General features: G+C 32.2%; 2 protein-coding genes and 1 long non-coding RNA gene across 4 annotated transcripts; 2 read left to right on the top strand and 1 right to left on the bottom strand.

Annotated features, from left to right (window-relative positions):
- The first annotated feature begins 7,606 nt into the window (after window positions 1-7,606).
- On the top strand, window positions 7,607-15,656 carry LOC139490384 (uncharacterized). Of its 2 annotated transcripts, XM_071277195.1 has the most exons (4): window positions 7,607-7,790; window positions 10,447-10,502; window positions 13,476-13,562; window positions 14,736-15,656. In XM_071277195.1, exons 1-4 carry the CDS (start codon window positions 7,699-7,701, stop codon window positions 14,945-14,947), a joined length of 447 nt encoding a protein of 148 aa, XP_071133296.1. In that variant the 5' UTR covers window positions 7,607-7,698; the 3' UTR covers window positions 14,948-15,656. The 2 variants fall into 2 exon arrangements, 1 of the variants encoding a protein (XP_071133296.1); XR_011656307.1 differs by lacking the exons at window positions 7,607-7,790; window positions 10,447-10,502; window positions 14,736-15,656 and adding exons at window positions 10,874-10,987; window positions 11,571-11,635 and having other exon boundaries at window positions 13,476-13,568.
- Window positions 15,657-45,289: 29,633 nt separating this feature from the next.
- LOC139488744 (uncharacterized) lies at window positions 45,290-57,271 on the top strand. Its single transcript, XR_011656074.1, has 8 exons — window positions 45,290-45,373; window positions 47,194-47,371; window positions 50,239-50,318; window positions 52,064-52,138; window positions 52,504-52,524; window positions 54,286-54,303; window positions 55,052-55,063; window positions 57,071-57,271. It is a non-coding gene; the product is annotated as an uncharacterized lncRNA (long non-coding RNA).
- Window positions 57,272-64,286: 7,015 nt separating this feature from the next.
- On the bottom strand, window positions 64,287-65,913 carry LOC139489350 (mu-type opioid receptor-like). Its single transcript, XM_071275658.1, has one exon. It carries the CDS (start codon window positions 65,911-65,913, stop codon window positions 64,960-64,962), a length of 954 nt encoding a protein of 317 aa, XP_071131759.1. The 3' UTR covers window positions 64,287-64,959.
- Window positions 65,914-72,089: the final 6,176 nt, after the last annotated feature.

Below are 72,089 nucleotides of genomic sequence, written 5' to 3' on the forward strand. Positions count from 1 at the left end.
AGTTCTTTTTGGAATAAATTAGTTGCATACAGATAGCTTGGATTTTTGCAGTTTATTAGTGCTATTATATATGAATATATGATTGTAAAGAAAAGACAAGTCATATTTGTATAAAATATTTGTAATCTGTTTACAAATCATGTACGTTATTGAAAACCAAATCGACTTTTTGTGCAATCAAATAATAAAACAGTTGAATTATATGAAACATTTGTTTTATATGTTTCAGATGACGACAGCATATTATTACCATTTAATCCTTTTGCATAATCCCGGAAAAGGTTATGCTTTTATTTCCTTGATATGAGCGCCACTGATATACTGACAAAACGCACGACTGGTATACTAAATTATAAGCTTGGTATATTTGAGGAATTATCTACAACCGTTAATATTGAAAACATTGTCCACGATCACATCAATAGCCAAGAAGTTTGTGTTTCTTTGCCGCCATAAATTATCATTGATACGTCATTTTCTGTAATAGTATGGCTGATAAAATGCTTAAATTTTTACCGAAATTTAATCGAATGTAGCATTTGCATCAAAGCTCACACAAAGATAAATTTGGATCAGTATAAAAGATAGTTGATTGAATACTTCCAAACATTTCAGAACGTCTATTATTTTAAGTTACATGGACGTTTTCCAAAGGTCGCAAATTACAAAATTCTTGAGAAAAAAGGTCGTGTGGAGAAATTTGTATGCGCTAATATAATAAGGTACAGTTATGGTGTCAATGACCCAAGAATGATAGAAACGGAGAAGTTGCCATTATTGGGAATTACGTGTTATAGACCTTGCAATGTTGATTCTCGGAACATGAAAAATAACGGATTTTATTAGTTTTTTTTTTCATTTAAATCAGATCTCTGACACATATTTCGGCCTAAATCATGTTCACGCAGGCAGCAAATACAATCTTGACTTTAAAAGTAAAAGAACTACCAATAATAACTTGAAATAGTGTTTGTTTTTTTAATTGGAGTTTTGCATATATCAAGGTTTGTCTTTTTGAAAATGTTAGTGAAATTAACATGATTAAAGAATCTCGCAGGTACAAAAATTTCAGCACAAAATTAAACATTATTTTTTTTTCATTACACTATAAGGCTTTTCTACCTCAGGCATAGATTACTTAAGCTGAATTTGGCAACACTTTTAGAAATTTTGGTCCTCAATGCTCTTCAACTTCGTACTTTTTTTGGCCTTTTTAACTATTTTGGTTTCGAGCGTCACTGATGAGTCTTTAGTAGACGAAAAGCGCGTCTGGCGTATATAAAATATTTAGTCCTGGTATCTATGATGATATAAAAAAGAAGATTTGGTATGATTGCCAATAAGACAACTATCCACAAAAGACCAAAATGACACAGACATTAACAACTATAGGTCACCGTATGGCCTTCAACAATGAGCAACGCCCATGCCGCATAGTAAGCTATAATAGGCCCCAATAAGACCATGTAAAACAATTCAAACGAGATTATTTAGTTATTACTTTATGATATGGTACAAAATTCAACCAAACAAATCGATTCAGTTTGGCCCCAGATGACTTTTAAAATGTTTATATCATTAAAAAAAAGCTATAAATTATCTCCGTTTGGTGCAAAAATGCAATTTCTTTGAATAAGAATTCAAATATCTTTTTTAAGTCATCGGTGACCTATATTTTTTATTATTGTTTTCAAATAAGCTGTATTTAAACTAAATAATTGTAAACTTTAAGCGATTTCTGTAGTTTAGTTCTTTTTTTATTCCGATATTACCTCTATTTCCTATGCTTTTCAACTTCGTACTTTATTTGGCATTTTTAACTTTTTTTTTAATTCGAGGGTCACTGATGAGTCTTTTGTAGACAAAACGCGTGTCTGGTGTATATACAAAATTTAGTGCTGGTATCTATGATGAGTTTATTTCTATTAGTTCAACAGAAAAAAATTACATTAACAAAAATGTATGCTTCTTTCGGAGCCAGATTGTGAGCTTTAATGAACCGTGACTCCATTTTTTACTTCATTTTTCTATTGAGTATATGATAAAGTTCATTTATAGAAAAATATATCGAAATCCTCTATTGAAAAAAAAATGTATACCCGGGAGCCCCCTGAAGGAGGCTCGACGATACAAACAAATCAGCAAAAATTGAAACATTTGGTTTTATTCATTACACATTTTATTTATTTCACTATTAGTTGTTACTTTTATGAAATGATACAAAAATCAACAAAAAGAATCAATTCGTTTTGGCCCAGATGACTTTTAAAATGTTTATATCATTGAAAAAGCTCCAAATTATCTGCCTTTGTTGAAAAAAATCAAATATTCTTGGCATAACAATTAAAATACCTCATAACTCATCGATAACCTATATTTTTATTATTTTTTTCAAATGAACATTTGTTTACATAAATAAGGCCGTAAGTTTTCTCGTTTGAATTGTTTTACATTGTCTTATCCTGGCCTATTATAGCTGACTATGTGGTATGGGCTTTGCTCATTGTTGAAGGCCGTACGGTGACCTATAGTTGTTAATGTCTGTGTCATTTTTGTCTTGTTTGGATAGTTGTCTCATTGGCAATCATACCACATCTTCTTTTTTATATATACTTAAACTAAACTATTGTGAAATTTAAGCAATTTCTGTAATTAGGTTCTTTTTTTATTTCGATTTTACCTTTTTTCTCCTGTAATTTTAACAGAAAAAAGGTACCTTAACAGAAATGCATGCTTCTTTCAAAGGCAGATTGTGAGCTGAAATGAACGGTGACCCCATAATTTTCTTTAAATTTTCTGTTTTAGTATAGGATAAAGTTTATTTATAGAAAAAAAGAGCGAAACCTTATTCAAAATAAAAATGGTTTAGACCCACGAGCCCCCTTAAGTAAAATAACATTGAATATATTAAATCAATTTTAAACCTCCGCCTTTCAGATTCCTGCTTTGATGTCATATGCATCTTTCCAAAAGAGAAATTTCACCATATTTGACGTATAAACCGTTTATTCTCTTCAAGAGACAAATTAATTATAGGGCACTTAATTACATTGATTGTAGTGTCATATGATATTTCGATTGCTATGAGTCTAAAATCGATAGCATGGTATAATGTTTCCAATACATAACTCAAGGTTTACCTTACATGAACACTTTTAATGTTATATAGGGCCACATGCTATCATTTTTTTCTCTCGTAATACTACACAGGAAACAAGATTGAAATACATGTACACGATTAGTTCGTCAATATTTACCACTTCGTATACTGCCAAAGGATAACAACGACCGAACAAATGTTCTTACTATTTTTGTTTTCACTAATTATTTACATTTGTACAACTTTATATACATGCATTGAATGTTGGTTTCAAGAAATTTCAGTCGACTGGTGATAATATCGTCTCGAAATGAAGGTTTGAGTTGTCAATTCCATCTTTTTGAGCAGAAGTAGAAGATATATTACTTTAGTCTGCCATTGTTTACCTGACTTATGTATGTTCCCTATTTTAATTTCATCATAGGTATTTTCAACATCACATTAAGCTTGCACGTAAACAAAATCGCTATAAAATTCATTACATTTCTGTTTGGTTTTTTTTACAAATCTTCAATTAATTTGGAAAGATATAACACAAATTTTGAGTGCAATTTTAAGTTTATGATTGAATTGGTATACTTTAAATTCCTTTATTAACTTGTGTACAAGTTGAAATCATAATTTGAATAGTATTCCTCAAGTCTACTGATAGGTACACGGTTTATAATTTGATACGCCTGACGCGCGTTTCGTCTAAATAAGACTCATCAGTGACGCTCAGATCAAAATGATTAGATTGCCAAGTATAAAGCTGAACCATTACTAAAAATCATATCTCATGGTTTATATAGACAAATATTTTTACATTTTATTCAAAACTGCTCGTATTTATATTTTTCAGGCATATTATATATCAATATCATAAATCAGCAGAATTATTCATTCACCAAAATATCATTAAAGGTCATTAAAAGAGGGACGAAAGATACCAAAGGGACAGTCAAACTCATAAATCTAAAACAAACTGACAACGCCATGGCTAAAAATGAAAAAGACAAACAGAAAAACAATAGTACACATGACACAACATAGAAAACTAAAGAATAAACAACACGAACCCCACCAAAAACTAGGGGTGATCTCAGGTGCTCCGGAAAGGTAAGCAGATCCTGCTCCACATGTGGCACCCGTCGTGTTGCTTATGTGATTACAAATCCGGTAAATAGTCTAATTCGGTAAGTCACATTCATGAAAGGGAGGGGGATTGTAGTTACGACGTAAGGAACATATCCGATATCATTTGTGAAACGGTTATTCCATAACGGTCAACCAACTCGTGATGGCGTCCGTAAAATTTACGAAGGGATGATTTCAACTAACCATTTGGAACTCTTGGTTTAATAGCTTCCTTGTGAGCAGTAACCCTCTATCAAGAAAATCATGATAGGAAATGGAAGCACGGGAATATCGTATCAATTGGGAGATATATACCCCGTATGCAGGTGCTGCTGGAATGTTGCTACTTAGAAATGGAAAGTTCACAATTGGAAAGCTGAAATCATCTCTTTTGTCGTAAAGTTTTGTTTTCAACCGACCCTCATTGTCAATTTCTAGATGTAAGTCAAGATATGAAGCCGACTTAACTGTATCTGTAGTATCCTTGATCTCCAATTCGATGGGATAGATGCGTTCCACATAGTCACCAAATTTTGAATTGTTTAGTGAAAGAACGTCATCTATATAGCGGAAAGTAGAGTTAAAGGATATTGCTAACTTCTTATCTTTCTTCCTAAGAAGTTCCTGCATGAAGTCAGCCACATAATAATAAAGAAACAAGTCGGCAAGTAGAGGGCACAGTTTGTTCCCATTGGGAGGCCGACAGTCTGTTGAAAAACACGTCCTCCGAACGTTACAAATATGTTGTCAATCAAGAAATCAAGCATCTTGATAATATCGGTTTCAGAGAATTTTTTGTTTGAATCAGAGTGATTCTTTACAAAGTATGATTTATCCCTCCGTAAGACAAGATACTTGTATCTACGTTGGCCATTCTTTTTTTATGAAGCAAAGTAATACCAACTCTTTTAATTTGTCTTTTAGTTTGGAATGTGGAATACTTGTATAAAGAGTAGAAAAGTCAAATGTTTTGATACTGTTACAAGATGAAAGAGAGTTAGATTGTATGTACTCTAAAAGATCTTTGGAATTTTTAAGTATCCACATCTGATTCACGCCACCTCTAGAATAGGCAGTTTCACAATAACTTTGAAGCCCGTCTTTGATTGCTGATAAAATAGATGTTAATAATTTAGAAAGAGGTTTCGTGGAGCACTTGGAAGACCCAGCAATATACCGTTGTTTGTAAGGACACTTATGTAGTTTAGGTATCCAATACAGTGATGGAAGATCCAGTTCTTCATCTTTGGTTGAAATACCAAAGGAACAAAGAACAGACCTATGATTATCCAGGATTTCCTCTTTGGTAAGTGTCGTGAGGGTATATGTTGAGTTTCCAAGTGAATTGTCTATACCTAATTCTTTTATCAAGCAATTAATGTAGTGACTTTTACAGACAAAAGCGATGTTATTTGGGGCTTTGTCTGCGGGGACAACAACATATTTATCATGGAGGTCGGATAAGTGTTAATCAAAATTTAGGTCTTTAAAGATTGACGTAGCATGGGCATTGATGGACCCATTCAGTTTCTTGATTCTGATTTGTATTAACGACCTCACTGCCTTAATCCATTCGGATAGAGTGTCTACGTCTTCCTTTTCACGTTTAGCCCATTGCCTGGCATAATCCTCGACTGAGTCCATCAAAATTTTAAACTTGTATTTCCAATTGATGGATTTAGGCTCACGATATTTCGGACCTTTCGATAACACATTTCGTAGAGAAGTGTTATTAACAATGTTAAGGTCACCGGTAATAACGTGGCCAGCAGGATTATATATGAATTGGGAACTAGCACAAGTGCAAGCAGGAGGTTTAGACTTGAAGTCGTCAATATCGAGATTCTGCAAAACGCGTTTGTAATTGAAAATTTTAGTTGCAATAGGTTTGGTTTAGGTATAAGAAATTATTGGTACAGACTGGTCTTTGAAATAAGGAGGTATTTTCGATTGAACCAATTTATGATGAAGGATATTGCCTAGGTTGACGCCATCGAGACCTTTGTTGGCAAAGGAAAGATTTAGAAAAGATCTTTTCTCTTTTTCATCTTTTCCAATGCGAACTGGCTTGAAAAGTCTGTGACTTGCAATAACCGAAATTATAGCTTGAAGTTTGTATTGGTTTGAATGAGGGTTTGTAACAGTGGATTCCAAACATAAATTGAACAGAGAATGAAGTTTTGAAAGGGGTAATGAATAAAGCTTCGTGCGAATGTGATGAATACCTAACGGCTTTTGTATGAATGACAACAAGTCATTAATAGAGACATCATGCAGAGAAGGTGATGTATAATGACGATGACCATGACTGCGTCTACGTCGAGGAGTCGAGTTGAAAATATTCATCACATTCACCGAGTTACACGAAGGACTAGATAGAATACCTATACCATCAATTTTGTCATTGCAGCCATACGGTGTTGCAGTTCCCAATTGTCTAATCCAGTAGTCTTCTTTTTGTCTACGGAGAGTCGTTGAAAGATTAGGATTGTTAGAGCTATGGTATATCTTTTCGATAATGCGAACTGTCATAGAAACGATGGAATGATCGGGCTGATTGAAATGCTGGTATAGAATGTCGTTAGCATTGAGGTTAATGTCTGATCTATGACCGCACATACGTTTGTTTAGCCTTCCTTTCGTTTCACCGACGTATACCAATCCGCAAAGGTTGCACTCTAATCCGTAGACCACATTTATCGATTTACAATTCAGATCATCGTAACTTCTGGTAAAATATGACTTCTTGGTCAAATTGCTAGTGAATTCAGCATCTGTAATTAAAATAGCACATGTTTTGCAGCCTTTGGTCTCACATTTTGAAATGCGACAGTGTTATACTGTGTCATCAAAAACCAAAATGTCATTAAGGAGAACTGAACATGGCTGTATATGTGTAATATTGCTATTGTCACTAGGACGATGATCTGAATGAGTCGTGTTTGAGATATTTGTCATGTCTGGTGATGAGGGGACACCTGCCATATCAGACGACACCGTGTCCATGGTGACGTCTGTTTCGGACCTTTTTATACTGGGCGACGTCCGAGCCAGTTTCCTGTTTAATCTTTGTAAGTTCATGCAATTGTAGTTTTGCTACTGGGCGGATTAAAGTCATACTATATTTTGTTATTCTGCATCTCTATTATATTCAATACAGAGCTTATACTAACATATCAACACAATGTAAATTCTTCTAAAGCACTGGTAAGGAATATAGTATTGACAGCTATGTAGTATGTGATAGACTTAGTTTAGTTCATTAAATATACAAAAATATTATTTTATTACGCAGTTAACATGCAAAAATTGTAAGTAGCAGCATCCGTTGTGACCGATCCTACATCATGTACATCTACATGCGCATATTATGATTAGTATATATACTTCATATAGCATCACTCGGGGAATCCTTCCTCAATCATCTCAAACATATATCTAAGTGAATTTCCGAATATTGGTTTACCTCTTATTTATTTAAAATGAGGTATCAAGTGATAATTTTACTGTTTTGTTTAATAAGAAACTACTTGCAAATCAGCCTTAGTGATAATATTTGTTTTGACAGTACAAGGTAAGTGTTTGTGCTGACGTAAAGCACACTTAAGGGTGTAGTGTTTGATCAAATCGAAGAAGGTCTTTCTTTTTGCAATTCTGACACCCCGTGAAACTTAATATCATCATTTAGTTACAAAACAAATATACATTCTAACAGTAGCTGCTTGTAAAGATAATTTCGTAGATTGTCATGGTGCATGAAAATAAAAAGTTAATGTGTAATAAATTTATTGTATCAACTTAAGATTATGAAAGGATGATGCTATGTTTTGGTCTTTTTTTCTTGATTATATTTTCAACCGTTTATAACTATCTATTCAACTAGTTGTTTTTTCAAATATCATACCCCCACTCCATACTAAAGTAAATGACTGTTATTTTATAGAAATGAGACAATTTAGTCATTTTATCATTTGATAACGAAATAAAGGCAACAGTAGCATACCGCTGTTAGAAATTCATAAATCGATTGAGAAAAAATACGGGTTTCAAACTAAAACTGAAAAATAGCAAAGCTTTACATTATTTGTTTCGAAAGTCGACGCCGCTTTTTTGTATTTTAGTCTAAAAAATTGAAGAATTGATTGTCTCTACCATAAACCTTTTGGATATCAAAATTTTAAAAACAAAATCAAAATTATGCAACAAAACCCAATACACCCAATACAATTTTCAACGAATAAAATGTTTAAATAAGTTATAGTTTGCATTTTAATCAAAGAAAATAACGACCTTACTTACACAGTCACTATATTCTGCCTGAAAGAAGATTTCAGTGAAACTTGGTATCGTCCGGGTTATTTTGTCAAAGGAAAGATCTTTCAATCGGAATGAAAATACGTTTCTATTTAGATATATAAGTGAGCAATATTCTGAAACAAACCGTACAAAGATAATTGAAAGCTTCTGAATGCAATTGATATGATAACGGGTCATGTCATATATTAACAGACTTTAGCGGAGAAACAAAAACTCTTTTTAGACAACAGCTCCCTGGCAGAATAATTGTTTGTGTTCATTGTTTTTCGAATACAGTGTTTTTAAAATTTCACGAGAAAAAAAGAAGAACAATCATGAATATGCTGAAGGGCCAAGTGAGCTTTTCTCATCACTTTGCGTCCGGCGTCCTTCGTCCGTCGTCGTTAACTTTTACAAAAATGTTCTCCTCTGAAACTACTGGGCCAAATTAAAGCAAACTTAGCCACAATCAAATCTTCTCTGAAACTACTTGGCCAAATTAAACCAAACTTGGCCATAATCATTATTAGGGTATCTTGTTTAAAATATGTGTCCGGTGATCCGGCTAACCAACCAAGATGGCCGTCATGGCTCAAAATAGATTATAGGGGTAAAATGCAGTTTTTGGCTTATAACTCTGAAACCAAAGCATTTAGAGCATATCTGATATTATAGTAAAATTGTTTATCAGGTCAAGATATATCTGCCCTAAAAATTTTAAGATAAATCGGACAACCCGTTTTTGGGATGCTGCCCCTGAATTGGTGATTTTAAGGAAATTTTGCTGTTTTTGGTTATTATCTTGAATATTATTATAGATAAAGATAAACGATGAACAGCAATAATGTTCAGCAAAGTAAGATTCACAAATAAGTCAACATGACCGAAATGGTCAGTTGACCCCTTTAGGAGTTATTGCCCTTTATAGTCAATTTTAACCATTTTTCGTAAATCTTGGTAATCTTTTAAAAAAATCTTCTCCTCTGAAACTACTGGAGCAAACTTGGCCACAATCATCTTTGGGGTATCTAGTTTTAAAAAGTTGTCCGGTGACCCGGCCATTCAACCAATATGGCCGCCACGGTTAAAAATAGAACATAGGGGTAAAATGCAGTTTTTGGCTTATAACTCAGAAATCAAAGCATTTAGAGCAAAATCTGACGAAGTTAAATTGTTTATCAGGTCAAGATCTATTTGCCCTGCAATTTTCAGATGGATCGGACAACCGGTTGTTGGGTTGCTGCCCCTGAATTGGTAATTTTAAGAAAAGTTTGCCTTTTTTTGTTATTATCTTGAATATTATTATAGATAGAGATAAACTGTAAACAGCGATAATGTACAGCAAAGTAAGACCTAAAAATCAAAAGTCAATATTTCCAAAATGGTCAATTGGGCAAAGGAGTTATTGTCCTTCATTAAAGTGAGAGGGTTAGCGCTATAGAACCAGGTTTAATCCACCATTTTCTACATTTGAAAATGCCTGTACCAAGTCAGGAATATGACAGTTCTTGTCCATTCGTTTTTGGTGCGTTTTGTTTTTTGTTATTTGATTTTGCCATGTGATTATGGATTTTCCGAATTGATTTCCCTCTAAGTTCAGTATTTTTGTGATTTTACTTTTTTGTATAGTAAATTTTTAACAATTTTCATAAAATTTGTAAATTTGTACTAACATTTTCCACTGAAACTACTGGGCCAAGTTCATTATAGATAGAGATAATTGTAAGCAGCAAGAATGGTCAGTAAAGTAAGATGTACAAACACATCACCATCATCAAAACACAATTTTGTCATGAATCCATCTGCTTCCTTTGTTTAATATTCACATAGACCAAGGTTTTATTTCTTATGGCACAACACTAAATACGTAGATAAATTAATGAATAAATTATACCATATTCCATGATAATTCTTAACTGGATTACATGTTTTAGGTTGAAGCATTATGATTGCTGCTATAACTACGAAATGGTCAATGGCATATGCACAGGTATGTTATTTACTTATTTTGTATGTAACAAACTTAATGTTTAAAGTTTATATGGCAATGAATATTTGAATTGAATTTTAATTGTTATTCTACCGATTGAAATTATGTGTTTATATTGATACCATGTGGACAATCCCGCTATTAAGTAAAACAATACTTATTATTACTTACTGTCTTGTTTTTTCTTGTAATTTGCATGTGTACAAATTTGTTTTTATAAATGATTTCAAAGTCGGTTTCAAGTATTACAGCCGACTGGCGATGGTATATTTTTACGAATTGTTCATTTGATTTTGTAAATAATATCAATTATGAAAACTTTATTTTTATAGTATACTAATTTTTCATAGATTTATCATACATCTTTTAATACTAGTATGCAAAAATGGAACGACTTCCAATCCTGGGAGCCGATGTATGGCATGTGATAATGATACGTATGGTCACAAGTGTATTGAAAAGTGTAAATGCAATCATTTTCATAGGTATGTATTTTTATTTGGTATTTGAAATAAGCTGAGAATGTCATTTAAGATCGAAAATAAAGGTCGATTTCGTGTTTACTATTTCGATAATGGCGTGACTTGTCCTGTACCAATTCAGGAATAAGATAATTGTTATCAAATACTACATTTTTATGTATATTGGTATTTATTTATTTTTTTACAGTTTAATTATTCTGTTGTTCCGTTGTTTTTCTCAAATAATTGATGATTTTTCCTCATTTTTGGGGTTTGTGACCTTTATTTGTTTGCGCCGTAGCGATTTATGACTTAGTTCTATCTCTCTTTTTTTGAATTTATTGGGATGAATTTTGTCATTTTGATGTCACTTTTGACTTAAAAGCATCACCATAACCATATATGTAATAAATGTTTGAATTGTCAAACCAAACAACACTCAATAGCAGTTTAATATTCAGAAACGTTGATTTGTCTTGTCACGTACATGTACATTGCTAACTTATTGTTTTTATTATATGTTAAAATGACAAACTTTTCAATATATCACTTGATGTACTTCAATAAACAATGAAGTAATCTTAATTACTTATTACACAATCAATAGGTGTGACCCTGAGCTGGGATGTATCCGTAAAACAAGCATTTCAAAGATATTTACTACATATGGAGGTGAGCCCTACGATCATTCACATTCAGTTTATCGAGACTTTGTTCTAATTAAATTCTAATTTGTAAACTCAAACGAACATAAACTATTTATCAAATAAATACAAACTCTTACATGGGAGCGGCCACTTGCAGAGTCAAGCTCACATTTTATTATAAATATGAGTATAATATTGTGGAAAGTTCATATAAATACACATGTATAAGCAGCTTGATCTGGTTTTTCCATAATTATAGTGGTCTATTAATCTTAAAAATTTAATTTTGCAAAATGCTACTGTACATTTTGACTGCAATCGCTCGAATGACTCTTAACCACCTCAGTTCATTCGTGCATGAACTAAATATTCTAATCGAACCGACCTTACTATAACTAACCAAACACGTGTAAAGTATAAACAAACAACATTTTACATGTTCGATTTTGTACAACTTTGATAAATACATTGATATATTTGTATAAGTTCTGTTGCTGGTATTGAGATACATTGTTATAAAAAAAAACTATTATTTATAGTCGTTTTCTATATTATATAAGATAGATGCTTGAAATGTCTATACCATATCAAGTTTTTGTATTTTCAGTTACCTTACATGCATTCTATAATACCTGATTTTGCCTTTTTATTTTCCAAAAGAGTACAACGTCATTAACATCTTTTGACGTGTGTTAATCAATAAATGTGTTGTTTATTTTCAAATGTATCATCACACATGAAGTAAACGATTATATACAAATATATATAATTCTGACATGTAGCACTCTAAACGGAAAATCTTACGGTCCTGTTTTTCCTTCATTTTAATCAGCTCAACGAACACAATAACCGTGTGCCAGCCTGCTTATGTTAATCTAGATTGAGCTTTTTACGACACCGTTAGAAGGTCATAAAACTAATAATGGGGATGAAGAAAGTGTCAAAGAGACAACTTCCCGTCCAAAGAGCAGAAAATAGCCAATGAGTCTTCAATACAGCGATAATACCGTCATTGTTCTGTCTTTGAAAGATGATAATAATGGGACATTCAAATAATTTATATTTTAGTTCCAGGATCGGGAATTTAACAAAAAATTAAAAACAAAACATAAAAATAACAACAGTCAATCAATCGCATCTCCGAAAACAAAAGTAGTAGCAAGACAGTTAAAATCAGGGGTGGATTTTATGTAAAACACATGTTGCAAATGACAAGAACAAACAATGGAAAACACCTGTATTGGTGTTCTTCATCTCGATGTAAAGGAAAATTATCCAGTATGTACGTAGGACTCTCACTTCCATGTCTCTTCCACTCAAGTAAATGTGTACTTAATTTTCAAATTTATCTTTCAAAGATAGGAATGTAAGCCACGCCTTCGTGTTACTTATCTAAATTGTGATGTAGGTTCTCAAATAATACTGAACCATATACGATTGTTTCAAATAAACCAAATTGGTAATGTTTGGTGTATAACATCGAGACTAGGGCGGTAATTAATTACGCTGACGTCAAAATGCCCATTATTCCCCTCGATTCGAATTAATAGGAAGGATGAATGAAAGCTGAAAATGATTAGCATTGGAGATGTTGCTTTTTGAACATTGCAAACTGTGTGTCATATATGCCAAGTGTCAATTCAATGTTTTCAAATAATTCAAACAATACATTAACGAAGCATTTAATCTTTATTGTTTTATTGTGCACGTAAACGTGTAATATGGATAAAATGCATACGATACGACTTTTTCTAATGACTAAGTAAGTTAACTAAAATCAAATTTTGCAACTTCTATATGAAACACTTTAGCACAAGTGTTCAAATGAACAAATGATTTGAAAGCATTACATTATTTATCTGTAGGAACTACTGAACCATCTTCACTTTCCAGTCAAAGAGTCACTGCAAAAGAAACAATTGTTACAGGGAAAGCTAATTTAAAGAATAACAGTATGTACTTATTGTCTTGATAACACATTTACTGCATTTAAACATGAAATACGCCAGCATTTCATTTTTTGTAATATTTATACTTTGAAAAGTCTATACATCGCATACTTTTTACATTTGTGTCGTCTTGGGCGATAGAAATACAATAAAGTTTTCAATATGGAAAATGTTGAAAAAATTGAACATTTTTAAGTAAAAAATGATAGTATGTAAATGATTTGAAAAAACATCCAATTGCCTTTTTGGGACAAATGATGACGGAGCATTAGGAATATCGATAAAATTGAAGTTGAAATCTATATTTAAGGTGGGCGGTAGAAGAATGTCACGAAGTTGGTAATGAACTTTTGTCGAGCAAATAAATCATACACATTTGGATCCTTATTCCACTGTATTCACTTATATGTACCTTGTACATGCTGTATTCATCAATCTCCATACTTAAGTTGGCTTAAGACGAATTTGGCTATTTATTTTAGGTATTTTTGACATATAGCTCTATAAAGGTTTCGGTACTTAAACATCTTCGGATTTCAAATATTTGGCTTTGAGCGTTCCTGATGAAGGTAAATCCAGAAAAGCGCTTCGGACGCAAGAAATTATTAAACGTGTTGTTTTCAATTTTCTTAGCATACTCAAATGTACTTAATATCAGAAGCAAGACAACTTTTGAACTACAAAACTATTACAATTTAATTGAATAAAACCAACTTGTATATGAGTCTAAACTGTGTCAGTTTTTCTGTTATTTTCACTGTCAAATATTCCAACCATACGGCTTTAGATTCTCAACATTCACTACGACAATTCACTCTCCCCTCCTGGTGAGACACTCATTTGAAGTCATGGTTGTTAAACACTTGTGTGTTGTAATAGAAAGCAGGTAACAAGTGGTTGAACGGGAAAATTTATAACAAATTAGTTTATTTATATTTCTTAAGAATTAATCTAAAACATTATACCTTTCCATGGTTTTGTTGTTGACACCAGTGAAATAAATTTACAAAAGGAAAAACATTTTCATATAGTGACATCGCGCCTAAATCAAAGATTATCCTGGTGTAAAAGTGAAAAGTAAATGTATACGAGTTTGTAAATACAGGTGTTATAAAACTACATTCTCTTTTTTTGATTAATTAAACCAATTCTTGTTATCATGAATCACTTTTGCAGGGTCTTCAAAAGCTGACTGGATGATTTATATCCTGTGTATTACTAGTTGTTTCTTTTTTACTGTGTTTTGTCACTTGATCCGCACATACAGAACGCGACGATCACTTGAAGTAAGAATCATCAATGAAAACGTTGCCTCCGAAACCTTAACTCTATATATGAGCGACAATAATGAAGGCGACAAGAAGCCATTAACATTTGTCAAGACATGATCACTTCATACACACAAATCATCTAACAATGAAACTATAAACTTTGTGTTTAATGGCGAAGAATATAATACATCAGGCAATGAACACGATGAAGCTGATTATTTTGATATGTATTTCGAAATAGGGGAAGATATCAATCACCAAACAGAATCTGAAGCATTGCAAAAAGATCCAAATGCATGTCAAGTTTCTGTTACTGTTCATCAGTGTATCGCCCGTTCTTCATTGTCTCATGAAGATGATACCAGTAATATATATTCTAACGTGTATATGCCAGTGCGGAAAGACAGGAAAATGAAGAAACAGGCCAATGAAAGCCATTTGTCGTCAGATAGTAAAACGGTTATTGATACAACACTGCCGTTCTTTATCCCATCAACATTCCGAACTTTACATGATTGGACAAGCAAATGTGCCGGATCGGAGAAAACAGTTGATGCTTGTAACTCAATCGACTCGTACGAACAAAAATCGATCAAAAACGAAAAGTCGAAGACATTCTAGCATGACCCTATTCGTGGTGACTTTGAGTCAATAGATAAGTCAGTGAAACGGGTTTTAAACAACCTTTTGTTATTCCCTACGAGATTCATTTAGTAATTTAGATTTAGTTATTGTCAAGTATATTAAAAGGTTATTTTAGACTGTCAAATTATTTTGCAAATCGACTGTTTTTTTATTTTATAGGTATACAGTCTTAAAATATAAATTTTTATATGGGAATATATCGAATAATCAAGATTCAAATACAGTAACGGCCACATATGTTTCTGTGATTTCGACTTGAAAATCACATAGCGATAAACAAAAATCGATCATATCCAGGTCATTGCTTAACCTTTACCATTTACCATTCGGCAGTGCCTCATAGAATATTTATGAGGATTTGCACATTGGCATTACAAGCCTAGTCTTGTTAAAATCTCCATATCTACTAATGAAAATACTAAACACCACAAACTACTAATTCAGTACTGTTGAGCATATATTTTACTTGACAAGACTCGACACAACCTCGACCGTACTTAACTCTACTGGAATTGACTTACTAATCTGATTGAATACTTGATAATCGTGTTAAAGTCTGACCATGGTCTTAACAAATGTTCGACCAGTCTCGACAAAAACTCACCTTACACACCACGACAATTAAAGCTTAAAATAACATAAAAATTGCTGTCACTTTGTCTTTCTGTTAAAATCATGTTTAGTTCCATCACCACATTTGCTGTAGATGGATGCTGAGTAGACAAAATACCAAACCATAACCCTAAACTAATCACAAACATAGCGGTAGTCAACTGGCTTACATCATTTCTTTAACTTTTGTGCTGGTAAACAGCTAAGTGTGTTTCTTGAAGGCAACACGTTATATTTTATGACGCATTCAAATGAGTTAATGGAAATCGTCGAAAATATATTAAAGGTATAAATTTGTCATAAATGGTTTTTAATATCTTCCTCATAAGTGTCATATACAGGAAACTTAAACAGAACAATGAAGTATCCATTTCCTATTCTCATATTTTTTCATGGATCAATAGCCAGTACATGTTAGTTGCTACAAAAGTTCTTGTATGGATTACATTACAAACGCAATAGAATGATCAACGTACACTGAACTTTAAAACGCCAATGAATTTCACATATCACTTAACATATCATTTAATCTTAACTTAATTCGAGTGTCACTGTTGAGTCATTAGTAGACAATATACGCGTCTGGCGTTAACAATTTTATTCCTGGAATTGATAATGAGGTTCTTATTTTATTATTTTAACGAGTATGAATATACAAAATATAGGCCATGCATCAAGTCCTTAAAACCGTTAGATTGTAGTTGTATTACTTTTAAAGATTATCAGTACCGCTGAAGAGTAACATTAGATTTGAAGAGCAACAAATTTGACGAATACCATTATACTACATATTTGATGAGCAATAAAAGTGTTTGAATACAGACAATCAGTTTTTTAAACAGGAATATACACGAAATATTTCGGTTGATTCAGAGCACCTTTTTAGAACATTTTATTTTAGATATCAATCTATTTCAATTTGACGTGACGGAAAAGATAATAAATTTATCCAGTAAATTCGATTGGACAATCGGTCCCTCCAATACTACATGAAACAAGAGGCTCTAGATGACCTATATCACTCACCTTAATCTGTGTGTATATCTATCAAAGATCACTCTCCAACATTTCTCCTGTCGGATTCTATAATTGTTTCAAAATGATAGACAACATTCGTTTCTTACCCCTATGTTCTATTTGAAGCCATGTCGTCTATCTTAGTTTTCAAGTATTTCATACAACACATTTTGTAAACTAGATACCCCATAATGATGTGTCAACGTTTGGTGAAATTTGACATAGTTGTTTTAGAGAACCAGAGTTTTGTAAAACTATCGACGTCGACGATGAATGACGGACGACGGATGCTAAGTGATGGGAAAACCTGTCAATGCCCTAATGAACAGGTGGCCTGAAATGGAATTTATATTTCGAAATACAGGGGTTGATCAATGATCATTTCATTACGTGCAACTAAGATAATGAAATAAAGAATATTTTACTGTTACAGCAAATCACAAGAGCAGTGCATGTAGGATCTCGGAATTTGAAAGACAAGCGGTTTCAATTCAAGCTGAAGGAAGGACAAAGATATGTCATTTAAAAGATATAAAATAATTCAAAATCCGACTTAAATTAGTCAAAATATGGAAATGAAAAGAGGTGAAAAAAAGTTTTATAGAAAATTTTGGGAACAGATTAAAGATTTCATAGTACCAGTTTACAACTATTGCTATAAAAAAGGAGAATTAACAAACTCCCAAAAAATTGGAGCCATATCTCTCTTGTTTAAAAAAAATGATCCCCTCTCCCTTGATAACTATAGACCTATTACATTATTAAACTATGATGTTAAATTACTAGCTTATGCCTTAGCGCAACGACTAAAATCAGTACTACCAAAAATCATTCACTCTGATCAAAAAGGTTACATAAAAAAACAGATACATAGGTTTTAACATAAGACAAATCCAAGACTTTATTGATTATTCTGAAAAATTTAATGTAGATGGTGCAATTTTATTTTTAGACTTTACTAAAGCTTTCGACTCACTTGAGTGGTGCTTTATGTTTGAATCTTTAAAAACATTTGGTTTTAAAAAAGAATTCATAAAATGGGTTGAAACTATGTATACAGACATAAAAGGATGTATTTTAAATAATGAATGGGTGTCTGCTCCCTTCAATACATTTCATAGAATTAGACAAGGATGTCCGTTATCTTCGTTAATTTTTGTCTTGTGTGTTGAAATAATGGCAATTAAATTAAGAGAAAATAAGGAATTAAAAGGATTTGAAATCAAATTAGATGGAAAATCTTGCTCACTAAAAATATGTCAATTGGCAGATGATACTCAATTGTTTTTAAAAACACGCAAAGATTGCCCTTAATATCATTGAAACTTTTGGAAGCCTTTCTGAGCTCAAACTGAATAGAAACAAAACAGAAGGCTTATGGATTGGCAAATTTAAAAAGACAAAAGATAAATTTGAAAATATAAACTGGAAACAAGACCACATTAAAAGTCTAGGAATATATTTTGGATACAATTATCTAGAATGTCAAAAATTAAACACAGAGAAACAAATAGATAAATGTGAAAAAATGATTCAAGGATGGAACAAACGAAACTTAACATTAATAGGAAAAATTACTGTAGTAATTTTACCAAACCTAACATACACAGCATCATGTATGATAACAACACATGAAATAAAACAAAAGTTCAAAAATTTAATATATAACTTTATATGGAGCGGACAAAAATATAGAATTAAACGCTCTATATTGACTGTCCCTTTGGTATCTTTCGTCCCTCTTTTATGTAAACAATATCTTGATGGAGGATTAAAAATGATTGATTTAGATTCCTATATAAAATCCTTGCAAATTAGATGGGTTTCAAAACTAATAAAAAACGAAAATGATAACGATAACTGGAAAATTATTCCAAGATTTTATCTTAATAAATTTGAGAAAGATTTTCTTTTATTCAGAATGAATTTAACAAATGTAAATTTGCTTAATAAAATAGATTATAAATCCTTGCCTGAATTCTATAAATAACTAATTAAAACTTTGGTAGAAGTAAAAGGAGGTCAAACTATCACTCCAAAAAACTTTCTTCAAGTTAGAAAACAACTTATATGGGGAAATAATCTTATCAAAGAAAATGGGAAATGTTTGTTTTTTCAAAATTTGATTAGTAGTAATATTTTGTACATCAATAATATAATAGATGAAAACGGACACATCTCATCAAAAACTGCACTAAAAAATTTAAAGAACAAACAAGATTGGATTAGAGAATTTTCTTTAGTTAAAAATGCTATACCAAAGCACTGGCAAAATATTTTAAAACAAGAAAGCTCTTATAAAACTGTTGTCAATATAAAGAAATCAGTGAACTTAAATATCCTACTAAAACATGAAATTTCACCAGTCACGAGCAAAAATGAAATATACACGTCCTTACAAAGTCAATTTATAAATGATAAACCAACAGGAATTTTAATATGGGAAAGAATTCTGCATAAAAAAATGTCTACAAAATTTAAATCCACATTCAACTTTATTTTTAATTACCTTGAAAACAACAAATTTAAAATGTTTAAATGGAAAATAATGCATTTTATATTAGCCTGTAATGAATTACTTTATAAATGGAAAATAGTACCGAGTAGTTTGTGCTTCCATTGTAAACAACATGATGATTATAAACACTTCTTTTCTTCCTGTTCATATAATATTCAGTATTGGCACAAAGTTGACCAGCTATTAGCATTATTAAAAGTTGATAAGCAAATATTCAGTCTTGAAAGTTTAGTAACTGGCTATAAACTTGAAGATGAAGATTATTTTGATATGAACTATTTATTAACTATAATTTACTTTTCAATTTATAAAGCATATTACATGTCTGACAAGAAAGACAAGGTCATTGATATTTTTAAAATATTCCAAAATGAAATCAGGGACATAATTAACATAAATAAAATTTGGGGGGAAAAAATAAGAGAATCATACTTAAAACTTTGGAATATTTCGAATTTCTATAATTGCGAAGCAAATTCAAGCTGTGACCTAGTTAATCCATGACTGCACATGACATGTGTTCGGTCAGGTGATATGCATCAAATGAAATTCGCTATTCTACTCTTTTGTCATGTTTATATATAAGTTATTAGTTTACACAATACAATGCTTGGATACTGCATTCATGTATCGTTAATTATACCACGTGTACTTTCGATCATTTTTTTATCTTTGGTTTGATCGCAAAAAAATATCCTTTACTGGAAAAAAATTATGTTGTTCATATAATGTGTGAAAAAACAACTGTCTTACCCAATCATTTAAGACTCCTTTTCACAATTACACGGAGTAAACTGGCTGAAAAGTCATGCTGTCAGTATCAAAGATCATCATCAATTTCACAGTTCAGTGGAGCTTTAATAAATAAATCAAATACAGTTTAGGTTAAGAAACGTACCGTATTCCGGTATGAAATTGTACTCTGTAGAACTGCTATTATGTATGTAATAAATACAACTAACTTTATAGATATACTTATTGAATATTTTTCCCTAAATATTCAATAACTAATTTAAGGGATACTTAATTAAAGCTGTAGATTGAGTAAATTGTTAACAGCAAAAGTGCAATAAAACTTTGATTAATTAAAAAAAGAAAAGAATTCTGTCAAATGCTTTGTTTTTGATCCCATATTCCCTTTTGTTTAAACAATATAAAAATATCACAAAAGGGCAATATGACAACCCAATACTTGGAATGAAATGGTCTGTATCTCTTATTGTTGATAAAGAATAAATACGTCAAGACCTCTTTATGACAGGTTAACGACTGGCTTAATAGTCATTAACAAGTCCGAGTTCGTGCATTTAACTAATGAGAATAATATAAGAATAACATGAATAAGACGAAACGTGACAGTGCACTTTCAAAACGATACAAATAATGGCGAGTAATTTTGTATTCACGGCCCGGAATGAGGTTCGATAAAATTGCTCCCCTTGTTTATTTTGCTCTCCTGTCAAATCATGTATTTTAGCTACCTCCAATGGTAGACGTTACAACGATGGGTGGCGTCAAGAAAGGTACGACTAAAGGAATCACCAAGGAATTAGACGATTACCATTGGTATAGGTGAGTTGTTTAATAGTTGTTGCTTTGGGATAAATGCATGTTTTGGATTTATTCATAATCAGGAATAGCTGGAAAGGAAATAAACGTGTTGCTACGTGAACCCGGAAAGGCCGGAACAAATTTTAAAAAAAAATCTAGAGACGATCGTTCTGAGTGTGCCACCTACACATTCAAACGTGTACACAAGCACAGTATTCCCTATTTATGTAATGTGTTTTCACAATTATGTGATATAGGGCAAAAAAAAGGTAGCAGATTTTTGTATCTTGTTGTTAAGCATTTCCAGGGGAGATAATGTTATTCTTCACGTTGTGTTCGATAGGTTTGTTACATTATATAATACATACTCATAAAGTGGATTAAAATAGCCTCCCACACTCAATTAACTGAATTTCAATTATTCTATTTACCGTAGTGCTATTATATAAGACTTCGGAGGTTCATATCACTTATATTCAACGTTTTTATATCGGATTTTTTTTTACTATTGATGTTGAACGGTTCACATTAAAAAAAATCCGATAAAACAGTTGAATGTAAATGATATGAATCGCAGAAGTCTTATATATTGTCCTTTATTATAAGACCGGAGGTTCATATCATTTACATTCAACATTTTTTATCGATTTTTTGTTTACTATCAATGGTTCAACGGTTCGACATTGGTACTATAAAAAAATCCGATAAACCTGACGAATGTAAATGAAATGAAACTCTGAAGCCTTACATTATAGGACTATCGTTTCTTAGTTCTTTGTCCTAACTAAATGTTTTTTTGTGGTGTATATTAAAAAAAAGGGGGGGATTTTAAAAACACCTAAATACCTTAACAATCCCACAATATCTGTTTACAGAATGAGAGAGTTATTTCGTATTCTAAAACTAATTTTTCTCACATGTTTGTTAGATATATTGAAAATACAGACAAATGTTTAGTACGTATATCCATTCCCTCTTTTTCAATTCATTAGTTCAAGATACAGCTCTGAAGAATATGCAATAACCTACATTTTTCTAACATGTGAAGACCAATGAAAACATTTGATATGATTTGAAAACATGGCCAATTAAGTAGGAACTTTGGGTTTCGTAGACATAACAAGTAAAATAAAAAAATACTGAACTCAATCAATTCGGAAAGTCCATAATCACATGGCAAAATCAAATAACAAAAACATCAAAAACGAATGGACAAGAACTGTCATATTTCTGACTTGGTACAGGCATTTTCAATTGTAGAAAAGGGTGGATTAAACCTGGTTTTATAGTGCTAACCCTCTCACTTTGATGACAGTCTCATCGAATTCCGTTATATTTACATTGATGCGTTAACTAAACAGACACAATAAATAAATTAAAAGTCAAAATATGGGTACACCAGTCATCATCGTATAGCAATTTTAAAAGGAACAATTTAACAGAACACAAAAACATCTATCTACAAACACATTCATTGATTTGTGTGTCTGACGCGTCAGAAAATTTTATACGTCACATACATTTGTCGTTCAATATGCATATAAACAATTTTGAAACTTACATAGGCAATGTTAGCATATAGGGTTAAAAATCAAAAGTATGTGATAAATTTCAGAAATAGACCGAGATTGAAAATAGTCCAAAAGTTATATATAGAATTTATAAGAATCCACAAATAGTTAATTCCACTACGCGATTGAATGATTTTGACGTTTATGTTTCAACGTATTTTGTAATTCATAATAGAAATAATCATAATGACATAAAATAGAACAATATCATACTGACGGGATCTTTTAAAGTACAGAGTCACGTTATAAGAACCAAAGAAATACAAAAAGTCGCATATACAAAACACGCCATTAAAAAATGAAAGACAATACAAACACATTGACGAGATGTATAAGTACCGAGCCGCGTCAAACGGATATCATATAAAACCATTCAACAGTAAAAGTAATATTAATAATAGAACAAAGACAACTTAAAGAGCTATAAAACACGTTGTTAAGATGATAAACAACACAACTACGCAGAATCTATACATCATATTATTTGTGAAGTTGATACGGAATATTTATCAACAAGGTCTTGGTACTTTCCGATGAACTTTTTTAGAAAAAGGACAAGACGTTCTTTGACATACCCCTGGTTCATCAACTTTCTACTTAGACACTGATGACGTTTTACAAAGTATGAGTAGGAGCTGCAAGCTCTTGAATATCGAATAAGTTGGGAAATACATATCCAATATGCAGGTGAAGTTGGTATATTGCTACTAAGGTGGGAGAAATTTATAATTTCAAAATTAAAATCGTCTCGTTTGTCATAGATTCTGGTACTGAGATGACTGTAAGTCAAATTCGAAATATGACTTATGAAATCTCAAAGTAATAAATTTATAGCGTATGCTACCATTTTTATGTTGAAAGGCATTGTGGATTATTTCTTTAAGGCGATTTTTCAATTTCACATGGGGAATGGTTGTATACAGGGTTGAAAAATCTAAAGTTTTGATATAACTAATTTCAGAAAAAGGCCGAGATTTAAAATTGTCTAGAAGTTCTTTAGAATTTTTAAGAATCCACATATGGTTAATACCACTACGCGAGTAAACAGTTTCACCGTATTTCTGAAGACCCTATTTCACTACGGACAGAATTTTAGTCAATTTAATGGACAATTATTTATTGGAACATGAAGATGAGCTAGCAATATACCGTTGTTTTACGGATTTTTTTTGTGTAGCTTTGGTATCCAATACAAACAAGTCCTCAAGGTAAGTCCTCCGATTTAGTGTTCAATGTAATGTTTTTTGAAGCCATAACATTAATTATAATTCAACATTTTCGATTTATATTTTTCTTTATTTCATATTCTAGTATATTTAATAACATGTTTATATTTTGTGATGCATCTGATGTATAAATCCAGTGGCAGATCCGGGAAAGAGCTCTTAGTTCCGATCCGTTTGTACGGGGAACATGTGGTTGCAACCCTCTCTTTAATTGCCTGTTCGATTTTTATGTTTGTAGTGTCGAAAAGGGAGATAGACAGCAGTTTTATCAAGAAGTTATGTGAAAGTTGTGCTGTACATCTGACAGTCAGGAATTATTCTGAAGTACACATGTCGACCAGAGAGGAGAGGTTTTAAAGTACCAGATGCTTATCTGAGATTCCAATTGGAACTAAAGAAAGCAATATATAAAGATATGTAGGAGAAATATTCTATATGAATAAAATTATGCCACAAAAGGAACTTGTTTTTCTTATATACAGAATTTGTCAAACATATCCATAACAGAAGAGATGTGAATGCATCCTTCATAGCCTTGTAATACTGATGGTAATAATTTATATAATTTCTGAGATGATATAGCAGTGCCATTGGTTTCTCCTTTCTCCTTCTTCAAAGAACTTGATCATCTGAACCCTTCTTTTTTTGTAATTGGAGCCCTGTTCAAGAACAGTTAAAAGAGCATATGCTTAATTTTCGTTATCTTTTAGAATCATCTTTTTTTTTAAATAAAACAGGTTGTACAGTCTACATAAAATATGCAAATCAACCGTAAATGTTAACACCCAAAAAAGGTCTTTAAATTAGTATATTCATTTTTTAACTTACAAAATATGTCAAAGGTTTAAGCATCTCAAACATTATCATGTGACTTGAATTTTTGATTTGTCAATATCAAGCAAACTCGATATTTCCCGTAACATCATAATAGTTCCGTTTTTATTATAACGTCGGAAAAATATGTTTGATTAAACATAGGGAATCACTGAAGCATGACTGGAGCGAGCTCCCCTTAGCTCAGTCAGCCCTCCCCCTCCCCCCCCCCCCCCCCCCCACTTAAATGTAAAATTCTGGATCCGCCACTGAATATTGGTTCGAACAGTGCAATGGAAGTCTTCAAATGTGTATAAAAAAAATAAAAGTCTTTTTGCTGGTTATTTACATACGGGAACGAAAATTTAACTTCAAATTGTTAAAAAGAGTGAGGGGTAAGATTCATTCAAAAAAAATATCGTTTGATTCAAAATTCGTTCTAAAAAATATTGTTGTCAGGCAAAATTTAAAACCAGAATAATTATTATGAATTCTGATCTTCTAAAACCTTATAGTGTTAAGTTTTGAAAATAAAAATATTTGATTGATGGAGGCGGACAATAAGTGGTCGCGCTCAGACAAGAAAACCATACACCTTTTAAAGTTACTTCCTTGTTGATGGATTGTTTCCTGGCTTGCTTTGGTAGAGTATTGTTGCAGGTTACAAAACAATTTGCTGACAACAAAACTTTACGACAAAAGAGATGATTTCAGCTTTCCATTTCTAAGTAGCAACATTCAAGCAGCACCTGCATACGGTGTATATATCTCCCAATTGATACGATATTCCCTTGCTTGCATTTCCTATCATGATTTTCTTGATAGAGGGTTGCTGCTCATAAGGAAGCTATGAAACCAAGAGTTCCAAATGGTGAAGTTGAAATCATCCCTTCGTAAATTTTACGGACGCCATTGCATGTATGTAGTATAATAATTTCTGTTTCTGTATTAAAAAAAAGGTGTTTCGGTTATGGTCATGTTCACCTAGGCTTATCCTCATCAGGTATCCCTAGCCTATTTGTTTCCTCCTTTGTAATATGTAGAATAGTTTAAATTTGATTTCTCTTATGGGGATACCATTTTAAAATCAATCGGGTCCAGGACCAATCCAGTATATCTTATCCAAATCCTTCGTTTTTAATTCAATTTTCTATGTGCATACATTTAGAATAATTAAGAGCTGAAAAACTCAGTGTATGATAAATATATATTTCCGGTTATGGAATATATTCTTCAGCATTTATTTCCGTATTTTTCTAGAAATTCACAATTGCATGTTTGTAGTATAATAATTTCTGTTTCTGTATTAAAAAAAGGTGTTTCGGTTATGGTCATGTTGACCTAGGCTTATCCTCATCAGGTATCCCTAGCCTATTTGTTTCCTCCTTTGTAATATGTAGAATAGATTAAATTTGATTTCTCTTATGGGGATACGACACCTGTTCATACGTTTTAGTTCGTTTCTTTCTTTTGTTTCATTTGTTTTTTGTTATTTACTTCTCTCTTATTTTAGCAGTTTTGTAATTTTATTGTGTGTGATATTTTTATCTTTTATTTGATTTTAAATTATCACACTATTTTCCATTTTAGAATTCGTTAAATATTCTTTTAGATTTCTATGACTTTTGTACGTAATAATAAAGTAACTTTTGTGACATCTTGACAACCGTATACAAAGTTTATTTCACTTTTCTACCTTCTAAACACAAGAGGTCGAATTCTTTTGTTCTATTTAAAACGCATATCGGACTGTTAAATCATAATTCAAATGACAATATTCTTCCGCAATTGATTTTAACATTATACATGTTGTATGTGTGCTTTTCCGGCGATACATTTAATTGACTATTTCAAAATACAATGAAGTTTCAGCTGATATTTTTCTTTACTTGTTGCATTGAGATTTCATCACAATTAACGGGAATTGTTTGTTACTATGAGAGGTAAGTTTATATAAAGCTGAAAGATAATTTATTCGATGAATTGAAAAAAATAAAACAGAAAAAAAAATAGATTATGACGGCGGTTAAATGGAAACATTTCAAGAAGCATTAAACATTGCATTTTCAATTTGTTTTTGATTTATCAGTTTGACTATCTTTTTGGTATCTCCATACTGTTGTTTAACATACTTTTTTTGTCGAAGTCAAATTTTTGATATTAAGAATAATTTTCATTATAGATATGAGACTTGCTGCGCTAACAGTGAGAATATCAATGGCATATGCATACGTAAGTTCTATTATTTTCTTCCGCTGTGAAAACTAAGCATTCGTTAACCTTTCTTCATGCTGGTCACTACATTTTTTTTACCTCTCTTCACAATTAGAGAAACCAGTCATAATACATGTAATAGGCAGATAGAATTTGCTCAAGAATTTCAAACGAACACGTTGGAGTCACCTCAAGCGAGCCTATACACTTTACATAATTCTGTTATCCACCACGGACAGATGAAAAAAAATCAAGGGACACGAATTGCCAGCAGGTTAAAAAAAACGTAGTTATTTTCAATCGATTTTGTGTTGCTGTAAATGCTCATAAATGTTTTATACATTTCCCTTACTAGATAGTTTGTATTGGTTGTATTATTTTAGTTATCGTACCCCATACTGCGATCAATCATATCGTCTTTATATGAGTGTCATTTCAACTTAAAAGTAAAAACCTATATGCACCGATGAACTATGATTAAACATCCACCTGTCTGGTATAAAGTAAAGTAACGAAAAAATCGAACTCCGAGGAAAATTCAAAACGGAATGTCCGTTATCTGATGAGAAAGTCGACATCTAAAACATATGAAACGAATGGACAACAACTTTGTTCATGTTATTATAACTCAATTTTAGCACTTTATAAGATTTAACCATTAAATTTTTATTTTAATAGATTCTTTTTGGGAATATGTTTAAATGTCATTTTTAAAAAAGTGGATCAATTTCCGCTGTATTTATGTCACTACAGGCGCGGATCCAGAGGGGGGGTTCCGGGGGTTGAAACACCCCTTTTTTTTGGACGATCAATGCATTTAAATGGGGACATGTAGTTGGAACCCCCTTTGTCCTGGGTTAGGAACCCCCCCCTTTTAAAATGGCTGAATCAGCCCCTGCACTAAATGGATTTGTTCCCATGAACTTACTGATAAATTTATATAAAAAATGCATAAAGATTAATTTGACTTAAGGTAGATCATAGGTATAAGTTTCCCGAGATGGATTTTTTATACTTTGCTAAAATGAGGATTTTTCTATGCTCTTTTCAAAAATATAATAAAAAGGATGGCTCACCGTGCTACTTTATAAACTATGAGTCGTTAAAAATTGCCTAAATTTGCTTATAATAGTCATCCAAAAACACATTTTGTGCATAAAGATAAGATCGAAGTTTTAAATAAATTGTGAGAAGATATGTTTTATAATATGTTTTAAGAAGATAAAAAGAAAAAAATGGTGTCACCGAATTTGTTTTCTTGCTACAAGTAAAAATTAAAATATCCCTATCAGACCAGTATAGTTTTTTTACTAAAAGAGTTATCTCCTCTTAAATGGATCAATTAAGAAAAATGATTATAAAACACAAATGTTTGGTATTTGTTTAAATATTTTGGATAGTTTTCTTCATATAAATAAATAGTCTAACGAAAAATTGCACATCCGTCTACAAAATTGCAGATTTGGGCAGATAACTACATGTAGACTGATTATGTACTGCGATAGTATAATTCAAGATGGTGGTTTACCATCAATGTACCTTTCGAGGTTGACAATATTGTTCAGCATTTGTGTCTGTATTCACCAAAACAATAAGTTCATATTTACTTTACAGTTAACAATTAATGTTAGCCCATGTAAAATTCCTCTATACAGCCGTTTTCAACTCAAATTTTCAGTCATATATATGTTTTCGTCGATACCTTAAAAAATCAACAGCTATTATGATTCAATTGCATGAATCTTGAAAAATGATAAAACGAGGAGTAGACATTACATGTATACATGTTATACCACACAGAAAATTAAAGATTGAAAAACACGACAAATGTTCGTACAATGAATTCATCTTCGTACTTTATTTGGCTTTTTTAACTTTTTTGGGGGATTCGAGCGTCACTGATGAGTCTTTTGTAGACGAAACGCGCGTCTGGCGTATATATAAAATTTAGTCCTGGTATCTATGATGAGTTTATTTACAACCATTGGGTCGATACCACTGCTGGTGGAGATTTATTTCCCCGAGGGTATCACACGCCCAGTAATCAGCACTCTTTGTGCTGACATGAATTATCATTGACATTGTTATATTTATAAATTAACTGTTTACAAATTTTGAATTTTTTGAAATACTAAGGCTTTTCTACCTTAGGCATAGATTACTTTAGCTGTATTTGGAAACCCTTTTAGGAATTTTGAAAATCTACAGCTTTTCAACTTCGTACTTTATTTGGCTTTTTTAACTTTTTTGGATTCGAGCGTCACTGATGAGTCTTTTGTAGACGAAACGCGCGTCTGGCGTATATATAAAATTTAGTCCTGGTATCTATGATGAGTTTATTTACAACCACTGGGTCGATGCCACTGCTGGTGGAGATTTATTTCCCCGAGGGTATCACACGCCCAGTAATCAGCGCTTTTTGTGCTGACATGAATTATCATTGATATTGTTATATTTATAAATTAACTGTTTACAAAATTTTGAATTTTTTGAAATACTAAGGCTTTTCTACCTCAGCCATAGATTACCTTAGCTGTATTTGGAAACCCTTTTAGGAAATTTGAATCTCTATGCTCTTCAACTTCGTACTTTACTTGGCTTTTTTTTACTTTTTTGGATTCGAGCGTAACTGATGGGTCTTTTGTAGTCGAAACGTGCGTCTGGAGTATATATAAAATTTAGTCCTGGTTTCTATGATGAGTCTATTTACAACCACTGGGTCGATGCAACTGCTGGTGGAGATTTATTTCCCCGAGGGTATCACACGCCCAGTAGTCAGCACTTTTTTGTGCTGACATGAATTACCATTGATAGTGTTATATTTATAATTTAACTGTTTACAAAATTTTGATTTTTTTGAAATACTAGGGCTTTTCTACCTTAGGCATAGATTACCTTAGCTGTATTTGGAAACCCTTTTCGGAATTTTGGATCTCTATGCTCTTCAATTTCGTACTTTATTTGGCTTTTTAACTTTTTTGGATTCGAGCGTCACTGATGAGTCTGTTGTAGACGAAACGCGCGTCTGGAGTATATATAAAATTTAGTCCCGGTTTCTATGATGAGTCTATTTACAACCACTGGGTCGATGCAACTGCTGGTGGTGATTTATTTCCCCGAGGGTATCACACGCCCAGTAGTCAGCATTTTTTTGTGCTGACATGAATTACCATTGATAGTGTTATATTTATAAATTAACTGTTTACAAAATTTTGAATTTTTTGAAATACTAGGGTTTTTCTACCTCAGGCATAGATTACCTTAGCTGTATTTGGAAACCCTTTTCGGAATTTTGGATCTCTATGCTCTTCAACTTCGTACTTTATTTGGCTTTTTAACTTTTTTGGATTCGAGCGTCACTGATGTGTCTGTTGTAGACGAAACGCGCGTCTGGCGTATATATAAAATTTAATCCTGGTATCTATGATGAGTTTATATATAATTTACTCCCTTGTCTTTTCAAATTGATATGAAAGATCTCAAATAGCGTATATTACATGTATAAAAACATATTTATATCGGTGTGTCAGTATTTGTTGTGCTCGAGCTCATCTCAATACATTTTCTCTTGCAAAATTCCTTTGTTTCATAAAAAGAGAATGGCCAACGAAGATACAAGTATCTTGTCTTAGAAAGGGATAAATCCTACTTTGTAAAGGATTACTCTGATTCAAACAAAAAATTCTTTGACACTGACATTATCAAGATGCTTGATTTCTTGATTGACAACATATTTGTTACATTGGGGGACGTGTTTTTCAACAGACTATCGGCATTCCAATGGAAACGAAGTGTGTCCCTCTACTTGCCGACTTGTTTCTTTATTACTATGAGGCTGACTTCATACAGGAACTTCTTAAGAAGAAAGATAAGAAGTTAGCAATTTCCTTTAACTCTACTTTCCGCTATATAGATAATGTTCTTTCACTAAATAATTCAAAATTTGGTGACTATGTCGAACGCATCTATCCCATTTAACTAGAGATAAAGGATACAACAGACAGAGTTAAGTCGGCCTCATATCTTGACTTACATCTAGAAATTGACAATGAGGGTCGATTGAAAACAAAACTTTACGACAAAAGAGATGACTTCAGATTTCCAATTGTCCATTTCTAAATAGCAACATTCCAGCAGTACTTGCATACGGTGTATATATCTCCCCCAATTGATACGATATTCCAGTGCTTGCATTTTCGATCATGATTTTCTTGATAGAGGGTTGTTGCTCACAAGGAAGCTATTAAATCAAGAGTTCCAAATGGTGCAGTTGAAATCATCTCTTCGTAAATTTTACGGACGCTATCACGAGTTGGTTGACTGGTATGGAATAATCGTTTCACAAATGATATCGGATAGGTTCCTTACGTCGTAACTTCTTTCCCCTTCCCTTTTATAAATGTGAACTACCGAATTAGACTATTTACCGGATTTATTATATCATAAGCAATACGACGGGTGCCACATGTGGATCTGCTTACCCATCCGGAGTACCTGAGATCACCCCTAGTTTTTAGTTGGGTTCGTGTCATTATTCTTTAGTTTTGATGTTGTGTAATGTGTACTATCGATTGTCTGTTTGTCCTTTTCATTTTTAGCCATGGCGTTGTCAGTTTATTTTCGATTTATGAGTTCGGTATTTTTTGTTCCTTTCTTATTACAATTTATATACAAAATTCAACAGATTGTTGATAATATCTTTTTACCAAATTGTCCACACGATTCTAAATGATAGGAATTATATAAACTTTTTTATTAAGGTAAAATAATTATTAAAGGCATTGACAATATATATGCTTATTTATTTAGAGTGCAGAAAAGGAACTACTACAGACGCTAGAGGTCAATGCGTGTCATGTAAAAGTAATACGTATGGTTACAAGTGTATTGATACGTGTGTTTGCGATCCATTTCAGATGTATGTTTATTTGTTCAATAATACATACTAGCAGATAATGTCATTTTGAGTTTGATTTCCCGTTTTCTTCATATTTTTTAATATGTTACATTCTTTGTTTTCAAATTAAGAAGTTATAAGAATAACTTCATTCCATAAATGTGTGGTGAAAGATGATTTAGTGATATTCAAACAGTTCAAGTCTAAAACAAGTTGACAATGCCATGGCACAAAATCAAAAATCGATCATAATCTAAAATAAAAATTCTACAACACAACATAGAAAATCATCGAATGCGTATACTCAAAATTTTATTGCTGAAGGGAATTTGCTATAATTGCCTTCCTTCTACAATCTTAGGCCGTGTTCACACCAAACGTCGTGTACAGTAATTATATTTACAATTAGTTTAACGCAATGTACACTAGTTTCACATTAAATTTGTTCACATCTGTACACCTTGTTTAATTACCTGTAAATAAGATTTGTTCACACTTATAAACTATATGTCATTTAAACGTTCATTACGTAGAACCGAATGCATACTTTCGCACAACTGTTTTGGCAGTTAGGTAATGACCATTTGACCTTAGACAAAAAGGGGGTTGGATTTTTCAAATTTGATTGCAAGCATCGAAAAAAAAATGAATTAAAACGTTCGCGCGAAAAAAAATGACTCAGACCCACCCTCCCCTTTTTTTGTTTTTGCTCTTTTATAAAATCCATTTTGATGATTTCCAGTAGTTTAAAGATACCAAAGATGTCTCGATTGCACATTAAAAACGTAAGCTGCATCAGCGTGCTTACAGAATGAAAAAAAATTGAGATGTTAAAGATCACACATTTCTATTTTTTGTATTTGTTTCAAATGGTATTTTTTTTTCTCCAAGGAGTATTCGGCAAAGAGAGGGGTAATGTTGGTTTTTTTTTTTATTATTTCTAAGTGTATTTTAACGGATCTGAGATACTAGACAAACAAAACAATTTACCACACTTTTTACAGTCATGCATTTATGAGTGAATCGTTGTTTGAGTAACATGAGTAAAGACCATTGGCAAATATTTCTGTGTACGTCCAATCGATTCGGGAAGACCTTTTCAAATGAATTATTTGTTCGGCAATGATGATGTTTATGTCTTGATAAGCTACGTACACATAACGTGTTCTTATAAAAAGTAAATATATCAAGTTTAGCCAAATATTTCTGTAAAGAACTTTATTAATAATTGTTATAAATATCAATTTTATTCAAAAATTGTTTCTTATATAAATACACATGGTAAAATAAATATTTTGAATGCCTTGTTTTGTGTACACATAACCTACACAAGGCCTACATTGAGTATCGACTGCATGTAGACAAAACATGATTTAAACTACATGTAAACATTGAGTTTTATCAATGGGAACGTAACTGTGTTTTGTTTATGTGTGAGTTACACTAACACAAACCGAGTTTAGGTCAATGTGAACACGGCCTTAGATTCACATGTTTAATTATTTGATGTCTTATGTTATTTGTAATAATTTTACCCTTGTATTGCTTAACGCTAGTTGATAACATTAAACAAGAAAGACACGAACCCTCCAAAAACAGAACATGATCGCAAATTTGTACTAAAACAATCTGTTTATTTTTTGGAGTCTATTTTTGTTTACCATGAGTTTAGGGTTTTAAAATGGGGAGTTAAGGTACATCTAGACCAGCGCTTTTGACCCATGAAATTCATAAAATAATCTTTTCATTTACTTTTAACCCTTTTCATAATAACTTCATGTCTTGTCGCAAACAATTTTTATTAGTTTTAGGTAAAACTCACTGAGAAATAAAAGTAAACATTACAAAATGAACATTCATTTTATAAAGTATACAATATGTTATCCGTTTATTCGGTATTATCTTAACTATTGGAACAATATCATAATCTTCTTTAAAAATTTACCACGTTATTTTGAGATTCATCGTTTAAAATTCTTTTTATAAATTGTACAATGATTTAAGTTGAAATATATTGTATAATATGATAAATGTTTACTCAGTAAACTGGTTTAAATTGATTAGTCAATATGTACTCGAATCACACAATCGTGCAAATTTTGAATATTCCTGGCGTTGTAGCTACTCGAAACATGTCATAATCTATACCATTGATTTGCATTCACCTTTTTGTTGGTTGGGGAAAAGTATAATCCGTGTTTAATCAGCAATTACGCATTAACACTTAATTCATTGGATGTGTAGTGATTGATTACTTTAATCTAATTATTATTTTTTTGCTTTTGTTATTTGTTTTGAACTGGATTTCGTTAATTGCAAATCGTTTCATAGCTGTACTTTGTGTCTGGTGTGTGTGTGTTGTAAGCTGTTTATATGATTGGTTGATGAGTTAAGTCCATTTTAGAAAATTTTATATAAAATGTGGTATGATCGCCAATGAGATATCTCTACACAAGAGACCAACTGAAGTAGCAGCTAAGAACTAAAGGTCATTGAATGTCCTTCAAAAAACAGTACGGATATTGAGCCATACTGTATTGCATACATGGCTCGAATAACAAATGTAAAAGAGAGGCAAAAGATACAAAAGGAAAATTAAAACTCATCAATAGAAAATTAACTGTCAACGCCACGGTTTTATAAAGAAATATAACAACAGACAAAACCTACCAAAACAAGAAATTTAACGTTCTGTACAGTTTAAAGAACAGAAAAACAAATAGGATGTACAGCAAAAAAGACAACCATTGAATTAAAGGCACATGGCTTAGGACGGCACATACAATTTATGATGGGGCTAAAACGATGGTTGGTGCAAAACATTTCCCTTTATATAGGATAATTGTGTTACAGTACAACACAATAAAAACAAAAGAAAATATCAAATAGGCCGATAACAACTTATACCAAAAAAATCATTAATCTTATCTAAGTATCAATTAGAACCGATCCACCTGCCAACGGCTATAGTGTAAAAAGGTAATTAACTATCAAAGATCAACGCATGGCCTTGTGCAATGCCATAATGCAGTATGTCATTATGATATATTCAGAAATTATTGGTTAAACACATAACTTCAACATAATTCTAGATTATCAATCGGATTTTCAGGAAAAGCTTCATAGACTATGTATCATATATTACAATGGAAATTGCTGTGTTTGTGATGTTCACCTAGCCTCATTTTTATATGAATTAACAATATTCAAACCATACGAGGCCTTCTGTACTAATAAAGCCAATTTTCCCCCTTTTTTTCTCTTTGAATCCATGGGAAACTTAAGATTTTCATAGTTTGTTGTGTGATGCGTCTTAATATATTATCGGATGTTTAGGTATTATATATTTCATATAATTTACTTACACTTCAGGTGTGATCCAGAATTAGGGTGTGTTCCAAAGACAACTATTCCAACTAAACATTCTTCCTATGCAGGTATACACTACGTCACTCAGTATCAAACAGCTTCGTTGTTGAGTTTTCTCCTTTTTTATTTGATTTTTTTTTAATTTTATTTATTTTGTGTTGGTTTTTTTTGGGAGGGGGAGTTATTTGGATGTAGTTTTATATAATGTGTGTGTTGCTATTTGATTTTAAAAAAATAAACTAAAACGTTAAAAAATAAATCGATGACTACTTTTTTTCATTTACAAATGTATTATCATTTTCTTTTCGATTTATGAGTTTTACTATCCCTCTGGTATCTTTCGTCCCTCTTTTATCGAACGTTCAGTAAAATACCTTGTAAAATATAAAAAAAAAAAGATGTGGTATGATGGCAAATAAGACTAGTCTCCACAAAAGACCAAATGACACAAAAAAATAACAGCTATAGGTCACCGTACGGCCTTCAATAATGGGCAAACCCCATAACGCAAAGTCAGTTATAAATATAAAAGGCTCCGAAATCACAGATATAAAACGATTCATACCAGGAAACTAACCGTCTAATTAATGTACAAAAAAAATAACCCAGTAGCACGACGAGCACTGAATTACAGCCTTCTGTCTTAGGACACGCGCATACATATAACATATGGTGGGGTTAAACATGTTAGTGGTATCCTAACTACCCCTAACATAGGACAGTTGTGTAAAAAGAAAATTCACTATTCCGAACTCCGCGGAAAATTCAAAACTGAAAGTCCTTTTTTAAATGGCAAAATCAAAAGCTCAAACACATCATCATGACTTAGTACAGGCATTTTCTTATGTAGAAAATGATGGATTAAACCGGGTTTTATAGCTAGCTAAACCTTTCATTTTTATGTCAGTTGCGTAAAAAATACACAAATTAATCCTACACTCTTATAACATAATATCATTATATTCTACAAAAAATAGGTATTTCTAAGGAAAATTACATCTATAAGCTCAGTATTTGCATCAAAGGAGCATAATGAATATAACCCTTAAGCAATTCTAATGTAAATACTTAACAGTGTGACTATTCACAGAATATGGACCACTATTCGCATGTCAATATACTTTCGTATCTCGGTGGTTTAAATAAATTAAACATAAAATATGGAACATTATATTTATCTTTGTAGTTTGTTGTGCATATAAACGTATACCGCAACAAAATATGTTTTGAACACAATCTTTTAAAGTATATTAGGTAAAGTTAATAACCTAATGGTCCAACTTCAACATACAAATTCTGTTGCAAAATTTGAGCCTGATCAATCCGTTCTTTTGGATAAATCTATAAAATTGAATAAACAAATGAAGGTTCCGGCTAGAAATGCATCTGTGTTAAGGTTTCGGAACAAAATCGGTTACACAATGTAGGAATATCTTATTAGATACTAGTACACATTTAAGTAATCAAGTTATAGTTAAATAGACGCGACATGATCACAAATGTTAAACGTAAATGAATTAAGGTTTTTAAGCATTAAATAATTCATCTGTAGGAACAATTGAACCACTTTCAACACCAAATGACAGACCAACTGATATAAAAAATGGTAAGTAAAACCACATCATTATGTATTTGCTAATTTTTGGCGTTCTTATAACTCCATTCAAGCTTGCACATTATAAGCCAGACACCATTTCATTGGTTGACAGCACAAAGATGTTATGTAAACACATTTAAAATACTATGTATTGCTTTTTAATGTTATACCCATGTTTAACTTGCATGATAAACTATAGTGTTGAGTTTGGAATATTTCAAATCTAGAATACACTAAATAAATTAAAAATGAAAGTCTGAGTTTGTTTAAACGTCTGACGGCCATTTTATTATCTTGCAGGAGTCTCATAACTTTAAAACACAATGAATATAAAAATAAATATACCCCACCCAGATGGTTGCATGTTTCTCTCTCAAAATCTAAAAGATCAAGCAGTTAAACCATTCAACATTTGATTTCTTGATGTTTTTATTCTTCGAATACGTACCCTTTACATGAAGTTTTCCTGAACAAGTTCGTAGCAAGAAACACCAGGAGTAAACGTCATAGCAATTTCTTAATAGACACTGATTACTTTTAATTGTATGAAATATAATATTGATTACAAGCATTGTCATGTTATGATAATTTCACCGGGAAATGTATATGGCTTTAGATTGAAACCATTTAGTAAAATCTTAAACTTACTGTGTAAGACCATCATTGGAATTCAATGTTGTAAAAACATTTAACAAAAATACTGAACTCTAAAGCAAGTGACCATCTGAATGTAAACAAAACAAAAAAGTCTAGCTTTTGTTTACCTTTTAATTGAATCCTTTTTTAAAACTTGACAGTAAACCAAAGTACAAAAGTCTGGAATTTTGTACAATCAATATATAATTAAGTCAGATGGGCGGATTCAGACCAGTCTAGACTATATGTAAAGGTCATAACAGGTCGAAACTGATTCAAGACTGGTCGAGTATTAGTCGAGAGTATTATCAGACTATTTTTTATTCAGGTTATCAAGTACTGAGTCTGAAATATTAAGTAAACTCGAGTATAGTTAAGTACTGTCGCGATCATGTTGAATTTCACCAAGTACCTTTTCAGACTATAAGCAGTTTGTAGTGTATAACTTATTGAGCTATTTCGATGAAAAACTCAACAAGTCGACTATTTTCATTACCAGGTTCGCCAGATGCATGTTTCGTTAACAAAACCCGCATAGTCCGCACTCTTTTCAAACCAGAAGAAAGGACTTAACAATATCAAAGCTGAAGAGCATTTCATTTGAAAGCAAAATATTAACAAAACAATACAGCGGAAATGTCAACCAATTGTGTCATCATTGATGTCCTTCAGTATCTCGAAGGTTAAAAAAAACTGGAGCGAACAATTTTAGGAAATAATAAAGTTATTATGGAGTTTTAGGTGCATGTAAATGTTTATAATAATAATATGTGTTTTCGAAATGTCTTTTCAAAATGCATAAGGTATTGGTATGAAAGCCAGTGACTTAATCTAAACTGGCAACTTTGTAATGCAAAGATAGAACACCGGAGGACTAAATTGAAGCCTGCTACATATGATTCCGTCTAATCACAAAATTCATGAAAACTAAATGCGCAATAATACAGAACAATAGTCCAGCAAAACATCTGGTTGGTTTTTTTATACACATTTAAGTCAAAGAAATGTTGATTCGACTTGATCAAAAATGTTAAAAGCAATTAAATAGAGGTTTTTAAGCATTAACTAATTTCTTTGTAGAAACCATTGAACTAGTCTCATCTTCAAATGATAGAGCAACTACAAGAGACGCAACTGACATAATGAGTGGTTAGTAAATCGAGATAAATATCTATTTGTTACTTTTTGTATTCTTATTTCTGCAATTAAGCTTGCATATTCAAAGCAAATGCTCATTTCATTGGTTGACAACACATGCTCATAATGTGATACTTTAAAGGTGTATTTACTGCTTGTAAATTTTATACCAATGATATTTCTTACACGGTAGAAATTGAACTTTCAGAAATGACGAAATTGATGTAAACTAAATGAAAATTTAAAATAAAGATATAAATCTAATAAATGTCACTCTGAGTATGCTTAATAGTCTGACGGCTAACTGATGGTCTTGCAGGAGATGGATGACTACAGAACGCATTGCATATCGACGAATAATTTGGTTCAAACTCAGATTTACTGTGGCATGTTTCGAAATCACAAATATTTATTGTCGAGCAGTTAACCAATACAATATTCGTGTGCTTGATATTTTTCTTTTGTGATTATGTATCACATTCGAAAAGAGGAAAGACCTTAAAATTTGATAAACAAAACGTAAGACTATATCAACCAACAACATAATCGATAGAAGTTTACAGACAAAGGGGGAAATGCAAATCAGATTATCTATGTTTTGTAAAATATACAATTTCCGAGGATACATAAAATTGCAAATTTACAGAATATAATTTTAAAAAATGTTGCTGTTGTCACTTCTGATTTGCTTATAGCAGGCGAAATCTAATTTTAGAATTGGGTCACAACTTGCCTCAAACATCAAACGAAACATAATCTCAGTGTCGAAAAGATGTTGAAAAGGAAAAGTAAAAATTCATGAATATTTATTTGCATGTGATATTAGTTACATTTTGTATTTTTAAACTCTGACTTCTTGTTATGTGTACTCATTGTTTCAGGAACTTCAAACACTGAATGGATAATTTATACACTTTGTATTACTGGTTGTTTCTTTATGACTGGCTTGTGTCATTTATTTCGTACATACAAAAAGCAATACGACATAGGTGGCAGAAAAGTAAATAAAGAAGTAAATTTAAAAACTTTAGAACTAACTTCATATATTGATGACATATATGATGAAGTCGATGAGAACCCATTAACATTTGTTACGATTGGATCAGATGTTACATGCCAAGCATCTCATAATGAACCTATTAACTTTGTCTTTGATAGTAGACAATCAGATGTACCAGGTTATGAAGATGATGATGTTGGATATTTTGATCTGTATTTCGGAATGAATCAGGGCACAAATCAACAAGAAGAACACCAAGCATTACATAAAGAACCCACACCAACTGATTCATCCAACTCAAACCTTGTTGCTACAGGAAATGCAGAATATCCAAATCTGCACATGCCATTTCATGGACATTGCCAGGACGAATCACATGCGTGTGAAGTAGCTGTCACAGTTCATCAGCGTATCGAAAGTTCCTCAGAGTCTCACGAGGATGCTACACGTGATATATACTCTAACGTGTGTATAACGCCTCAGAAAGACCGACAAATGAACAGTCAGGCTAATAAAAATCAGCTGTCGCAAGACATTGAGACAAAATATGATACAACACTGCAAACAGCTCTTCCCTCGGTATACAGAACTGGTTTCTTCCAAGATCACATAAACAATTGCATATATGCTGCATCTGATAACAAAATTTATAATTGCGGTGATATAGAATCTGTCAAAGACAAAATATTTGAAAAAAATATTCCAAAGACTATTTAACAATTCGTTGTGACTTTATGACAGTGCATACAGAAAAGTTTGTGAAAGAATATTTGAACTGTACTGTCCATATGAAATGATTAAAAACAGTAAATAGCATACTAGTTCTTTAAGGCGTTATTGTAGTTAAACAAATCTGATGATTGAGTCATAAGACTTAATTTTGTATGAACAGAGACTTTCACGGACTGGTAGTCTCAGATTTTTTTTTTTTTTTTTGTAAAACTAGATAATCATATGTGATAATTATATGTGTTATATTCACATAGGCTATATTAAGAGGAGAATAACGTTTTTATATTTCGTACAATATTGCAAATACAGTTTTTCTCTGATTTCTAGTGTCCTACTTTCCTCCTACTCTACCAATTTTCGAAAAGAAATAGGATTTAGAATAAGGCTATATATATATAGCTACCTATACATTTAATGTTGATGTCGTTGCTGTATATTGGACAACTGGAGTAGCGCTTAAAAGAGTATGTAAATCAGCGGGAATAATAGCTCAGGGGTATCAGTGACAAAAGTCGACTTATATTACCATACTTGCGGATCTAACAGCACATTTTAACATTGAATGCACCAGCCAAATTCAAGCTAAATGGGTTTTACTCGAAGAGTGAAGAAAGATACGAAAGAGACAGTCAAACTCATAAATCGAACATAAACTGACAACGCCATGGCTAAAAAAGAAAACGACAAACAGACAAATAATATCATACAAGACAAAACATAGAAAACCAAAGACTAAGCAACACGAACGCCACCAAAAACCGTCTTGTAATGCGTCCTGTTTATTATACACAAATGGATTTTCAGCATGATGGAAACAAATCAACGTTTATTTATGAAAATACATATGTATTGCTTAAGTAAAATGTAATCGGTTGACATGTTTTTCAACAATAATGACTACGCGTACACTTAATCAATATCGTACCTCTTATCCAAATATATGTTTTGATTCCTGTTTTGTTTGTTTTTTTAAAAAGAACATCGACTGCTTAAAATACGAGATAGGGAGATAGGTTTATTAAGTAATATCTGGATTCACAGAGTTTAAGTTTCGTTTTTCCAAACAACAAGATTTAATTGCAAAGAATATATATTTTATGTTGTTGTTTTCTTAAAACTATTTCTGCACTACAAAAATAAACCAACCAATATGTTTTAAACATGTTAAACGAGAATTTCTTTAAACAATCCTTTCCTTTTTAAAGGAAATTTCCCAGACCCATGCTTTGGCAATATCGTCCGCATATAAAATTAAACTGTTATGAAAAAATTGTCGTCAAAAATTTAATGAACACTTTAGACCAATCAGATTATTATATATATATATATATTAGTTAAAGTTCATTACTGAATTTTCGAGGGCTAGATAGACAGTCAATGTCGATAAACACACCCAGCGAAAAGCTGAGTAACTATTGAATGTATCCATAGATACTAACTCGAATAATTTTGAGCCCTCTAGTAGCCTATATCCTATCGAGGTTTATGTAACAATCAGAGATTAGTCGGAGATCGGCGGGAAATAACGACTGACATTATTCGGGTTACATAGATACTTGTATAATTAGCTTATATCTAATTGATTGATTAATAATTATTAAAAAGTGAAAGCATTCAAGATATTAAAAAAGCATAGAACATATACATGACATATTGATAAGAAACAAAACATATATATCACGGCTGGGAATCTACACACGCAGAACATTTGGTTCTGCAATGAAAACCGTGAGAGGATTTTCCGGTTGTGCTTGAGTGGAGTAATTTTCATCGTTTCAAAAGGTATGTACATTTCTAAAGCTCAATTTTCGTATTCAACTGATCAAAATATTGAAAATCAGAGAATGCTATGCTGTGGTGAATACTTTAACGAAGAGATACATGTATCATTTACTGTTGTACGTAGAGTTGAACTCCTACAAAATCAGTTGCCCTACGAGAAATTGCCTAAAAAAGTGACATTTCAATTTTGAAATGATTCTATTTACAGACCTACAAGTTCAAATTTAGTTTTTTTTCCGGGCAATGGGTATGAATGTTGTTTTTGGCGGCGTGTACGCTGTCCGGTGTTGATAGACGTCTTAATAATTTCCAAAACTACATTTTTTCATTAAGTCATGCGTGATGGGATCGGTTCTGATTGAGGACACCGTGAATGCGTGAGGGGAAGGACAAACATTTTTTTAATCTTTGGATTTGTGACTTTTGTTGACTCAATAAATGTGATCAATGCTGATTAAAAAGCACAGATTTATCCTTATACTTTAGTAGATGTAAACTGATCACTGATTCAATGAAATCAAACTATTAATTGTTTGTTCAATTTCAGAAAATGCCATTGTTCAAAGGAAAAAGGAAAAGAGAACTAAAATTGACTCTCTACAAATAGCCATGGAGATACAAGTTATCCCCGCCCTCGAAGCGAACTAAACACGCTGGGAGTAGTCCTGTCGTCAAATATACGTCACAGAGATCACCACATATATTTAAAAAAAGTATATCGCCGATCAAAACTTTAACACCTATATATATTAGACGTAATCTGTTCACCCAAAATCACGAAACAAAAAAGACAGATATATACAGAATTTATTATTCACGAACATCGATGAAAGCCAAGATAATCTCGAGGAAGACCATAAGGAAGAGCAAGTATTAGACAACGAAGTCATAGAAAAAGACCACGTAGTAGACCACGGGAAAGACCACATGGGAGACCTTGAGGAAGAATATAAAGTTTTTTGTAAAGTGCTTTAGATAAACTCTCAGACGTAGGGAAAAGGGAAAGATTTTTGATTTTTTTTCATTAGTACAGAGTGCACGTTTTCCTTTAAACAACATTGCATTCGACCTGTTTTTGAACATTGTTGAGTGGTTTGAAAAGGACGAATCAAGACGAATGAGATACTCCCCAACATCTCTGCAGTATTTTTGGTTATCGTTGACAACATTTTTTGTTTTTATTCTTCGTGAAACATATTATTAAACCTATTTTCCCACAATTTATTTCATAATTCAATCTCATAAATTTTTCTTAGCATACATAATAATCATTATGTGTTTTTTAATAAACAATGTAGTATAATTTAGGTTAGTTTCAACGACTCATAGCTTGAATATAAAGATATAATTTGTACTTCCCCTCACGCATTCACGATGTTCTCAATCAGAACCGATCCCCTCACGCATGACTTAATGAAAAAATGTAGTTTTGGAAATTATTAAGACGTCTATCAACACCGGACAGCGTTCACGCCGCCAAAAAACAACATTTATACCCATTGCCCGAAAAAAAAACTAAATTTGAACTTGTAGGTCTGTAAATAGAACCATTTCAAAATTGAAATGTCACTTTTTTAAGCAATTTCTCGTGGGGCAACTGATTTTGTAGGAGTTCAACTCTACGTACAACAGTAAATGATACATGTATCTCTTCGTTAAAGTATTCACCACAGCATATCATTCTCTTATTTTCAATATTTTGATCAGTTGAATAAGAAAATTGAGATTTACAAATGTGCATACCTTTTGAAGCGGTGACAATTACTCCACTCAAGCACAACCGGAAAATCCTCTCACGGTTTTCATTGCAGAACCAAATGTTCTGCGTTTGTAGATTACCAGCCGTGTATATATAAATATATATCATTATGTAATCTGGACAAATTGCAGGCGTAGTTTACATGATGTATCAGAAGCAAGGGTTCGAATTCCGCTGAGGGAAGAACAAAACTTTGCGAACGTTAATTTACAGATATAACATTATTGGACTTAAATTGAGAGGAATTATATATATTATGGTGTTATATATATAAAAAGATGATGTGATATGATTGTCAATGAGACAACTCTCCACAGGAGACCGAAATGACACAGAAATTAACAGCTATAGGTCACCGAACGGCCTCCAACAATGAGCAAAACCCAAACCGCATAGTCAGCTATAAAAGGCCCCGACATGACAATGTAAAAAATTTAAAGGAGAAAACTAACGGCCTTATTTTTGTAGTCCTGGACTCGACTGATTTTCATATTGTATTTACAGTAACTGTTTTCTGATTAAACCCTTTTTAATTCCTTGTTATCTGTTTTAAGCCAAATCAAATGAATGAACCTCCTCCCCCTCCTCATTGTTCGCTAGCTTGTACACCTTATTCTTCGCTGTCTTGAGTCTCGATTGTAGTTATTAGAACTATTTGCTTAATTCAAAAAATGAAAACAACACTTTAAAATGTTTAAAAAATTCATGCGTTCGAATCGCTTTTCTAGATTCACCTTTAAAAGGAACGATGAAAGCCGAATATTTTAAAGATAGTATCTTATAGTTCGTTTCTGTGTGTGTTGTATTGTCGTTTTGGTTTTCGTTGTACTTCAGCGTTTCTGTTGTTTCGTTGTTTTTTCTTATATTTAATGTGTTAACCTCAGTTTTAGTTTGTAACCCCGATTTGTTTCACTCAATCAATTTATGACTTTCGAACAGCGGTATGCTAATGTTGCCTTTATTTGTTGATAGAAAAAGAAACATTTAAAGAGAAATAAGACGAAGAGACACAGTATGAAAAAAAATACCTACATTGTTTTGACAGAGACCTTATGTTGTACATTTATCTAGTTCAATTTTACGAGATGATGTATGAGTATTGATCTATTTGCTAAAAATAAACTTAAATTAATGATAAACCATATCAATTATATCGACACAATCAACTGACTACGAAATGCTTCATTTCATGCCTCATTTCATTTAGTCTAGGACAAAGGAAAACTTAACGATCCATTTTCTAACATCAATCTAGTGATTTCGATTATACTAAATAATAACTTGAAGATAATTTATCCAACCTAATGAACTGGAAAAAATCAAATGTTTGCATATATAAACATTCATTTTTTTTTTGGTACACATTGAATTGTATTACAAAATTTGACACACTGCTAAGGATTATGGGAAATATCACCTTTCTCTTTTTACTAGGACTAGTAGTACATTTAGTTAGCTTTTACGAAGGTAAGGTTTGTAAGCAGTTTTGTAATATTATACACGGTGAAACAGTGTATGTTTTGTATGTAATTAAACTTATTGTCAAAGCATTTTGATATATTTTGTAGGAAAACAGCACTACTTCATGGGCGAAGTGAAAAGAATAATATTAATATATGTGTCGCAAAATAACACTTGCCGTAACTACGATACTGTCCTCGGTAGTGTACATAATTACACTTGCAGTAACTACGATACTGTCCTCGGTAGTGTACAGAATACATGTAACACTTGCCGTAACCTCGGTAGTATACAGAATAACACTTGTCGTAACCTCGGTAGTATACAGAATAACACTTGCCGTAACCTCGGTAGTGTATAGAATAACACTTGTCGTAACCTCGGTAGTATACAGAATAACACTTGCCGTAACCTCGGTAGTGTACAGAATAACACTTGCCGTAACCTCGGTAGTATACAGAATAACACTTGCCGTAACTACGATACTGTCCTCGGTAGTGTACAGAATTACACTTGCCGTAACTACGATACTGTCCTCGGTAGTGTACAGAATTACACTTGCAGTAACTACGATACTGTCCTCGGTAGTGTACAGAATAACACTTGCCGTAACCCCGGTAGTATACAGAATAACACTTGCCGTAACCTCGGTAGTATACAGAATAACACTTGCCGTAACCTCGGTAGTGTACAGAATAACACTTGCCGTAACCTCGGTAGTATACAGAATAACACTTGCCGTAACTACGATACTGTCCTCGGTAGTGTACAGAATTACACTTGCCGTTACTACGATACTGTCCTCGGTAGTGTACAGAATAACACTTGTCGTAACCTCGGTAGTATACAGAATTACACTTGCCGGAACCTCAGTAGTGTACAGAATTACACTTGCCGTAACTACGATACTGTCCTCGGTAGTGTACAGAATAACACTTGTCGTAACCTCGGTAGTGTACAGAATTACACTTGCCGTAACCTCGGTAGTATACAGAATTAGTACACTTGCCGGAACCTCAGTAGTGTACAGAATAACACTTGCTGTAACTACGATACTGTCATCGGTAGTATACAGAATAACAAAATCTAGAAATTTGGAATGGGAATCTGATTCTGTCCCTCTATTGTTACTCCTCGTGCTACTTAGCGAATATAGAAATTCGGTTATATAAGTCGTATTTGGTGTAACAATCGAGAGAAATACGACATGATTATTATTTCGACCAGTGGTATGTTTCCATTGTCATCTATGCTATAGATATTCATTAACAGTCATAAAAATGAAAATGTAATGGTGAATGTGTCAAAGAGACAACAACCTAGCCAAAGAGCAGGAAACAGACGAAAGCCAACAATGGGTCTTCGATTCAATGCAGCGAGAAAAATGTATAATGACGTCTGAAAAAACATTTGAATGACTGACTTCAAGTTTATAGTTTGAAACCTTTAATAGATTCAATAGATTTCTTTTAAGCAGCACCACCAAATTATATGTTTCGGTTGATAGTATCCATTTTTATTGTATAGCAATATAATATTTCCCACAGAAAGTAACCAAAAGTTAGCGTGCAATAAATTCTATTATTGCACTAGTGCAATAAGTCTTCAAAATTAATGACGTCATCAACGACAAAACCTCAGTTTAAACCAATTTTTTACTTTCAAATATTATATTGCTATACAATAAAAGGGTTATTGCATGAATATTGGGGAATATTGTCCCTCGTAGAACATATATTGCACTCGCAAGCTCGTGCAATATAAAATTCTACTCGGGACAATATTCCCCAATATTCATGCAATAACCCCATAATATTCAATTTAAGCTGATGCAATATGTTCGCTATCATGTAGTTGGATTGGAAAAACTATCATCAGAATACAAGATAATGCCAACTTCAAGTTTTCATGTGAAGATACTTCTACTTACACGGTGTCTTTAGAAAATGGCAAGACCTCAACAGAGCAATGCGTGTGGTTGTCAGGTGCATTTTTGGTCATAAGGTAAAACATAAGTTTAAAATACTAGTATGAGTAATATTCTGTTTACAGTTTTCAACTAGGCTCTTCAATGTTGTGTTTATCGTACTAGAACTTGTTGTGTGGATAACAGTCAATGTGAATTGAGATAAGAAAAAAAAATGATAGAAATGATATGTAGTTTTTGACAATCAATAGGATCTGGATGGGGTTTTCAAAACAGAGATTAATTGCAAAAAGTGCAAAATCAACGGCAGAAAAATAAGAGTAGTGAAAATTGAGAAATGAAAATATAATGAATAGAGAAAAATGAGATGTAGAAAAAATAAAGAATATAGAATTATGGAAAAAAAATTAAAGAATAAAAAAAAAATATTAAAAAATACAGAAATGAAGAACCCTCATCCAGACCCCCACTCACTTGTGTACGTTTAAAATGTATCGTCCTATACATATATTTCATATTTGTTATAACTTGTCAGTGTTTATAAAAAAGAAGATGTGGTATGATTGTCAATAAGACAACTGTCCACAAGAAACCAATTGACACAGAAATTAACAATTATAGACTGCACGGCCTTCAACAACGAGCAAAGCCCATCAACCGCATAGTCAGCTATAAAAGCCCCGAAATAACAATTCAAACGGAAAACTAACTGCCTAATTTATGCACAAAAAATGAACGAAAAATACATATGTAACGCATCAAGAAACGACAACCACTGAATTACGTGCTCCTGACTTGGGACCGGCACATACATACAGAATGTGGCGGGGTTAAACATGTAAGCGGGATTCCAACCCTCCCCTGACCTGGAACAGTGGTGTAACACAACAAAAGAACGAACTATAAAAATCAATTGAAAAAGGTTAAACTCATCATGATCAGATGGATAAAAATAGAAATACTACACAGATTGGACGTGGCCGGTTACTTGTATATCCGAACAACAACAAAAAACACTAAGTACAGATCTGAGAGTACTAACAGTTAGTGACAGCTAGTTCAAGCCACTAACAACTTATTAAAAAAATCATGATCTAGGACTAGATGTAAATTTTGGCTTATTTATTGAACAATTTATCTACATGTTTATAGTACTGAGCATTTATTCTGAATTTTCGATTTCGTTCAATAAAAGAATACATCTCAAAAATAAAAAAATGGAAAAGGAGTAGGTCCGGTAAGGGCCGGTTTTGGCCTCAAATTTCAAGTTCATCTGAGGAAAGATGTTCGACACTTTTTAAACACTTAAATGTCTATTTCAATTGATTCAATTATTTTTTGTGAAAGATTTAAACTGATTCACTCATTAAAAATGCTCCGATTCTAGTCTTAATATGAAAAATCTATCAAATATGCCAAAAACTGTTACTTTTCAGATGGTTTTTGTCAAAAATGAAAGTGGCCGCATCCGTGTTCATCCTCGACCTTTATATATGTTATGTATTATCATTAAACACAACTTCAATTTCAATATAAAGAATGAACACGAATGCGGCCACTTTCATTTATGACGGAAACCGTCTACAATTTAACTAAAATGCTGAAATTTTGAAGATTTCAGTAATTTAGCATGATTTACTGATGCAAGTACCCGATATATGTGTACCGTAATGACAAAAAAGCCCATATTTATGCAGCAGAGGCATTATACTTTCCAAAAAATAACTATAAGTTTACATTTAAACAATTTTGTAAAACTGCTTTATTTTGGGGCCAAAAAGGGGTCTTACTGAACCTACTCCTTTGCTGAATTTTTCGTTTTCTTTCTCTTTCGTTAATTATGAAACTTATGTTATTGCGTATTACATCAAAACACAGATCAAATTTAAATTTGTGTGGTGTCACTTTTATTATTTTAGATTTATGTACCTTAACAAATAGAAAAATTACCGATTTTTCGTGTTTGTTCTCTAACTTAAGTTTGCCCAACACAAATGTTATGAAATAAAATTAACGGTACCAATTTTCTTGCACCAGATGCGCATTTCGACAATACATGTCTCTTCAGTGATGCTCGTGGCCAAAATATATGAAATTCAAAGCTTATATAAAAGATGAAGAGCTATAATCCAAAAGGTCCAAAAAGTATAGCCAAATCCGTTTAAGGAATCAGAGCTTTGCATGAGGGAGATACATTCCTTAATTTATAATAATTTCTATCATTTTGTAACAGTAAAAGATATGAAACTTATGCACAATTCTTATTACCACACAACTGAGACCAAGTACAAATTTGGGTATAGTGTCACTGTTACTTATTTTGAATTATGTCACTTTATAAATTTATATGAAATTATATGCAAGCGAGGGCATCATCTGTGTCCCATAGACACACTCTTCATTTTTTCAGTAATTAGTTCAAAACATCTTTCTTCCGCACTCGAGTCCAGCGCTACAACGAAACCACTAAATAATTGAATTCAATATATAAAACAATTGACAGTCATTATGCCTAATATCCACTTCTTCTGAGGGTCCTCGGTGGCCTAGTGGTCTAAGTAGTCCAACTACTGTATCACTTGTCTGTCATAACTAAGGTTTTGATTTCGAATAAGGCACGTAGTAATACATGTAGTTTAATCTTAATTGACTAGGATTGTCAGTTTTCATACCGAAGATCGGTGGTTCTCTCCTGGCACTCCAGCTTTATCCATCAATAATAATTGACCATCACGAAATAGCACAATAGTCCCGAAAGTGGCGTTAAGCATCAATCAATCAATCGATTCACTTATTCTGTTTACTAATATATGCCCTCGGTCTTAATGCATACATAGGTTAAAATGTAAATTACATCAATAAGTTGTCTCATATAAGATATATATAAGACTTTCAAAGGTATTTTATAACGCAGTGTAAAAGTGACCGATGATTCATATTCCAGGAGGAACCAACATGAATACAGATGTTGGAAGATAGTTTATGATGATAATGTCCATGTTTCTACTTTTGAAACACCATGGTGTGAGTATTTTTACACAGGGTATCCCGATCTGAAATCAGCGCAGGGATTCAAATCCTGAGGAGAGATTAAACTTTGTTTAATGTATTTCATAGGTCAAATCTTGATGCGATCGATTCCCTCGGAGGATTATGCTATTTGGGAATCGGATCTAGATTCCTCTTATCCACCGAAATTTGGATCAATTTGCTTTTTCGGATATGGATACCCGGTATGAGTTTTTGGGAAGATTGGAACTATTGATAAGAAGCTACTTTATACTTATTCAATAAATAAATGATTCTATATATGTTCGCCTTTAATAAATGTAATGAGGGAGATAATTGTTAACTTCCGGTTTAAAATTGCCACGTCTGTTTTCCAAAATGTGTGGTTTCTACATACTTTGCCTGTAACATGAGAGATATTAGGTACTTTCGGTTTCGTGAAATTCACTTCCGGTCTCAAATGATAGGTTTATGTAGGCTATTTGAAAAATAATTAGTTTCTATATTTACTTTTCAATGAAATAAGTAGATACTTCTGGTTTACTCCAGGTCACTTCCGATTGATATTTTTCAAGGTCACACGTCAACCAACAGTGTGCAAATGACCCTATTGCTTTATCATGTACCAAGTTGGAGTTATTAACAATTAACCTTAATAAATTGAATCATTTCAGGTCCAATAACTCTTAAAAAATATCATGACCAAATGTTCCTATCTTAATCACAATAAGGAAAACATTGTGCACTAGTTCTTTTATGTATATCTTTTAAAGTGACCGAGGCCGCGAGATCGATGAACAAGAATAAGTCAAAATTTAGAATTTGACCTTGACCTTTAGCCTTGACCTAGTTTTCTTTTCTTTAAACTATGGTTCTCAAATCAACCGACCATAAGTCTCTATCACTCTGTTACAATTGCATATCACTTATTTTAAATGCAATAGATGAAACAACTCTCATATGGAGTCTTCATATAGCTTCCTTCAAAATTGAACAGATAATCATGAGGATACAGCGAGCAATTAGGTAAAATAAATGTGTCGCTTTCTTTTACGGTTACTGAGGAGATCTATTTGAAAAAGAGTTACTTATGTTTCACATATTTATCATTTGTTCATCAAATTAGCGACCATAATTTAACTATAGAAAAGGGAAGATATTTAAAAATACCTAGAGAAAAAAGGCTATTAATGCACATCCTGTAATACATTGGGGGATTTCGCTCATTTTATTTTGTACTGTAGAAAAAATTCTAAACTAAGAGATAAAACAGGAAATGTGCTTCCACAAATGCCAGATTTTATGTCCTGGCAAGAAAATGAGAAACTTAGTTTATCTTCTTTGCCCATTAACATCAAAAACTTCAAAAGAAGTATTATTATATAAAGCTTATAGGGACCTTTTTAAAACAGACATTAGAACTGAGGACAGGGGACTCTTGATTTATTTATATAAATATATTTATATATCATATAAATAGATTGTTTTGCTTTTTTAACTTTTTATGTTTTATTAGATATGTTTTCCTATGGTTTTGTTTGTGACATGTATTTTATGTATGTTTATATAATTTGTCACAAACTTATTGTTCAGAGTTTATATGATAATAAATATTTGCATTAAAAATAAAACGGGACAAAGGTGAGATCAGTCGTAGAAAAGTTCAGAACCTCGAAGTTAATGTTCAATAAAAATAAAGTCAGCGGGAAAGTTGGTATTTGAGAAGTGAATGATTAATAATTCAACTAAAATTAATTCAGGATTTTTCAAGCAACCACCAGCGACAATATGTGACGTCTGTGGGGGATTCCAGAAGAAAGCAGTAGTTCACATTGGTAATTATGTTATTATTCGAGTGATTAATTTGAGAGAAAAAAAAGAAGTAAACTATACGGTCTCAAAATAACGATTCATACTATGAAGTAACAGTAATGAGATTTGGTATGCCTGCTTACATGTATGACATGACTATCAAGACCACTGGACAAAAAAATAGTGTATACCGTATAGTGTATAGTTTGAAAGTCTCTAGTAACAAAAACAACATGCACGCTTTTTTTCCATATCGATGTTTATCTATTTTAGAAAATAAAATTTGTGAATTTTCTATAGTGATTTTATGAAAATGATCTCAAAGCCGTCAATCTATCCGTCATATGCTCAAGTTTCATGGCTAATTATTTGTCACTTTTTGTTTTAGTTAAAGGCAGTAAACCAAACAGTGAGTATTTTCATCTTTTTTAAAGTTTCTCTAAGGATGAGGGCATCATTTAAGAATTAAATGCTTCTTTTTGTAACTTCATTGGGGTGTAAAAGCGTTGACCGAAGTACATTTTGGAAGCCCTTCATTCTAAAAATGTGCGCACGGTCAACGCTTTTACAACTCTATGAAGTTACAAAAAGAAGCATTCAATACTTATAATTACATTTTTAGCTATGATCATGAAAACACGAACTTTATCATTTTTTAAAATTTAATTCACCTGTACAATTTATTGTGGGACCTCGTGCTATCATGCATGATAAGTTTTATTGTGTAATGCAATTGCTTCAGGAATAACACGTGATGTGCAGTTAGCCAATCAGAATAACGTATTATAATGAAACATACATCTAATGTAATTATTATCATAATAACATATGTTTGTATCAACATTTTCATAATGTAACTAATGAGAAGAAGAAATATATTTATTTCGATTAAGGGCCCCGAAGAACATAGCCATTTGATTATACAATAACATCAATAATTTGAGATTAAAACAAATAACATTCAATGAAATCAAGTAATATGATAGAACGTTCTTTAATAGTCCAAATCTTTTATGATACATAATGCAAAAAATATTATAAATACTCCTATAAATTATAAATTAATATAAAGTTTTCTATCAAAAAGGTTAATGTGGTATGATTACCAATGAGACAACTCTTATCAAGAGACAAAAGGACACAGACATCTTAGTTATAAACAACTATTATAATAGGTCACCGTACGGCCTTCAAAAATGAGTAAACCCCATACCGCATTCAGCTATAAAAAAGCCCCTAAATAACTTATGTAAAACAATTCAAACGAGAAAACTAACGCGGCCTGATTGAGGTTCAAAATAATGAACGAAAAACAAATATGATATACAGCAATAAACGACAACCACACTGAATTAAAGGCTCCTGACTTAGGACAGAATTTGACGTAGTTAAATTAGTTTAAAGACGCGCTAACCCTCCCCTGAGCTTGGACAGTGGTGAAACAGACCAAAACAAGAACAACAAAAAACAAAAAAATGAGTTAAAAAGAGTTTAACTCATCAGCGAGATACCAAGCAGAAATACATCTAACAAAAACACAAAGTGCACATGGCAGGGTACTTATACATCCCCACAACCAAAAGATTCTAAGTACAGATCTGATAGTACTCGCAGTTACTGAAAGCTAGTTCAAAGCCAATAACTACTAATTAAACAATCAATGAAAAACATCAATTTATATCAAGGTTCTAAAAACACAGTCAGTTTATTGTATTAATGTTTCCCTAGAAAAACTAAATATCTAGTTTTGATATAATAGTACCCCATTCTTCTCTATTCCTTATTTGTATGGTTTATTTATTTGACCCCCATTGTTTCATAGTATTGGCCCATGATTCTCTATGCTGTTAACCCCATTCAGATCCTCCATTGATTAAAGAGTTTTCTCCCTTAAACCAGGTAAAAATAGATGTTGTAAGTCTTTTAGTTTTCGTAACTCGGTCATTTTGTTGGTATACATCACCATGTTTAAACAATTCATTTTGTATAATGTGTTAATTCCAAGCAAATTAAGACTTTAGAAATGTACTCAAAGTGTTTTATCCTTTTGTTTACTCGTGCATTTCATTAACAATATTTAGGCTTCTGGGGATGTACACATATGTTTGTTTATGGTTTTCGTGCTTTTTACTTATTCAACTGAACTTTTTTTCTTCTCATTAATATCTAGAACACGTGATAGAACGTCGTAAGTATAAACTATTTTATTGCTTTTTAATAATATTTTTTTATTAACTGCATATTTCAAAGCTATAAAAGTATGAACGCAGTGAGTTCATGGTTAGATAAAAACGTTGACAAAACAGTAAACGAACAACATAAATATGGAAAGTTTGTTGTTGTTATTGTAATTGTATTATTAAACTTTTATAAAGATTGACAAATTGCTGTTATGGTAGTGGCATGTTATTTATTTCCAACATGAAGATATATTTCAAACTCAACGACGTGAGATATGAATAAATGATACAAAACAAATGCGTTAATCGTGGTTTTAATCAAAGAAAATCTGTTCATTCTCGTCGGTGGTCTCCTTGTAGCTTGCTCGCCTCGAATGCGGGAGCTCGTGAGCTCAATTACCGGCATGACAAAAACCAAATACTTAACAAAGTTTATACTCATTTCTCATTCACTTATTATATTGTTATGATATATGCATATTAAGACCTGTTGGTGACCCTCTGCTGTTGTTTTTTATTTGGTCGGGTTGTTGTCTCTTTGACACATTCCCCATTTCCATTCTCAATTTTATACAATATTTGCCACTTCATCTATTACATATTATCCTCATTCTGAAAAAGAATACATTATATAGGTAATTCTTAAGATGTCGAATTTCTCGCAAAATTTAATAATGCGACAAAACATGTAATACCTCCTTATTAGATTCACCATGATTTTTTTTATATATTATCTTTTTTTTCTTTTTTATACAGTGAGCAGAGGACGTAAGTATATGAAAAGGTTTATACTACTGTTTCAGAAAAGGGAGAAGGTTTGGTACCATTAAAACGTTAAATCCCGCTGCAATTGTTTGCACCGGTCAAAAGTCAGGAATCTGATGTTCAGTGGTTGTCGTTTGTTTATGTGGTTCATAAGTGTTTCTCGATTCTCGTTTTTTATATAATAGATTAGAACGTTGGTTTTCCCGTTTGAATGGTTTTACTCTAGTAATTTTGGGACCCTTTACAGCTTGCTGTTCGGTGTGAACTAAAGCTTCGTATTGAAGGCCTACTTTACCTATGATGGTTTACTTTTATAAATTGTTACTTAGATGGAGAGTTGTCTCATTGGCACTCATACTACATTTTCCTATATCTACTTGCATGCATTTTTCCTTAGTCTTATTAATTCATGAAGACTATTATTAAAGGATCAGTGCATTGTTTATTTAGAGGCCAAAATATTTCATAATTCAAAACCTTACACACACGTTGAAGAGCCGACAAAACCAAACAGGACCAAAGTAAAGTTAACCACGCACAATGAAGCAGAGGGAAACATAAAGTCATTTCTTATAAATTTCAAATGATTTCCACAATTTTTTAACCGTTATAACTCAAATTCAAATAAAACCCTTAAAATGTATAATATTTGGCAGTTAAATCATGTTTATGTGGTAAATCTAAAGTTTTAAAAAAAATGTAAAAAAAAATGAAAACGACACTTTATAAATTGCATGCGTTCGAAACGCCTTTTCAGTGTTAAACTTTACCTTCATAATGAATGCTCAAAACATATATAGCCAAGGATGTATAAAAACCAAAGTCATTGAAGAGCTTGAAGACTAAATGAACTCTCTCAGATATAGTTTGCTTAAGATTATGTTTGCAGTCCTATCTAGAATCGTATGATTTCGATTTGTCAATTGTTTATGGCTTGACTATGAAAACTAAATAAAGTTATTCTAAAGCCATGTGCGCAAGAACAGATAGCATGCATCATCGGTATTATTCACCTCTGTTTGGCTCTTTTCCCTTCCGGTGCACCGTAACTGGTATAGCCGACTAAAACTAATATCAAGTGAAAGATTAACCAGTGCGTGTACATTTAATGTGTACATAAAATCAGAAACCGCTCTCTTCAATTTATGCAAAAACACAAACATGAACTCATTGATTAAATAGAAATTCAAAAAAAAACGAGCTTTAAAGATAATTAAGGATGTTCGCTTCCTTTGTTTTTGAATATTTGCCAGATACGCGGAATCATCTGGGTTTTCATAGTGTGTTAATTACGTTTTTTGTTTGAGTTAAGCCTTCCAAATGATATCTTATCGTGTGTTTTCTATGTTGTGATGTTATACTATTGTTTCAGAAAAAGGGAGAAGGTTTGGTACCATTAAAACGTTTAATCCCGCTGCAAATGTTTGCACCTGTCCAAAGTCAGGAATCTGATTTACAGTAGTTGTCGTTTGTTTATGTAATTTATACGTGTTTATCGTTTCTCGGTTTTTTTTATACAGATTAGACCTTTGGTTTTCCCCCTTTTACACTAGTATAATGAATTACTTTTATAAATTGTAATTTGGATGGAGAGCTGTCTCATTTGCACTCATACCACATCTTCCTATATCTATTTACCATGTAGTGACCTTACAAAATTTTACCCACTAAACCCATTTGTTCTTTTCATATTATTATTGCACATAGTTTAAAAAGCCGTATTTAAAGTTTTTACAAAATCCTTTTTAATTTTGCGTTGTTTTTGAAAGAAAAAATGTGTCAAATTTGAATATAAGGAAAATCTACAGAGAATCTTTCTCCACCATTTTTTTAAGTTTCCAGAAAACAAGCGCATGGAACCTTATTTTTTCTGCTTTTTAAGTTCCATTACTCATAAACTAATAATTGATAACAGTGTTTTAAAACGCTTGTTATTTTTTATCAGAGTAGTGAACATCTTTAACTTACAAAATGAAATAATTGTTATTCTTAGATTTAATTTTGTTTCAGGTATTGGTTGCAATAGACCTAAACATTGCCCGATCGTCAATCCTCATGTAGACTGTCCTTGTACAGGATGTGAAAATCCACAAAATGAGGAAGGCATGTGTTGTGCTCAGTGCCAGCAGCCATACGGCCCATCATATTATAAATACTAGGTGTCATGGAGAGATGCATACAACATCAAAATACAAATCTGATTAAAGTGAATTTCATCTTTGAATCTCTCAATAGGTAATGAATGTGTTTGTAATCCAATAGTTATTTATATATATATATAGTTATCACCATTTTACGAAATTTTCCATTAATCTTACTGAGTGAGAATTTACTTTCTCAGCAAAGTCGAGTGATATGTATAGATTACTACAAGGCATTTTTCATATCAGACCCTTATCGGTGCTAGGTCATGATATCAGCACAAGAACATAAGCCTCGAGGGCTGATACCGTGATCCATGGCCTATAAAGGGTCTGATATGAGAAATGACATGTAATGATCTTTTTATCATATACTTCAGCAGAAGAAATATAGACAAGAACTATTTATGTTTTGAACTTGTAGATGATAATTTAAAGTCAACCAAATACAAATTCTCACTCAACTTTTAGATGTTATTGAACTTTAAAAATTAAGTAATTTTTTGTACAAGTATATGATAAGAAAAATTATCGCATGAATCTAAGGTAACACGTGACCGTTGTCAATGAGATTATTATCAACGTCGTCGTAGGTAAAATAGCAATTAACAGATTATCATTGGTCATCTTAACTCGATTGCTCTACTCACTTACACTGCACCGGCTCAAGAGAGAACATCAATCTCGTTCAGATAACCAACGATAATCTATAAATTACGAAACGCGCGTATGGCGTATATACTAAATTTAGTCCTGGTATCTATGATGAGTTTAATTATATATAGATAAATATATGATATCGAGGTTCTTGCTTCATTGTTGGTGAGTTTGAGTATATCTAGAGCAAAACAGCAGAAGCGAAAATCGCATATTGAGAGAAAACTGATATTTAATTTTGGGAATAAACAGAGTCCGCTCATTTGATACGGATATAACGTCCGATCATACTTTTAAAAAAATACCCAAATCGCCTAAGACTAAGTATCCCGAGTAAAAATTCTACGTTGTATACCATCTTTAAAATTACCTGTTAAGTATGGCAAGCCGTTCTCGTCAAAACTATGTTTAAAACATTTTTCGAAAATTTTAAACACTGAGAATTTAAAAAAAAAGACACTAAAAAAATTAAGATTAAAAAACCTAACAACACACACTGAAAATAAGAAACTACACACTGAGATTTCATAAAGACGCACTGAGATAACGAAAAATGAAAAACACACACTGAGAATTGAAAATTACACACTGAAAATTGAAAATTACACACTGAGATTTCTATAAGACGCACTCAGATGAAATAAACTGAAAAACACACACTGAGAATTTGAAATTACACACTGAGAATTTAAAATTACACACTGAGATTTGTGCGCATTTTTAATGCGCATATATCTAATTAGCATGCGTAATCTTAGTCTACAAGCTTTAAACAATGTTTTATAAAATACATAAGAAATACAACGTAAACGACCAATAGAACAAGAAAAATACCCACTTACTCTCATTACAAAATATAACCAGAGATATGTATTATATGTCTCTGATATAATCATATGGTGAAAAACTTTATCAAAATTATATGAAAAGTGGAACAATCTACAAAAAGACAACAATGCAATGACATTTTTACCCAAGTGTCTATCATAGCATATAAAAGTAACAAAAATATAAAAGATAACCCTGCGAAATCAGGGTAACAGTTGAAAACTTTTGAAAAAGGACATATGCTTAAACAGTTTTGAGCAAACAATCCCGATACACCGTTTGCAATAATATTAATCTGAATTATATAGACAACAAACTTATGAATATGAGTTAGTAAAAAACGATGTTAATATATATAAGAAAAAAGTAAAAACACAAAAAACTCCGAGGAAAATTCAAAAAGGAAAATCAAAAATCAAAAGGCAAAATCAAAAGTCCAAACACATCAAACGAATGGATAACAACTGTCATATTCCTGACTTGGTACAGGCATTCTCTAATGTAGAAAATGGTGGATTGAACCTGGTTTTATAGCTAGCTAAACCTTTCACTTGTATGACAGTCGCATCAAATTCCATTACATTGTCAACGATGCATGAACAAAACAAACATACTCAAAGAGTAAAAAATGTCAAAATAGGGGTACAGCAGTCAATATTGTGTTATCATCTTAATATCACTATAAAAACAACAAATGTAACGAAGAAGCACAAAAAGGCATACATCAAATTGAACATACTCATTTTGTTTTTCTTATACGACTTAATTTATCTATGTAAAGTCTACCCATAAAGAATAGAAGGTTTTCAGTACTGGCGTAAAATTGCGCGTTTGAAATTCGCACAGGTAGACATAAAAATAATTTTGTCGTTCAAAGTATGACAGCATACATAAATGCAGAGTCACGTTAAATAGATGTGGTATGAAAATTATTATGAATGTTGGTTGAAGGAACCGCATTATTATAATGACAAGAGTTTTAGAGACCAAGATATTAATCTGTTGAATTATTCATTTCATGAATATTCATTAGTAATTGGCATATTAATCTCAATGTGTATTTTTCAAATCTCAGTGTGTAATTAACAATTCTCAGTGTGTGTTTTTTCAATTTATTTAATCTCAGTGTGCCTTTTTAAAATCTCAGTGAGTAATTTAAATTTCTCAGTGTGTTTTTTTCATTTTTTTTTTTTTTTTATCTCAGTTTGTAATTTTAGAATCTCAGTGTGTAATTTCGATTTCTCAATGTGTAATTTCGATTTCTCAGTGTGTTATTTTATGGTTTTAAATCTCAGTGTGTATTTTTTTTCCAAAAAAGGGGTTAAACATAGTTTTAACGAGAACGGCTTGCCATAGTTCAGGTATGAGAATGTGAGTTCGAAGCCCGATCGTCGCAGGTGCCTCCTCCTCCAAAAATAACTTGTTGCCACAATATTTCAAATAGTACTAACATTTGCGTTTAACAAAAATAAACCATTAATCAATTTCTATGTTCTCAGTGTTTAGACGAATACCTTCTACACTTTTTATATGACATGCATGAGGTTCTTACGTCATTGATATAAGCACCAAGCGGTTAAAGATAGATTAAGAATATAGTTTTTGGAATTCTTGGGATGTGACGCTTAGTATATTTTCAGAATCAATCTTTTATGACAATATCCTACACTATCCACCAAATCTACGTTCAGTATATGTTATCAAAATAAGGTAATCAATTAGAATATGTGTACTTCTTTTTAATGAAACTTTTTAAAAATCTTAGTTCGGAAATTCTAATCCCAACAATCTTTCAACAATATTCATTTAGGAAATAAATGTATCTATTTTGTGACATGAGCTCTAACAACAGTTTCTATTTAAGAACATTTCAAAACTGAACCTGAGCATCTCCTTTTTTTATGCTACTTCTATACAAGTGGGAGGTTAAGCTATCTATAAAACCAGGCTTAATCAACCATTGTCTGCATAGTCAGGAATATGACAGTTGCTTTTCTTGTATTGAGTTTTTTTATTTTGCCATGTACTGAACATGTCAACAAAAATCCAGCGGAAATGACCGGTACCCCCGGTTCTAATGCATACAACCCATTAAAAGTTTATATCACTTAAGAAATATACTAATTTTTCGCATCACTTAATTTAATTGCTCATTAACTGAAATGAGAGAAATTATATATCAGGTTGCCTGATCTATAGTTATAAATTAACAAACTAAAAATGCTTTTAAATACTTTTTAGAAAATAGCAATATCATTTTACTAAATAATTTGACATAATAAAGATTTAAGGCGGATGTGATTTTATCCATAAAACTGTCCGCTTTGGACACACGACATGCATAAGCATGATTACGTGGTTTTTTTAGTTTGTATTCTCATGTAAGCAAAATCGAATTTTGAACGAATTCAAAAATAATGTTAAAGGTATTGTCTCGCCTTAAAAGAATAAAAATGAATTGTTTTTGTTTGAAATACTATCAAATAATAATAATTGTTTACAGAAAACATCTGTTCCATGCATTTGAATAATAAAACAATAATTTTCGCAGAACTTAAAAGTTAAGTTATTTTAAAAAAACATCAGGTTCATGTAATAGATCCCTTAGGAGTCGATTGCAATACAGCAGTAATCTGTTAATCAGTACCATTTAATCGGTACATCTACAGATGCTTAAAATGAATTGATCAGCCCAATAACTTTTATTATCTTAACTCCTATATATTTATGGAATATGATTGTTTTAAAGAAACCGCGTTGATACCTTGTATATTCCATATTGGGTAATAAGCAGGGCTTCTTTCAATGCACGGTAAGTAGTGGTGTTAAGTCCCTTTTCAAAAATAAAACGGTGTTGAATAAAAAATTTAAAGGTTTCAAAAGACGAAAAACTTGCTGATGGACTATTAAAATAAATTCATAAAACACAGTTAAATCTAACAAGTTGTTATTTTATAGACAAATGGAAGAATGTTATTTTCATACTAACGGAATTGATGAATTGATCACTTTGATAGGTCCCTAGTCTAAATACCACATGTTAAGATAGTCGGTAAGATAAATTCGTTGCATAGTGTGCAAGTGATATAATCATGACGATATATGTGTGGAAATTTGGTAATTCGAGCTTCGATCTGGCCGGAAAATGAATGTACTGACCCCCTATATATCGAATAATGTCACTAGCAAACCATATAACTTATATTGTACTTTTTGTTGACTTAAAAACCTACTGTGTTTGATCTGCTCTTCTCTCAAATTTTGTTCTTATAAAATTCAAAAGTCATCAACCTTTTTTTCCATTGCGATGCCGATGCATTGTTGCCACAAATATTTGACTTTCGTTTTCGACTGAAAATCGATCGTATGAAATCGCGGACATTTATATCGATTGCAAAATAACATTCCTTATCGCTTGTTATAAATTCATTTCGTCAATGAATACTAATAAAAACATTTTTTTTTATCCCATAAAGTAATAATATGATTTTGTCCATATATTAATATAATGTTTTGTCGTTAGAAATATATATATAAGTAAAAAAAAACATTAATTTATATGCACACGTACAGCAATAGCACGACAGATGACAGATGTGGAACAGGATCTGCTTACCCTTCCAGATGACTAAAATCACCCCCAATTTTAGGTTGGGTTCGTGTTGCTCGTGTTGTTAGTTTTCTAAAATGTGTTTTATATACTGTTGGTTGCCTTTCGAGATTTTTCGTTTTTTGCCATGGCATGGTCAGTTTGATTCAACTTATAAGATTAGATATGCCTTTGGTATCTTTCACCTCTTTTTGTCCAAATTAGTTCGGCAATGGCAATACAGATATTATACACACTTTGAATGGCTATTTCGTGCAAATAATATAAGTAACGAATAAAAATGAGGCGTCAAAATCATTAGTTGAGAACAAACTGACAATGCCATCACTAAAACATCAAAAGACAATCAACAGTAAACAAAACACAACACAGAAAACTAAAGATTGAGCAACTTCACAAGTGTGCAGTGTTCCAAAATAGTCACGTGGATTGACCTAAAATTCAAATAAACAAGTTGTCGACTTTATCAATTAACAAGTTGAATTCATCATGTCGACTTCTTGTTACTATGGTATTACCTTTATATTAGCAAGTCGACATTGTAATGCAATTATTTCTTCATCATTCCGACAAGTTGACTTCACATGATGATTAGATTCCAGCTTATAACACACAACATAACTAATTATTCCGACTTATTAGCAACAAAATAACTTTACAAGGGGTGTACCATATCCGCTTCCCTAAATACAGTTAAATCTGTCCCATATCGTGTCTTGCATCTAGAAATTGACAATGATGGTCGGTTGAAAACAAAACTTTACGAAAAAAGAGATGATTTGAATTTCCCAATTGTGAACTTTTCATTTCTATGTAGCAACATTCCAACAGCGCCTGCATACAGAGTATATATCTCCCAATTGGTACGATATTCCTTGGCTTGTATTTCCTATTATGATTTCCTTGATAGAATGTTGCTGCCTACAAGGAAGCTACTAAACCTATGGTTTCAAATGGAGAAGTTGAAATCATCTTTACGTAAATTTTACAGACCCCAACACAAATTGGTTGACCGTTGTGTAATATCTGTTTCACAGATGATTACGGATATGTTCCTTATGTCGTAAGTGCAATCCGATATTCCCGGGCTTGTAATATTATCATGATTTCCTTGATAGCGTGCTGCTGCTCAAAAAGAAGTTATTAAACCAAGAGTTCGTTGTCAGTTTATTTTAGATTTATGAGTTTGACTGTCCCTTTGGTATCTTTCGTCCCTCTTTTCCAAATGGTGAAGTTGAAATCATCCCTTCGTAAATTTTACGGACGCCATCATTGATTGACCGTTATGGAATAACCGTTTCACACATGATATCTGAATTGTTCCTAACTACAATCCCCTTCTCTTTTCATCAATGAAATTTACCTAATTAGACTTTTTAACGGGTTTGACATACCATGAGCAACACGACGTGTGGATCAGAATCTGCTTACCCTGACGGAGCACTTTAGATCAACCCGTTTTTGGTTGGGTTCGTGTTGCTTAGTTTTTAGTTTTTTATGTTGTGTCATGTGTACTATTATTTGTCTGTTTGGTTTTTTTTTCATTTTTAGCCATGACTTTGTCAGTTTATTTTCGATCTTTGAGCTCTTTTAATGTAGTATTGGTTACCCATAAAAATGTTCAACGCAACAACCCTCTATAAGAGTTCTATAGGGGCTTACACCCTCTCCTAACCTTGGACGGTGCTGTAACAGTACAATATGAGAAAAAAAACTATAAGAATATAAGAAATACATGATATTGTGCTATTCAAGTTCAAAGCCAAGAACAACAAATAAAAAAAATATATCTTAGACTAATATATTAATCCATACACATCTACATTGTAACTTCCACATTTACTCTAAAGACATTAACAGATAAATAAATTACACATTATCTTGTACAATACCAAAATATATGTATCGAGCGATATCAAGACCGTGAATATACATCCTTATATAAAAAAAAAACATATTAGGCGCAGTTTAGATTTTTAATAACAAATTCATATTTATACAAATAAAAGCAAAACCGAAAGACCTTTTCACAGTACCAAATAGGTTTCCTTAAAAATCGATGCTTCCCCTAAATTTACGGACTCGGTAAGAAACATCCCCGTGAATTTTGCTACCCATTTGTTCTTGTGTTGTTCTGTTGCACAATTTTCAAGGTTTATGGGAAAGCTTGGACTCCCTCTAACACATTTAACACCGCCACATTTTACATGTGCATGTCCCGAATCAGGTGTCTCTAATTGTGTAGAAGTCGTTTGTTGATGGATATTATTTTTGTTTTTCGATATTGTATTGTACATTGTATTGTAAATACATCGGATTGTCATTTTTCTGGTCAAAATTGTTTTACATTTTTCCTTTTGTGGCCTTTCATAGCTTGCTATGCGGTATGGGTTTTGCCTATCGTTGTTATCTTCTACATCGTTTTGGTCTCTAGTGGAGAGTTGTATAATTTGCAATAATGCCACGTGCTCTAATTTTATTAAATACAATGGCAAGCCATCACAAAAGTCGTTTATTTCTTATTTGTGATTGTTCTTTATAAATGAACAATGGCTTCAATGCAATTTGATCACCAATAGCAAACGCCATATGTACAACTCCTCCCTCTATACAAGAACACATATGGTCAATGAGATATTGTCGTGTACACTGTTGACGCAAACTCACAAATTTAGATAGCAACACTTGCATGCTTTTTTGCAAGCTCTTCGGAAGTCTTGTTTGTACCATGCATAAATAAATGGGTTAATGACACTATTTAACATTCCTATGAACACTAGCCAAGATGATGCTTCTTTAAGATTAGTATTTTTCACATACCCATTTGCATATGCAAATGGAAAGGTCATGTATGGTATCCAACATACTGTGAAAGCAATTGTAATAAACAGCATGACTTTAGCTGATTTTATATTTTTTTGCATTTTCTTGTCATCGTTTCCAAGTTGCATGAGTGGTTTAACTCGCTTATGGAATTTTCTGATCTGAATGAAAATTAGAAGATGAGCAAAACATGAGAAAAAGTTCAGTAGGCAGACTGTCAGAGCAGTGGTCCAAAAATAAGCGGATGGGAAAACGAGGCTGTAGCTACAACGTATTCCTGTTCCCCAGTTATTCCACCCCAAAAACGTTGGTAGTGATATAGAGAAACATATGATCCAAGGCAGGGTGACAATTATAAAAGATAATTTCTTGGTTAGTATCTTTTTGTACAAGTCATGGTGGCATATAGCTATATATCGATCAACTGATAAGAGAAATACTGTCACTTGCGACGCTACTGTCATGGAACCTACTATTTGAAAGCGTAAAAGACATGTTCCGATATTGAGATTCAGATGGCGATAAAATACAAAAAAATTCTGTACACCTGAAGATATGCCTGTGAAAAAATCGGCAATTGCTAAATTCAGAACGAAGACGTTTGAATTGTCTTTTAGGTTCATGAATCGCAATACAACACATATCACAAATAAGTTGCCTGAGCAAGCAACTACAAATACGATCTGTTGGAGACTAAGGAACCCGATCAACAATGAAGGCAATCCTCTCGTATCACTACTGCTGATGTTGTTGTCTATTGTGGAACTATAAATGGACGTCGTGTTGAATGCCATATTTGAAACTAAAATATAAATAAAGGAAATTTTAATTCATTCATCTTAAAGTTTGTGGAAGATTTCTAGTATTCTTCATTCATTCATACTGTGAAAAGAACTAAATTGTTTCAATTGCTTGATACCTGTTACGTTACTTTAAAAAGAATAACTCGGCAGATTTGTTCAGATTGTCCTTTGATTATACTTCTAGATATACATGATTAAAATTTGTTTATGTTTTATCATGTTTATATGTTTTCAATGTTTTAAGTAAAATTACAAAAATACAAATGAATGTGTTTGTGATAACTTTCGTTGGCACTGATCGAGAACTACAAAGAACAATTGGGAGTGAAGCACTTCAATTATTATAATATTTCCTGTTGATGTTATCGAGTAGTACACAGCACTAAAAGCATCACGGTTTCTATATCGGTCATTAGCTTGCATTTGTGTGTATTATTCAAGACTACAAATAAAACAAGATTCTTAGTGAATAGAAAATGCATACCAAAACAGTTACAGCAGAAAAACTAAGATGTATTTTAAAAACCTCTTTCTGAAATTTAAGTCCTTTATGCTTTAAAAATTCATTCTTCGTTTATCATTTTAAATCTTCTGATTTACACAGCAAAAGGCTAAGTATCTACCAATTTGTCTTAGGGAGCTACCATTTGATTTTTATGGGGGGGCTAGGATGAAAAATTTTGTCCTGCATTTTTTTTTAGTTGTAATCTATGTCCTGCCTTTTTATTTTTCACTCTATTCGGTCTGGCTTTTTTTTTTTAGTTTATCCTGACTTTTTTTACCTAAATTGACATCCTGACTTTTTTTTTTGCAAGTGTCTCATCCTGCCTTTTTTTTCTACTCAAAATTCCTGTCCTGCCTATTTTTTTCAAATTTCATCCTAGCCCCCCCATAAAAATCAAATGGTAGCTCCCTTAGTCAATACCGTATTCAGAAAATAAATGCAATACCTATTCTATTTCTGCTTGTCAAATGTTTTTCGATGAAAGTTTGATGTATCATACAAAATGGGATTTGTAGCCAATTAATTCCTAAAATTTCCAAAAAATACTTTTAGAATTTTTACTAGAATTTTTACTAGAATTTTTACTAGATAACATTTTTGTTCGTGGGGACTAACTGTGCACCACTTATTGCGGACCTGTTTTTATATTGCTATGAGTTACAATTTATGACAAAAATAAGCAAAGACCCATCGAAACAACATCTGATAAACAAATTTAATAATACTTTTAGATATTTGGATGCTATTTTGGCTCTCAATAATGACGACTTCAGTATGTATATTAAAGAAATTTATCCTGTTGAACTTACGTTGAATAAAGCTAATACTAACAATGACCACTGCCCTTTCCTCGATCTTGATATCTATATCACTAACGGAAAGCTGAATACTAAAATTTATGATAAAAGAGATGATTTTTCATTTCCTATCGTTGATTATCCATTTTTAGATGGTGACGTTCCCTTGTCACCATCTTACGGTGTTTATATATCTCAACTTGTACGATTCGCTCAAGTATGTAACAATGTTTTAGATTTTAACGAGAGAAATTTATGTATTACTGAAAAATTATTACACCAGGGTTTTCGATATCACAAACTAGTCAAAACATTTACTAAATTTTATCATCGGTATAAGGACATCATTCGTAAATATAGCTCAACATGCAGACTTCTTATACGTTCAGGTATTTCACATCCAATTTTTTATGGAAATATTCTTTATAAAGCACAAAGGTGTCCGTATTCACCTCAAAAACTAACAAAACCTTTGAATAGACTTATTAAGAAGGGATATAGTTACGATACTGTTGTCAGGTCATTAAAGATTGCATATTTTGGCGTTAATATTGATTCACTTATAGGGTCTTTGCATCGGAACTAAACACATTTATTCAAAAACCAGTTGTTGGCATGACACGGGTTATGTTCTTCTCATATATGTTATGATGGTATGATTCTAAATCCCTAACGGGAAGGATTGTGCCTGATGTTCATATGATGAAATCATAATCTTTCAGTCAGTTTAATTGAAGTCTGGAGCTGGCATGTCAGTTAACTGCTAGTAGTCTGTTGTTATTTATGTATTATTGTCATTTTGTTTATTTTCATTGGTTACATCTTCTGACATCAGACTCGGACTTCTCTTGAACTGAATTTTAATGTGCGTATTGTTATGCGTTTACTTTTCTACATTGGCTAGAGGTATAGGGGGAGGGTTGAGATCTCACAAACATGTTTAACCCCGCCGCATTTTTGCGCCTGTCCCAAGTCAGGAGCCTCTGTCCTTTGTTAGTCTTGTATTATTTTAATTTTAATTTCTTGTGTACAATTTGGAATTAAGTATGGCGTTCATTATCACTAAACTAGTATATATTTGTTTAGGGGCCAGTTGAAGGACGCCTCCGGGTGCGGGAATTTCTCGCTACATTGAAGACCTGTTGGTGACCTTCTGCTGTTGTTTTTTTTCTATGGTCGGGTTGTTGTCTCTTTGGCACATTCCCCATTCCCATTCTCAATTTTATTTTAGGAATTAATACAACCTTATGGATTTTTATAGGAATAAAGGCCGAACTTAGGCTGAAAGTAAATCAACGTCAACATATGTCAACATATGTGATTTGAAACATCTAATGTATAATGATATGCAATAAAAATAATGATTTATATGAGTTACAAAAAAATGTAAAACATTCAAATATGATGCGCCCCTTTATATAACATCAAATATTTATTAAACAAAATCGACTAATAGGTTTCCAAAAAGTGATCGGTGTAAATTGTAAATTATATACTTTTTGGGACTGATGAGAATATATCTTTTTTGCTTGATCAACAAAGATCTCTAGTATTTAAAAAGAAAGATTTGGGGAATTTCGGATGTTTAACTGAATGTCATGACATAATGTCAAATAAACGGATTGACAATTTGAATCTGAAAATCCAATATAGTTAGAAATATACTTTATTACACAAATGCGGGCGTTACATTTCTCCTTTACATTTTTTTACATACGATACTTTTTTTATAGACAACTAATACATGTAGCATGTAGTATTGGTTTTGCTCCTCGGTGAATTCTGTATGATAACCTATAATTTTAATGTGTCATTTGGTCTTTTTATTTAAGAGTGTTGTCTCATCGGCAAGCATACCAAATCATCTCATTTTTTAGATTTATTATATTTAATTAAGCAGCTTCACATGCATCTATAACTCTTTTTTTCAATATTTTTCAATAAAACCTGAGAGGAACTTAACGTATATAACTCCAAACCATATTAAACATCTTCAGTAAATGTGAAACAACTATGACATTCCTGGCTTTGCACAATTGAAAGAACATTGACATGGTAGTGTAGTATCTCAGACTTTTCATTTCTGTTCTATTCTAATTTAGTATTCGTTATAATATCAATGCTTACCTTACTCTGTTTATTCGTCACAAGAGATGTCTTAATATCACAACTTTATGGTCCTTTGAAAGCAATGAATACTTAAACCTTTGATTACACAATGTGTTTACTGTTTTAAGTTCGTCAGCTCGTCAGCTCGTCAAAGATAATAAAGCTTATGATGGTTAATTGTATTTAAAAGATAATTCTTTCGGATGAATGCGAATATGATTATCACAAATCTAGTTATGACGACGACAAACTTTCTTCGATTACAGCTAAACATTGTCTATAATTCAGAAATAAAATAATTTTATAACAAAATAAACAAACTCCCAGGTGAATTTAAGAGGCGGACTTAATATACTTAAAGTAACATAGGCCGTTAGTTTTCTAGTTTGAATGGTTCAACGGTTGTTATTTCAGGACCTTTTACAGCGGACTATGCAGTTTGGGTTTTGTCTAACAGATACCCAAAGTTGTTAGTTTCTATGTAATTTGGTCCCTGTTTTGAGGGTTGTCAATTGTACCACATCTGCGTATTCTGATATTTATTGTGTTGACAACATACTTCAGCTAATTTTGTGTGTTTTTATCTTCTTAGCTTTTATTTCAACTGTTCAAGATATGAAGAGGAAAAACTAATTACTATGATATAAATTATTTTCTTCTGCAATCTGCCAATTTTTGTTCAAATAACAGGTAGACTTTACGTTTTGGCTTTATTTATACCTGACAATGACAATGAGGGTCGACATAAAACAAAAGTTTACGAGAAAAGAGATGATTACAGCTCCCCAAATGTGAACTGTCCATGTCTATGTAGCAAAATTCCAGCAGCGCCTAGATACGGAGTATATATCTCCAAATAGATACGATATTCCCGGGCTTGTATTTCCTATCATAATTTCCTTGATAGAAAGTGGCTGCTCACAAGGTACTATTAAACAAAGAGTTCCAAATGGTGATTTTCGTAAATTTTACAGACGCCATCAAGAGTTTGTTGACCGTTATGGAATATCCGTTTCACAGATGATAGCGGATATGTTCCTTATGCTGTAGCTACAATCCCGTTCCCTCTTCACGAATTTGACCCACCGAATAAGACTTATTGTTGGCTTTGTAATAACATGATCAACACTACGGGTGCCACATTTAGAACAGGATCTGCTTACTCATGTTACTCTGTCACATCGCCTGAGGTCACTCCCAGTTTTTGAGGGGACCGTGTTGCTAAGTCTTTTTTCTATGTTGTATTTTGTGAACTATTGTTTGTCTGTCTTTTTCTTTTGATGTCATGGCATTGTCAGTTTATTTTCGATTAATGAGTGTGACTGTCCCTCTGATGTATGTCCCCCTATTTTGTCAGTCACTATTAGTTTTTGAAAATTTATTTTTGATAAAAACTGTTCAATAACTTTGATGTTGATAACATAATCTTTGTCCGACATATTTACAACGTGTCCCGATTTAAAGATTTATAACCTAGACATTCATTAGAACCTAATGGATCTGTATGGGGGAAAAATACATGCAACGGAATTTACTTAGGATTTTTAAATTATTATTAAAAAAGATACTTGATATGACATTAAAGCTGGGATCAGCTGTTGCAATCACGGATTTTCTATCAAGTTATGATTTCCGTACAAACAACTTTAGAAGCATTATAATAAAGTTAGTAAGTGAGTAATATATATTGTATCAGCAAAAACTAAAAATAGATTAAATTTTAATGTTGTGACATATACATGATATATTGGTTGTTTTTTTTTTTTTTTTTCAAATGGTTTAACTTTTAAAGCAATATACAATTACCTTTCCTAAGAATTTAATGCGTATCAAAAGCGAGACTTGATATGACATTAAGGATTGGATTACTTGTATCATTGAGGGATTTCTATAAAGTTATGATTTCCGTATAAACAACATCAGAAGTATTAAAAGAAAGTAAGTCAGTAATAATATCATATATCATAGCTGAGAGAAAATAGTTAACCGACTTCAATTCTCATAACAATTTTCAATAATTTGTTCCTCAGTATTGTCATGATTATACAATTTATGTACAATTGAATTGGATAAATTGATAAACGATCCAAAAAAATTAGGTACAAACTGTCTTATAGGCAAACTTGATTTAGATGGAATAACTTTAAACTTTCCAACAACATGTTCTTTTGGTATTTTAACAGATTGTAATAATTTAACAGATTTTCCTCTTATACCAAATTGCTACGTTTTGTCCCATAGAGGGGTTATATCAGCCGTTATTGGCAGAACTCTTTTGAATTTTTTGTCCCCAGTGCTCTTCAACTTTATATACTTGTTTGGCTTTCAAACTACTTTGACGAAACGCGCGTCTGGCGTATAAAAATGTAAGCCTGGTATTTGTAATAAAATATTAGACTAAGTGTCAGTTTGCATGTCGGGTGATGCATGCATTGCACTTTATGTCTACCCTGTCTACGTATAAGGTCTATTTTTGAGTTCAACATTGTTTTCTCATTTTGTGTTATTACTAGGGTTTTTTTTCTATTCCAAATCGATTGACTAGATTGGAACATCGGTAAACTGCCTTAATTAATGCCTTTTGGGTTATAAGCTCTTCACATATTTATATTTTCTCTGTGTTTTTGTTGGATGCTTTTCTATCTGTATCCATCTGATGAGTTAAGTCTTAATCATGGTTGAGCCGTTGTCGAAATTACATACAAACAAAACCTGGAGAGCTTTTATATATTTCATATGAAAATGGCAATGAGCTT

The sequence above is a fragment of the Mytilus edulis genome, chromosome 9 (genome assembly GCF_963676685.1).
Source record: "Mytilus edulis chromosome 9, xbMytEdul2.2, whole genome shotgun sequence".
NCBI classification, from domain to species: domain Eukaryota; kingdom Metazoa; phylum Mollusca; class Bivalvia; order Mytilida; family Mytilidae; genus Mytilus; species Mytilus edulis.

What these genes read in the sequence shown, in the direction of transcription:
- LOC139490384 (XM_071277195.1), top strand. Translation starts at nt 7,699, where the DNA reads ATGAGGTATCAAGTGATAATTTTACTGTTTTGTTTAATAAGAAACTAC. An exon ending in ATTTGTTTTGACAGTACAAG is followed by an intron (nt 7,791 to 10,446) that starts GTAAGTGTTTGT and finishes TACATGTTTTAG; the next exon opens with GTTGAAGCATTATGATTGCT. An exon ending in GGTCAATGGCATATGCACAG is followed by an intron (nt 10,503 to 13,475) that starts GTATGTTATTTA and finishes ATTTATCTGTAG; the next exon opens with GAACTACTGAACCATCTTCA.
- LOC139489350 (XM_071275658.1), bottom strand. Translation starts at nt 65,913, where the DNA reads ATGGCATTCAACACGACGTCCATTTATAGTTCCACAATAGACAACAAC.